The sequence below is a fragment of the Oncorhynchus tshawytscha genome, linkage group LG04 (genome assembly GCF_018296145.1).
Source record: "Oncorhynchus tshawytscha isolate Ot180627B linkage group LG04, Otsh_v2.0, whole genome shotgun sequence".
In the NCBI taxonomy this organism is placed as follows: domain Eukaryota; kingdom Metazoa; phylum Chordata; class Actinopteri; order Salmoniformes; family Salmonidae; genus Oncorhynchus; species Oncorhynchus tshawytscha.
The window spans coordinates 5,941,092-6,013,180 of record NC_056432.1 but is presented as its reverse complement, the minus strand read 5'-3'; the positions used below and the strand labels follow the sequence as shown (position 1 = coordinate 6,013,180).

The 72,089-nt window shown below is 43.9% G+C and overlaps 1 protein-coding gene across 1 annotated transcript; it reads right to left on the bottom strand.

Moving 5' to 3' along the window:
* Positions 1 to 17,759: 17,759 nt before the first annotated feature.
* Positions 17,760 to 39,187, bottom strand: LOC112221308 (fibroblast growth factor 5-like). The gene is made up of 3 exons (XM_024383471.2): positions 38,792 to 39,187; positions 25,707 to 25,810; positions 17,760 to 18,584 (listed from the first exon to the last, which is right to left on the bottom strand). The coding sequence occupies exons 1-3, from the start codon at positions 39,042 to 39,044 to the stop codon at positions 18,210 to 18,212; spliced, it is 732 nt and encodes a 243-aa protein (XP_024239239.2). The 5' UTR covers positions 39,045 to 39,187; the 3' UTR covers positions 17,760 to 18,209.
* Positions 39,188 to 72,089: the final 32,902 nt, after the last annotated feature.

The window sequence follows — 72,089 nt, the reverse complement described above, 5'->3', positions numbered from 1 at the left end:
ACATCTCAAACATACCTTCCCCCCCTACACCTCAAACATAACTTCCCCCCTACACCTCAAACGTAACTTCCTTCTACACCTCAAACAAAATAAATAATTGTTATAAACAAGCAATGTATAAAATATAGTTTTGTGTTATGAATAGGGTGTAGGCGAATGTTGTGCATTAACATGGGTTAGGAAAGTTATTTTCCGAGCTGTTTTATGGAAATGTTATTCGATGAATCTTGCTTAAGAGACACAACCGCTGAGATCAAGTTGACCCGCTGAGATCAACTTGACCCGCTGAGATCAACTTGACCCGCTGAGATCAACTTGACCGCTGAGATTGACTTGACCCGCTGAGATCGACTTGACCGCTGAGATCAACTTGACCGCTGAGATCGACTTGACCCACTGAGATCGACTTGACCCGCTGAGATCGACTTGACCCGCTGAGATCAACTTGACCCGCTGAGATCAACTTGACCCGCTGAGATCAACTTGACCCGCTGAGATCGACTTGACCCGCTGAGATCAACTTGACCCGCTGAGATCGACTTGATCCGCTGAGATCGACTTGACCGCTGAGATCAACTTGACCTCTGAGATCGACTTGACCCGCTGAGATCAACTTGACCCGCTGAGATCGACTTGACCCGCTGAGATCGACTTGACCCGCTGAGATCGACTTGACCCGCTGAGATCGACTTGACCCGCTGAGATCAACTTGACCCGCTGAGATCAACTTGACCCGCTGAGATCAACTTGACCCGCTGAGATCAACTTGACCGCTGAGATCAACTTGACCTCTGAGATCGACTTGACCCGCTGAGATCAACTTGACCCGCTGAGATCAACTTGACCCGCTGAGATCGACTTGACCCGCTGAGATCAACTTGACCCGCTGAGATCGACTTGACCCGCTGAGATCGACTTGACCCGCTGAGATCGACTTGACCACTGAGATCAACTTGACCTCTGAGATCGACTTGACTAGAGTTTTTGACCTCCAATCCCTTTGACAAATGTTTGTCGATCTCATTCACTGGATGCTTCAGGCTCCTGTTCTCTTATCACTTTGTAAAATCCTGTGGAGTCACGAAGTTGTTCATGTTGTTTTTGATCTCCCCAGACACGGGAACAGCACCAGTCCACATCACTGTTGAAATGACAACTTTATGGGTAAGAGATTACTAGTGGTGTATCATGATGTGTGCATTGATAATACAATATCTTCTAAATATAAATACACTCATAACAATCCTATTAAGATATCGCTGTAAAAAAATTATACGTCAAGCAAACATCATGTTGTATATCTACAGTGTACAAATGGATAGTCGAGAGGTAGGCCACCTCAGTTTTAATGGGCTATAAGCAGGCCCACTCCTGTACCATGGAATCGGTACATCAAAAAATCTCTTCTCGACTGTTTTGCAATCTGTATGGCTCAGTTGTCCACATCCGGGTCCTCAAATGAAACTGGTATACTCCTATTTATGTTATTTCTATTCCTCTGCTCGTTGTGATCCTTTATATTGGGCAGACAGACCAGTTCCCTACCTCCTCCCACCTGCCTCCTCCAGTTTTGATCCTTTATATGGGGCAGACAGACCAGTTCCCTACCTCCTCCCACCTACCTCCTCCAGTTTTGATCCTTTATATGGGGCAGACAGACCAGTTCCCTACCTCCTCCCACCTACCTCCTCCAGTATTGATCCTTTATATGGGGCAGACAGACCAGTTCCCTACCTCCTCCCACCTACCTCCAGTTTTGATCCTTTATATGGGGCAGACAGACCAGTTAGCTACCTCCTCCCACCTACCTCCTCCAGTATTGATCCTTTATATTGGGCAGACAGACCAGTTCCCTACCTCCTCCTGCTGCCACCTGTCTCCTCCAGTATTGATCCTTTATATTGGGCAGACAGACCAGTTCCCTACCTCCTCCCACCTGTCTCCTCCAGTTTTGATCCTTTATATTGGGGCAGACAGACCAGTTCCCTGCCACCCTCCTCCTCCAGTTTTGATCCTTTATATTGGGCAGACAGACCAGTTCCCTACCTCCTCCCGCTGCCACCCTCCTCCTCCAGTTTTGATCCTTTATATTGGGCAGACAGACCAGTTCCCTACCTCCTCCCACCTGTCTCCTCCAGTTTTGATCCTTTATATTGGGCAGACAGACCAGTTCCCTACCTCCTCCCACCTGTCTCCTCCAGTTTTGATCCTTTATATTGGGCAGACAGACCAGTTCCCTACCTCCTCCTGCTGCCACCTTTGTTGTAAAATAAATACATACATTTCTGAATACCATTTTGTAGTAAACACAAGACTGTTTCCAACATGTTCTGTAATATGTCCTTTAAAGGCACCAGAGATCTTTGGCATTTGAAGGGTTCAATCTGCGATTTCTACAACAAGTTTTTAGACAATTGAATTGCATACCCATTGATTCCTGAAGAATAAAACATATAAATGTTTCATGAGCTTAGTTCAACCGTTGTACCCAATCAGAATCCTAAAATATAAACATGCTTTTCTCCACTGTTTGTGAAACAGTGGGGGGGAGGCAAACTTTCTTTTGTTTGAACTGCAGACTGCCCCTTTAAAGCAGACTGCTCCATTTACACTCAACATGCAATTTCAATATTCCCCACTAGAGGTCCTCATTCACTGAGGAGAGGCCTCCTCATAAGGGCCCTGCTGCAACTGTCAACTGTAACCAGGCCAGTGAGAGATCCATGGGAATATCATGAAACATATACAGTGCCTTCAGAAAGTATTCACACCTATTGAGTTGTTACACGTTTTTCTGTGTTACAAAGTCAGATTAATATTGATTTTATTGTCTTTTGTCAACGATCTACACAAAATAAAACAGAAATGTTCAAGCTCTGTCAAGTTGGCTGTTGATCATTGATAGACAGACATTCTCAAGTCTTGCCATAGATTTTAAAGTTGATTTTTAAGGAAAAACTGTTACTAGGCCACTCAGGAACATCAGTGTCTTCTTGGTAAGTAACTCCAGTGTATATTTGGCCTTGCATTTTATGTTGTTGTCCTGCCGAAAAGTGGATTTGTCTCCAAGTGGCTGGTGGAAAGCAGACTGAACCAAGTTTTCTTCTAGGATTTTACCTGTGCTTAGCTCGCTTCCTTTAATTTTTATCCCCCCAAAAAATCCTAGTCCTTAACGATGACAAGCATACCAATAACATGATTGTCACGTTCTGACCTTTATTTCCTTTGTTTTTGTCATTATTTAGTATGGTCAGGGCGTGAGTTGGGTGGGCAGTCTATGTTTGTTTATCTATGATTTGGGTATTTCTATGTTTCGGCCTAGTATGGTTCTCAGAGGCAGGTGTCATTAGTTGTCTCTGATTGAGAATCATACTTAGGTAGCCTGGGTGTCACTGTGTGTTTGTGGGTGATTGTTCCTGTCTCTGTGTTTGCACCAGATAGGACTGTTTGTGGGTGATTGTTCCTGTCTCTGTGTTTTGCACCAGATAGGGCTGTTTGTGGGTGATTGTTCTGTGTTTTCAGATAGGGCTGTTTGTGGGTGATTGTTCCTGTCTCTTTTGCACCAGATAGGGCTGTTTGTGGGTGATTGTTCCTGTCTCTGTGTTTGCACCAGATAGGGCTGTTTTGGGTGATTGTTCCTGTCTCTGTGTTCTGCACCAGATAGGGCTGTTTTGGGTTTTCACGTTTCTTGTTTTTGTTAGTTTGTTCATGTGAAGTGATTTATTAAAACATGAATCAAAATAACCACGCTGCGCTTTGGTCCGCCTCTCCGTCAATGGAAGAAATCCCTTACAATGATGCAGCCACCACCATGCCTAAAAATATGAAGAGTGGTACTCAGTGATGTGTTGTGTTGGATTTGCACCAAACATAACGCTTTGTATTCAGGACAAAAAGTTAATTACTTTGTCATATGTTTTTGCAGTGTTACTTTAGTGCATTATTGCACATTTCTGAACAGGTTTCCTTCTTTTTACTCTCTCATTTAGGTTATGTTGTTGATCCATCCTCAGTTTTCTCCTATCGCAGTCATTAAACTCTGTAACTGTTTTCAAATCACCATTGGCCCCATGGTGAAAATCCCTGAGCAGTTTCCTTCCTCTCCGGCAACTGAGTTAAGAAGGACGCCTGTATCTTTGTAGTGACTGGGTGTATTGATACACCATCCAAAGTGTAATGAATAACTTCACCATGTTCAAAGGAATAGTCAATGTCTGCTTTGTGTTTTTATTTTACCCATCTAGCAATAGGTGTCCTTCTCTGTGAGACTCACAAAAAGAAAACGCATATAAAAAATTAATGAAAAATGCTACTAACCTGCTTTTAACATTACGACAATAAATTCACAACTAGTGGACATTAGTATCTTGGCTATTGCCTTATGAACTGAAACAAGTTCAACAAATGCGTAAACAAACATTTTGCACTTCTAACGTCTTACCAATTACAAAATGTATGCTCATTATGATGTAATCTACCTCATACTATGCAGATGGGTCACGGTGGCTGGTCTGCACAGGGAATTGTTTGAGAGGGAGAGTTGTGTTCAGTAGAATCGTTGTTTAAAACAGAACAGCTTGTTGGTTTGGCACACAGTAGCAGCTCCAGTGAGTCTTGCTGAATATAATTGTGTGCATCTGGTTAACTACTGATAAAGTCATCCCATTGGTGCATCAGTTCCCAGTATTTTCTTCTTTTAAAAGGAACTTAAAAACGCCTCAAATTAATGTGTCTCGTAAATACATGCAAATGTGACATAAATCATCTTATTTAGCCTCGATTTTGTTATTGTTGTGAATGTTGGTGTGTGTGCGTGTGTGTGTGCGTGCGCGTATGCATGTGTGCGTTTGTGTGTGTGTGCGCGTGTGTCTGTGTGTGTGTGTGTGTGTGGCATTATGTTGTTAAACATAATTACAATTCTCTTTTGAACGGGGAAGCAGATAATTAAACATGTTAGACTGGATTAACACTGAGAGGACAACACTGCTTCACCGATTGAGATAGCTGGGAGAGAGGACAACACTGCTTCACCGATTGAGATAGCTGGGAGAGAGGACAACACTGCTTCACCGATTGAGATAGCTGGGAGAGAGGACAACACTGCTTCACCGATTGAGATAGCTGGGAGAGAGGACAACACTGCTTCACCGATTGAGATAGCTGGGAGAGAGGACAACACTGCTTCACCGATTGAGATAGCTGGGAGAGAGGACAACACTGCTTCACCGATTGAGATAGCTGGGAGAGAGGACAACACTGCTTCACCGATTGAGATAGCTGGGAGAGAGGACAACACTGCTTCACCGATTGAGATAGCTGGGAGAGAGGACAACACTGCTTCACCGATTGAGATAGCTGGGAGAGAGGACAACACTGCTTCACCGATTGAGATAGCTGGGAGAGAGGACAACACTGCTTCACCGATTGAGATAGCTGGGAGAGAGGACAACACTGCTTCACCGATTGAGATAGCTGGGAGAGAGGACAACACTGCTTCACCGATTGAGATAGCTGGGAGAGAGGACAACACTGCTTCACCGATTGAGATAGCTGGGATTGAGATAGCTGGGGACAACACTGCTTCACCGATTGAGATAGCTGGGAGAGAGGACAACACTGCTTCACCGATTGAGATAGCTGGGAGAGAGGACAACACTGCTTCACCGATTGAGATAGCTGGGAGAGAGGACAACACTGCTTCACCGATTGAGATAGCTGGGAGAGAGGACAACACTGCTTCACCGATTGAGATAGCTGGGAGAGAGGACAACACTGCTTCACCGATTGAGATAGCTGGGAGAGAGGACAACACTGCTTCACCGATTGAGATAGCTGGGAGAGAGGACAACACTGCTTCACCGATTGAGATAGCTGGGAGAGAGGACAACACTGCTTCACCGATTGAGATAGCTGGGAGAGAGGACAACACTGCTTCACCGATTGAGATAGCTGGGAGAGAGGACAACACTGCTTCACCGATTGAGATAGCTGGGAGAGAGGACAACACTGCTTCACCGATTGAGATAGCTGGGAGAGAGGACAACACTGCTTCACCGATTGAGATAGCTGGGAGAGAGGACAACACTGCTTCACCGATTGAGATAGCTGGGAGAGAGGACAACACTGCTTCACCGATTGAGATAGCTGGGAGAGAGGACAACACTGCTTCACCGATTGAGATAGCTGGGAGAGAGGACAACACTGCTTCACCGATTGAGATAGCTGGGAGAGAGGACAACACTGCTTCACCGATTGAGATAGCTGGGAGAGAGGACAACACTGCTTCACCGATTGAGATAGCTGGGAGAGAGGACAACACTGCTTCACCGATTGAGATAGCTGGGAGAGAGGACAACACTGCTTCACCGATTGAGATAGCTGGGAGAGAGGACAACACTGCTTCACCGATTGAGATAGCTGGGAGAGAGGACAACACTGCTTCACCGATTGAGATAGCTGGGAGAGAGGACAACACTGCTTCACCGATTGAGATAGCTGGGAGAGAGGACAACACTGCTTCACCGATTGAGATAGCTGGGAGAGAGGACAACACTGCTTCACCGATTGAGATAGCTGGGAGAGAGGACAACACTGCTTCACCGATTGAGATAGCTGGGAGAGAGGACAACACTGCTTCACCGATTGAGATAGCTGGGAGAGAGGACAACACTGCTTCACCGATTGAGATAGCTGGGAGAGAGGACAACACTGCTTCACCGATTGAGATAGCTGGGAGAGAGGACAACACTGCTTCACCGATTGAGATAGCTGGGAGAGAGGACAACACTGCTTCACCGATTGAGATAGCTGGGAGAGAGGACAACACTGCTTCACCGATTGAGATAGCTGGGAGAGAGGACAACACTGCTTCACCGATTGAGATAGCTGGGAGAGAGGACAACACTGCTTCACCGATTGAGATAGCTGGGAGAGAGGACAACACTGCTTCACCGATTGAGATAGCTGGGAGAGAGGACAACACTGCTTCACCGATTGAGATAGCTGGGAGAGAGGACAACACTGCTTCACCGATTGAGATAGCTGGGAGAGAGGACAACACTGCTTCACCGATTGAGATAGCTGGGAGAGAGGACAACACTGCTTCACCGATTGAGATAGCTGGGAGAGAGGACAACACTGCTTCACCGATTGAGATAGCTGGGAGAGAGGACAACACTGCTTCACCGATTGAGATAGCTGGGAGAGAGGACAACACTGCTTCACCGATTGAGATAGCTGGATATATATATATATATATATATATATATATACAGTATATATAAATCAAATCAAATCAAATTTTATTTGTCACATACACATGGTTAGCAGATGTTAATGCGAGTGTAGCGAAATGCTTGTGCTTCTAGTTCCGACAATGCAGTAATAACGAACAAGTAATCTAACTAACAATTCCAAAACTACTGTGTTATACACAGTGTAAGGGGATAAAGAATATGTACATAAGGATATATGAATGAGTGATGGTACAGAGCAGCATAGGCAAGATACAGTAGCTGATATCGAGTACAGTATATACATATGAGATGAGTATGTAAACAAAGTGGCATAGTTAAAGTGGCTAGTGATACATGTATTACATAAGGATGCAGTCGATGATAGAGTACAGTATGTACGTATGCATATGAGATGAATAATGTAGGGTAAGTAACATTATATTAGGTAGCATTGTTTAAAGTGGCTAGTGATATATTTACATAATTTCCCATAAATTCCCATTATTAAAGTGGCTGGAGTTGAGTCAGTGTCAGTGTGTTGGCAGCAGCCACTCAATGTTAGTGGTGGCTGTTTAACAGTCTGATGGCCTTGAGATAGAAGCTGTTTTTCAGTCTCTCTGTCCCAGCTTTGATGCACCTGTACTGACCTCGCCTTCTGGATGATAGCGGGGTGAGCAGGCAGTGGCTCGGGTGGTTGATGTCCTTGGTGATCTTTATGGCCTTCCTGTAACATCGGGTGGTGTAGGTGTCCTGGAGGGCAGGTAGTTTGCCCCGGTGATGCGTTGTGCAGACCTCACTACCCTCTGGAGAGCCTTACGGTTGAGGGCGGAGCAGTTGCCGTACCAGGCGGTGATACAGCCCGCCAGGATGCTCTCGATTGTGCATCTGTAGAAGTTTGTGAGTGCTTTTGGTGACAAGCCGAATTTCTTCAGCCTCCTGAGGTTGAAGAGGCGCTGCTGCGCCTTCTTCACGATGCTGTCTGTGTGAGTGGACCAATTCAGTTTGTCTGTGATGTGTATGCCGAGGAACTTAAAACTTGCTACCCTCTCCACTACTGTTCCATCGATGTGGATAGGGGGGTGTTCCCTCTGCTGTTTCCTGAAGTCCACAATCATCTCCTTAGTTTTGTTGACATTGAGTGTGAGGTTATTTTCCTGACACCACACTCCGAGGGCCCTCACCTCCTCCCTGTACGTGCTGGCGGGGTGCTTGTGAATGATGAAGAATTTACATTGAGGAAAGGAGACATTCACAATGTAATTTATAGTCAATACTCTGTGTCCTGTATTGTCAATACTCTGTGTCCTGTATTGTCAATACTCTGTGTCCTGTATTGTCAATACTCTGTGTCCTGTATTGTCAATACTCTGTGTCCTGTATTGTCAATACTCTGTGTCCTGTATTGTCAATACTCTGTGTCCTGTATTGTCAATACTCTGTGTCCTGTATTGTCAATACTCTGTGTCCTGTATTGTCAATACTCTGTGTCCTGTATTGTCAATACTCTGTGTCCTGTATTGTCAATACTCTGTGCATTTTACAGTAAATACTCTAGTGTGTATTAGAGACTTGACAACTGTTTCAGTACACATTTCCCGGGCTGTAATCTACTAGGTTAGTAGTAAGTAGGGAGAGGCAAGCTAAGCTTTCCTGCTGAACGTGTTCCATGTATGGATATCAGGCTAACGCAGATGAGTTCAATCAACAGTTTCACACATAATGTGGTTGCGTGAGTGTGTGTATGTGTGTGTGCGTGAGTGTGTGCGTGAGTGTGTGAGTGAGTGTGCGTGAGTGTGTGTGTGAGTGTGTGTGTGAGTGTGTGCGTGAGTGTGTGCGTGAGTGTGTGTGTGAGTGTGTGCCTGAGTGTGTGCCTGAGTGTGTGTGCGAGTGTGTGTGCGAGTGTGTGTGCGAGTGTGTGCGCGAGGCGGTGTCTGTGCAGGAGTCTGTGCGTGAGTGTGTGCGAGTGTGTGCGTGAGTGTGTGCGTGAGTCTGTGCGTGAGTCTGTGCGTGAGTGTGTGCGAGTGTGTGCGTGAGTGTGTGCGTGAGTGTGTGAGTGAGTGTGTGAGTGTGTGCGTGAGTGTGTGTGTGTGTGTGATGTGTGTGTGCGAGTGTGTGTGCGAGTGTGTGTCAATAGTGTGTGTGCGAGTGTGTGTGCAATAGTGCTGTGAGTGTGTGCGTGAGTGTGTGCGTGAGTGTGTGTGTGTGTATGATTGTGTGTGTGCGTGAGTGTGTGTGTGTGTGTATGATTGTGTGTGTGAGTGAGTGTGTGCCTGAGTGTGTGCGTGAGTGTGTGCGTGAGTGTGAGTGTGAGTGTGCTGTGCGTGTGTGTGTGTGAGTGTGTGTGAGTGCAAGTGAGTGTGTGCGTGAGTGTGTGCGTGAGTGCGTGTGTGAGTGTGTGTGTGTGTTTGTGAGTGCGTGTGTGTGTGTGCGTGAGTGCGTGTGTGTGCGTGAGTGTGTGTGTGTGTGAGTGCGTGAGTGTGTGCGTGAGTGTGTGTGTGTGCGTGAGTGTGTGTGAGTGTGTGCGAGTGTGTGTGTGAGTGTGTGTGTGTGTGTGAGTGAGTGTGTGTTGTGTGTGCGTGAGTGTGTGTGAGTGTGTGCGTGAGTGTGTTTGTGAGTGTGAGTGTGTGTATGAGTGTGTGTGTGAGTGTGTGAGTGTGTGTGTGAGTGTGTCTGTGTGAGTGTGTGCGTGAGTGTGTGTGCGTGTGTGCGTGAGTGTGTGTGCGTGAGTGTGTGTGTGTGAGTGTGTGAGTGTGAGTGTGTGCGTGATTGTGTGTGCGTGATTGTGTGTGCGTGTGTGTGTGTGTGAGTGTGTGAGTGAGTGTGTGTGTGATTGTGTGTGTGTGAGTGTGTGTGTGAGTGCGTGAGTGTGTCCATTGTCGTTTTTACATTTTCAGACGTCGGAAAGTATGTCCGAGAAAAACACACCCTCACTTGGACTTGTGATTCCAACCTGCAAAACCCAGTTTTGAAATATGGGGTTGAACACTAAACGCACATTTCCAACGATCTGATTCCACTGTTCAGATGCTGATTGGCCCACCCTGAAGAGGCTGCAAGGCGAATGGACGAAAGTCAGCTGTGGTGTCGGAGTTGATTGGACCTCCTCGTTAAGTGTTGGAAAAACCGTTTCCTGTTCGGTAAGAAGCTGAGCATCACCCAGAGATGTGACTATATTCACCAGCTGGAGAACAATGGCAGTACTGTATGACACCGTACTGTGCTGCCACACCTGGCTTCTGTTAGCTAGCCAATCATTGCCTACGTAGTAACCTGGCTTCTGTTAGCTAGCCAATCATTGCCTACGTAGTAACCTGGCTTCTGTTAGCTAGCCAATCATTGCCTACGTAGTAACCTGGCTTCTGTTAGCTAGCCAATCATTAGCTACGTAGTAACCTGGCTTCTGTTAGCTAGCCAATCATTAGCTACGTAGTAACCTGGCTTCTGTTAGCTAGCCAATCATTAGCTACGTAGTAACCTGGCTTCTGTTAGCTAGCCAATCATTACCTACGTAGTAACCTGGCTTCTGTTAGCTAGCCAATCATTAGCTACGTAGTAACCTGGCTTCTGTTAGCTAGCCAATCATTAGCTACGTAGTAACCTGGCTTCTGTTAGCTAGCCAATCATTAGCTACGTAGTAACCTGGCTTCTGTTAGCTAGCCAATCATTAGCTACGTAGTAACCTGGCTTCTGTTAGCTAGCCAATCATTAGCTACGTAGTAACCTGGCTTCTGTTAGCTAGCCAATCATTAGCTACGTAGTAACCTGGCTTCTGTTAGCTAGCCAATCATTAGCTACGTAGTAACCTGGCTTCTGTTAGCTAGCCAATCATTAGCTATGTAGTAACCTGGCTTCTGTTAGCTAGCCAATCATTACCTACGTAGTAACCTGGCTTCTGTTAGCTAGCCAATCATTAGCTACGTAGTAACCTGGCTTCTGTTAGCTAGCCAATCATTAGCTATGTAGTAACCTGGCTTCTGTTAGCTAGCCAATCATTACCTACGTAGTAACCTGGCTTCTGTTAGCTAGCCAATCATTAGCTACGTAGTAACCTGGCTTCTGTTAGCTAGCCAATCATTAGCTACGTAGTAACCTGGCTTCTGTTAGCTAGCCAATCATTAGCTATGTAGTAACCTGGCTTCTGTTAGCTAGCCAATCATTAGCTACGTAGTAACCTGGCTTCTGTTAGCTAGCCAATCATTAGCTACGTAGTAACCTGGCTTCTGTTAGCTAGCCAATCATTAGCTATGTAGTAACCTGGCTTCTGTTAGCTAGCCAATCATTACCTACGTAGTAACCTGGCTTCTGTTAGCTAGCCAATCATTACCTACGTAGTAACCTGGCTTCTGTTAGCTAGCCAATCATTACCTACGTAGTAACCTGGCTTCTGTTAGCTAGCCAATCATTAGCTACGTAGTAACCTGGCTTCTGTTAGCTAGCCAATCATTACCTACGTAGTAACCTGGCTTCTGTTAGCTAGCCAATCATTAGCTACGTAGTAACCTGGCTTCTGTTAGCTAGCCAATCATTAGCTACGTAGTAACACTTCAATACAGTACAATACACATCAATACAATACTGTACAGTACAATACACTTCACTACAGTACAATACACTTTAATACAGTACAATACACTTCAATACAGTACAATACACTTAAATATAGTACAATACACTTCAATACAGTACAACACACTTCAATACAGTACAATACACTTCAATACAGTACAATACACTTCAATACAGTACAATACACTTCAATACAGTACAATACACTTAAATACAGTACAATACACTTCACTACAGTACAATACACTTTAATACAGTACAATACACTTCAATACAGTACAATACACTTAAATATAGTACAATACACTTCAATACAGTACAATAAACCATCTAAAACAAATATCAGGCATAAATATAATTGCATAGGGACCGATTTCGATCTGAGTTAAGCGTGCATAAATGGAAATTTAATTCCATTTTTTTAATGCACTTTTCTCTCTCTGCATATTTTTTACCATGAGCATGTTATTCACCCCGTTGTTTCCTTCGGGGGTGGAGTTAGAATACATGGAGGTGTGGCGGAGGTGTGTCTACAGATATGCCGTGTTCTGATCTTGCCCTCATTCTACCACTTTTACGCGCCAGGAAACCATGAATAAAGGTCGAGCGAACCTTCTTGTACCAAGTGAAAAAAGTATCGACTTAATTTTTTTCAGATAGAAATAACACCATTCTCCGTGAAATGTATAAATGAATAATAGAGCTACAGATAAGAGATAGTTGAATGAGTAATCCGTTTGGAGAAGGGGATTGTATAAAAAAATATATATATTATGATCCCTGGAGACAAATGCGATACCGGTCATGTGGAAGAGAACTGAATATCATATCAACATGACATGTTTTGTTCCACAGTGAAGTTAGAAGATATAAAAAGCTTTTGCAGTTATTCCGAAATCTAATTGTGTGCCCTCGTAATTTGTTGTGGATGAAATTTGGAAGCTATAGGCTTCCGTAGGCTTAACATGATGAGTTGATGTACTTTACAATGGTTTGATTATATGCCCAGGATTTTCTCCGTTTTACTTTAAAAAAAACATTTGTATGATGTTAAATATTAGCCATTATCGGGAGCCACCATCAGTAATACCCACAAACATTTTTAACTGGCACTTTAATGTTAGTTTTCTTCAATATGTAGTTTCCAATTTTGCATCATTCCATATCTGTTGACCTTTATTTCCTCTGTCACGTCTGTGTGGTTGTTCCTGAGGGATGCATTGGTGGATAGTACTAGGCTAGGCTAGCTAGGCTAATGTGTAATTGGTGGATAGTACTAGGCTAGGCTAGCTAGGCTAATGTTGTGTAATTGGTGGATAGCACTAGGCTAATGTTGTGTAGTAATTTGGGACATGGAGTTGATTTGAATCATTATGGAACCCAGACCAGCAGGTTAAACCTGGAGGTTAAACCTGGAGCGCACGGTTCACAACGTCTAGACTGTTGTCATAAAGTGAGGATTATTAAGGTAGATTTATAGGACTATTGTTCAACCCAATATTATACACTTTCTCACCTTCCAATATTTCATGGTTGAACTTAAATATGCATGAATCAAACCACTGTGTATTTTACTAATCAATATATATATTTTTTGCATAAAGACTCTCTAAACCTGTTCTTTTTTAATGATTCATACAAAAATGTACTAGTTGGTGCTGAAACTGAGACCAATATGCATAGATGGCTCTCTTTCCTTGATGCTTATATTCTGAACCCGTTCTCTCCGTCGTGGTCACAAGTTTTGAGAATGACACAAATATTAATGTCCACAAAGTTGTTGCTTCAGTGTCTGAGCAAGCTCTGTGCTGGTGGCGCCCCGATCCCGCAGCTGAATCAACTTTAGGAGACGTTCCTGGCGCTTGCTGAACTTTCTTGGGTGCCCTGAAGCCTTCTTCACAACAATTGAACCGCGCTCCTTGAAGTTCTTGATGGTCCGATAAATGGTTGATTTAGGTGCAATCTTACTGGTAGCAATATCCCTGCCTGTGAAGCCCTTTTTGTGCAAAGCAATGATGACGGCACATGTTTCCTTGCAGGTAACCATGGTTGACAGAGGAAGAACAATGATTCAAACCACCATCCTCCTTTTGAAGCTTCCAGTCTGTTATTTGGACTTACTCAGCATGACAGAGTGATCTCCAGCCTTGTCCTCGTCAACACTCAGACCTGTGTTACCGGGAGAATCACTGACATGATGTCAGCTTGTCTTTTTGTGGCAGGGCTGAAATGCAGTGTAAATATTTATTTTGCAATTCAGTTCATTTGCATGGCAAAGAGGGACTTTGCAATTAATTACAATTCATCTGACAACTCTTCAAAACATTCTGGAGAATATGCAAATTGCCATCATACAAACTGAGGCAGCAGACGTTGTGAAAATTAATATTCGCATAATTCTCAAAACGTTTGGCCACGACTCTAGTGAGTCTGTCATCGAAAGGATGGCTTAAGAGAAATGTACTGAAAACCCCTATTGAATAAAAACTCCACAAGAACATCTGTTGGCCAGCAAGTGGGAGGGTTTTCAGCAGGTTGAATTACATGTATCCAGCACACAGAAGGGAACCACGCCTGTAAAGTCTGTTACACACCTGCATAAGGTAGGTGTGAATACCAACGACTGAGAAGTGGGTAGGAAAGGCATACATTTCCTAAATCGGAATTAGCTTGATAAAAATAACTATTGATTCTCAATGTATATCCTTTGTTTCATAAATACTGTTGGTAAAATATAGCTACAGGTGGGGCAAAAAAGTATTTAGTCAGCCACCAATTGTGCAAGTTCTCCCACGGATAACAAGTTCAAACAGGTGCCATTAATACAGGTAACGAGTGGAGGACAGAGGAGCCTCTTAAAGAATAAGTTACAGGTCTGTGAGAGCCAGAAATCTTGCTTGTTTGTAGGTGACCAAATACTTATTTTCCACCATAATTAGCAAATAAATTCATAAAAAATCCTACAATGTGATTTTCTGGATTTCTTTTTCTCATTTTGTCTGTCATAGTTGAAGTGGACCTATGATGAAAATGACAGGCCTCTCTCAGCTTTTTAAGTGGGAGAACTTGCACAATTGGTGGCTGACTAAATACTTTTTTGCCCCACTGTATATATACAAATATAGCAACCAATAGAATTACCTTTAGTCACAATACATAGCAACAAATAGAATTACCTTTAGTCACATTACATAGCAATCAATAGAATTACCTTTAGTCAAATTACATAGCAACCAATAGAATTACCTTTAGTCAAATTACATAGCAACCAATATCTTAACCTTTAGTCACATTACATATTATTTGTTTATATTTCATGGATAAAAAAAACTACAGAAAAATGTATCTTTGTGACTTATCTGAAAAAGATTGACAAAGTCCTCTCGTACACCAGTAAAGACAAACTGTAAAACATAAAAAACAACAAACAAATGTTGAAGTTAAGAACAAAACGCAGTGTAAGGGAGATGCCTAAATACCGGTAATTATGTTTGTTATGAATACACATGAAAGTTCAATTAAACCTCTTCATGAAAATTGATGTAGAACAAGATTCAGTTTCATTGGTCCAAGGCTTTAGCTCAGTATAAAGAAGGTACCCCAATTTGATGGCACACAGGAGACCCAGGTTTGAACCCAGCCAATCATCAACTAGCATCCCTCCTCCTCCTCCTCGGCAGTGTTTTCCTTCTAGGTCACACCAACTGTCTGCCTTTCTGCCATCTGATACACCTATGGCTTGAGCCTCCTCCAAAACACGGCCTGTCAGTCCATCCAGTCATCCCCATGAAACGGTCCTCTTGGGAACATCCTCCAGGCCACAGGGTCATGGTAGGGGATTGTTCTCTAGTGACAGCCGGCTGCTATAATCTAGGATAGTTGTGATGGACAGTTTACTGCTTGATCCCCCTCCAGCTTTTAAAGATCAACTAGTTAGTTGTCACATTGTGTTCCTAACCACGTGAACTAGTTACATTATATATACAAAAGTATGTGGACACCCCTTCAAATTAGCTGATTCGGCTATTTCAGCCACACCAGTTGTTGACAGGTTGTGTACAATCGAGCACAACGCCATGCAATATCCATAGACAAACATTGGCAGTAGAAGAGCTCAGTGAAGATAGTCCATATCCATAGACAAACATTGGCAGTAGAAGAGCTCAGTGATTTCCAACATGGCACAGTCATAGGATGCCACCTTTCCAACGAGCCACTTTGTCAAATTTCTGCCCTGCTAGAGCTGCCCCAGTCAACTGTAGGTGCTATTATCGTGAAGTGGAAATGTCTAGGAGCAACAACGGCTCAGCTGCGAAGTGGTAGCCAACACAAGCTCACAGAACAGGACCACTAAGTACTGAAGCACGTAAAAATAGTCTGTCCTCGGTTGCAACACTCACTACTGGGTTCCAAACGGCTCTGGAAGAAACTTCGGCACACTAACTGTTCATCAGGAGCTTCATGAAATGGGTTTCCATGTCTGAGCAGCCGCACACAAGCCTAAGATCACTATGCGCAATGCCAAGCGTCGGCTGGAGTGGTGTAAAGCTCGCCTCCATTTTGGACTCTGGAGCAGTGGAAACACGTTCTCTGGAGTGATGAATGCATAGTGCCAACTGTAAAGTTTGGTGGAGGAGGAATTATGGTCTGGGGATGTTTTTCATGGTTCAGGCCCCTTAGTTTCAGTGAAGGGAGATCTTAACGCTACAGCATACAATGACATTCTAGACGATTCTGTGTTTCCAACTTTGTGGCAACAGTTTGGGGAAGGCTCTTTCCTGTTTCAGTATGACAATGCCCCCCATGCCCAAAGCGAGGTCCATACAGAAATGGTTTGTCGGTGTGGAAGAACTTGACTGGCCTGCACAGAGCCCTGACCTCAACCCCATCGAAAACCTTTGGGATGAATTGGAACGCCGACTGCGAGCCAGGCCTAATCGCCCAACATCAGTGCCTGAACTCACTAATGCTCTTATGGCTGAACGGAAGCAAGTCTCTGCAGCAATGTTCCAACATCTAGTGGAAATCATTCCCAGAAGAGTGGAGGCTGTTATAGCAGCAAAGGGGGGGACCAACTCCATATTAATGCCCATGATTTTGGAATGAGATGTTCAATGAGCAGGTGTCTTTTGATATTGTAATGTAACTCACGTTGTGGTTCTAACTATATATGAACTAGTTATCGCATGTTGTGGTTCTAACTATATATGAACTAGTTATCGCATATTGTGGTTCTAACTATATATGAACTAGTTATCGCATATTGTGGTTCTAACTATATATGAACTAGTTATCGCATGTTGTGGTTCTAACTATATATGAAGTAGTTATCACATGTTGTGGTTCTAACTATATATGAACTAGTTATCGCATGTTGTGGTTCTAACTATATATGAACTAGTTATCGCACGTTGTGGTTCTAACTATATATGAACTAGTTATCGCATGTTGTGGTTCTAACTATATATGAACTAGTTATCGCATATTGTGGTTCTAACTATATATGAACTAGTTATCGCATGTTGTGGTTCTAACTATATATGAACTAGTTATCGCATATTGTGGTTCTAACTATATATGAACTAGTTATCGCATGTTGTGGTTCTAACTATATATGAACTAGTTATCACATACTGTGGTTCTAACTATATATGAACTAGTTATCGCATATTGTGGTTCTAACTATATATGAACTAGTTATCGCATGTTGTGGTTCTAACTATATATGAACTAGTTATCGCATATTGTGGTTCTAACTATATATGAACTAGTTATCGCATGTTGTGGTTCTAACTATAGATGAAGTGGTTCTAACTATATATGAACTAGTTATCGCATATTGTGGTTCTAACTATATATGAACTAGTTATCGCACGCTGTGGTTCTAACTATATATGAACTAGTTATCACACGTTGTGGTTCTAACTATATATGAACTAGTTATCGCATATTGTGGTTCTAACTATATATGAACTAGTTATCGCACGTTGTGGTTCTAACTATATATGAACTAGTTATCACACATTGTGGTTCTAACTATATATGAAGTAGTTATCACACGTTGTGGTTCTAACTATATATGAAGTAGTTTACGCACGTTGTGTTTTTAATTGGCCCGAAGGGGACCACCTTCGGAAGCAGTTGTAACCATACAACCATTGTAACCATCATAGCTGTACAATCACAAAGCTTAATGACTGCATGTTACAGCCCTTTGGTTTTTAAATCACAATTTTATGACATCTGGAATGATTTGAAATAACGGAAGGTAACAGTTCAGTGATTTTTGTTGTTGTTGTTGAGGGCAACAGGTGTCATGTCCATGTTTATGTTGGCCAGTGATCCATCCTGTCAATCCATATAACGCACATACAGTTTGTATTACTTCCTCCCTCATCACTTCGTAGTCTATCCAAACCGAAACTTGGGCCAGTACTTGAGAGTCTGCACCCTCTTCCCTGTCTCTGCATTAACATCCCTGTATGGTTGTGAGGGCGGTTGGATCAGTGGCGGCTGGTTTTTCCTCCTCTCTTTGCTCCTGTCGGTGATGGTGAAACCACGAACGCTCTGCAGGTTGTGCACATTGAGCCTGGGGAGGAAGTGCGTGGAAACGTGCTGGGATTTGACCCTGGGGCTGGAGCCCATCTTAGATTTTCCTCTCTTGTTCAGGGCCACGTACCAGTCACGTCCCGTCCGGTGGTTCCGGTGCAACACTGAGGCGTACGTGTTGTAACTGCTCTCCTGGAAACGCTCCCAGAACCTACAGTCGTCCGTGAATCGCTCCTGGAAAACACAAACAACTATAATGTTACAGAGATCTAAACGGTAACACAACGATTACACAACGATTACACAGCGGTTACACAACGGTTACACAACGATTACACAACGATTACACAACGGTTACACAACGATTACACAACGATTACACAACGGTTACACAAATGTTACACAAAATGAATGTATGGTTAGACAGAGCTCCCACTAGATATAATAACCTGCATGGTATGGTTAGACAGAGCTCCCAGCAGATATAATAACCTGCATGGTATAGTTAGACAGAGCTCCCAGCAGATATAATAACCTGCATGGTTAGACAGAGCTCCCACCAGATATAATAACCTGTATGGTTAGACAGAGCTCCCACCAGATATAATAACCTGCATGGTATGGTTAGACAGAGCTCCCAGCAGATATAATAACCTGCATGGTTAGACAGAGCTCCCACCAGATATAATAACCTGTATGGTTAGACAGAGCTCCCACCAGATATAATAACCTGTATGGTTAGACAGAGCTCCCACCAGATATAATAACCTGTATGGTTAGACAGAGCTCCCACTAGATATAATAACCTGTATGGTTAGACAGAGCTCCCACTACATATAATAACCTGCATGGTTAGACAGAGCTCCCACTAGATATAATAACCTGTATGGTTAGACAGAGCTCCCACTAGATATAATAATCTGCATGGTATGGTTAGACAGAGCTCCCACCAGATATAATAACCTGTATGGTTAGACAGAGCTCCCACTAGATATAATAACCTGTATGGTTAGACAGAGCTCCCACTAGATATAATAACCTGTATGGTTAGACAGAGCTCCCACTAGATATAATAACCTGCATGGTATGGTTAGACAGAGCTCCCACCAGATATAATAACCTGTATGGTTAGACAGAGCTCCCACTAGATATAATAACCTGTATGGTTAGACAGAGCTCCCACTAGATATAATAACCTGTATGGTTAGACAGAGCTCCCACTAGATATAATAACCTGTATGGTATGGTATAATAACCAGAGCTCCCACCAGATATAATAACCTGTATGGTTAGACAGAGCTCACACCAGATATAATAACCTGCATGGTATGGTTAGACAGAGCTCCCACCAGATATAATAACCTGTATGGTTAGACAGAGCTCCCACTAGATATAATAACCTGTATGGTTAGACAGAGCTCCCACTAGATATAATAACCTGTATGGTTAGACAGAGCTCCCACCAGATATAATAACCTGTATGGTTAGACAGAGCTCCCACCAGATATAATAACCTGTATGGTTAGACAGAGCTCCCACCAGATATAATAACCTGTATGGTATGGTTAGACAGAGCTCCCACCAGATATAATAACCTGTATGGTTAGACAGAGCTCCCACTAGATATAATAACCTGTATGGTATGGTTAGACAGAGCTCCCACTAGATATAATAACCTGTATGGTATGGTTAGACAGAGCTCCCACCAGATATAATAACCTGTATGGTTAGACAGAGCTCCCACCAGATATAATAACCTGTATGGTTAGACAGAGCTCCCACTAGATATAATAACCTGCATGGTATGGTTAGACAGAGCTCCCACCAGATATAATAACCTGTATGGTTAGACAAAGCTCCACTAGATATAATAACCTAGATATAATAACCTGTATGGTTAGACAGAGCTCCCACTAGATATAATAACCTGTATGGTTAGACAGAGCTCCCACCAGATATAATAACCTGTATGGTTAGACAGAGCTCCCACCAGATATAATAACCTGTATGGTTAGACAGAGCTCCCACCAGATATAATAACCTGTATGGTTAGACAGAGCTCCCACCAGATATAATAACCTGTATGGTTAGACAGAGCTCCCACTAGATATAATAACCTGTATGGTTAGACAGAGCTCCCACTAGATATAATAACCTGTATGGTTAGACAGAGCTCCCACTAGATATAATAACCTGTATGGTTAGACAGAGCTCCCACCAGATATAATAACCTGTATGGTATGGTTAGACAGAGCTCCCACTAGATATAATAACCTGTATGGTATGGTTAGACAGAGCTCCCACCAGATATAATAACCTGTATGGTATGGTTAGACAGAGCTCCCACCAGATATAATAACCTGTATGGTTAGACAGAGCTCCCACCAGATATAATAACCTGTATGGTTAGACAGAGCTCCCACTAGATATAATAACCTGTATGGTTAGACAGAGCTCCCACTAGATATAATAACCTGTATGGTTAGACAGAGCTCCCACTAGATATAATAACCTGCATGGTATGGTTAGACAGAGCTCCCACCAGATATAATAACCTGTATGGTTAGACAGAGCTCCCACCAGATATAATAACCTGTATGGTTAGACAGAGCTCCCACCAGATATAATAACCTGCATGGTATGGTTAGACAGAGCTCCCACCAGATATAATAACCTGTATGGTTAGACAGAGCTCCCACTAGATATAATAACCTGTATGGTTAGACAGAGCTCCCACTAGATATAATAACCTGTATGGTTAGACAGAGCTCCCACTAGATATAATAACCTGTATGGTTAGACAGAGCTCCCACTAGATATAATAACCTGTATGGTTAGACAGAGCTCCCACTAGATATAATAACCTGCATGGTATGGTTAGACAGAGCTCCCAGCAGATATAATAACCTGCATGGTATGGTTAGACAGAGCTCCCACCAGATATAATAACCTGTATGGTTAGACAGAGCTCCCACCAGATATAATAACCTGTATGGTTAGACAGAGCTCCCACCAGATATAATAACCTGTATGGTATGGTTAGACAGAGCTCCCACCAGATATAATAACCTGTATGGTTAGACAGAGCTTCCACCAGATATAATAACCTGCATGGTATGGTTAGACAGAGCTCCCACCAGATATAATAACCTGTATGGTTAGACAGAGCTCCCACTAGATATAATAACCTGTATGGTTAGACAGAGCTCCCACTAGATATAATAACCTGTATGGTTAGACAGAGCTCCCACCAGATATAATAACCTGTATGGTTAGACAGAGCTCCCACTAGATATAATAACCTGTATGGTTAGACAGAGCTCCCAGCAGATATAATAACCTGTATGGTATGGTTAGACAGAGCTCCCACCAGATATAATAACCTGTATGGTTAGACAGAGCTCCCACTAGATATAATAACCTGTATGGTATGGTTAGACAGAGTTCCCACTAGATATAATAACCTGTATGGTATGGTTAGACAGAGCTCCCACCAGATATAATAACCTGCATGGTATGGTTAGACAGAGCTCCCACCAGATATAATAACCTGTATGGTTAGACAGAGCTTCCACTAGATATAATAACCTGCATGGTATGGTTAGACAGAGCTCCCACCAGATATAATAACCTGTATGGTTAGACAGAGCTCCCACTAGATATAATAACCTGTATGGTTAGACAGAGCTCCCACTAGATATAATAACCTGTATGGTTAGACAGAGCTCCCACTAGATATAATAACCTGTATGGTTAGACAGAGCTCCCACCAGATATAATAACCTGTATGGTTAGACAGAGCTCCCACCAGATATAATAACCTGTATGGTTAGACAGAGCTCCCACCAGATATAATAACCTGTATGGTTAGACAGAGCTCCCACTAGATATAATAACCTGTATGGTTAGACAGAGCTCCCACCAGATATAATAACCTGTATGGTTAGACAGAGCTCCCACTAGATATAATAACCTGTATGGTTAGACAGAGCTCCCACTAGATATAATAACCTGTATGGGTAGACAGAGCTCCCACTAGATATAATAACCTGTATGGTTAGACAGAGCTCCCACCAGATATAATAACCTGTATGGTTAGACAGAGCTCCCACCAGATATAATAACCTGTATGGTTAGACAGAGCTCCCACTAGATATAATAACCTGTATGGTATGGTTAGACAGAGCTCCCACCAGATATAATAACCTGTATGGTATGTTATGGTTAGACAGAGCTCCCACCAGATATAATAACCTGTATGGTTAGACAGAGCTTCCACCAGATATAATAACCTGCATGGTATGGTTAGACAGAGCTCACACTAGATATAATAACCTGTATGGTTAGACAGAGCTCCAGGGTGTTATAGCTAGATTTATGATCTCTACCTCCTCACCAACTCTTCAGTACCAAGATAGATCAGTAAACAATGTATAATGTTTACTAGGACTTATTTAATTCTCTCTTTCTCTCCCTCCCCACCATCACTCCCTCCCTCCCTCCATCGGTTGCTCAATAAATCCAGGTGACCCTTTGACCTTAGAAGAGATGTTGTTTGTCGTGGCTGGCTGGGTAGATAAAACAGTTTAATACACATCTGTCTACTTGCCCATTACTCCAGACAATAAACTGCCACTGTGAAAACATCTGAATATTAAATATGACAGACTGATTACAGCATAAAGACAGTGTGTGGAACACGAACCCCCAGACCTCAGACAGACGAGACACACTGTGCTGTGGTCTGGGGGCTCGTCTGTCTGGTCGGGGGGTTCATCTGTCTGGTCTGGGGGCTCGTCTGTCTGTGGTCGTGGTTCTCGTCTGTCTGGTCTGGGGGCTCGTCTGTCTGTGGTCAGGGGGTTCTCGTCTGTCTGGTCTGGGGGGTCTGTCTGTGGTCGGGGTTCTGTCTGTCTGGTCAGGGGGCTCATCTGTCTATGGTCGGGGTTCTTGTCTGTTTGGTCTGGGGGCTCGTCTGTCTGGTCTGGGGGCTTGTCTGTCTGGTCGAGGGACTCGTCTGTCTGTGGCCGGGGGCTCGTCCGTCTGGTCTGAAGGCTCATCTGTCTGGTCGGGAGGCTCGTCTGTCTGGTCGGGGGCTCATCTGTCTGTCTTGTCGGGGGCTCATCTGTCTGTGGTCTGAGGGCTCGTCTGTCTGGTCGGGAGGCTCGTCTGTCTGGTCGGGGGCTCTTCTGTCTGGTCGGGGGCTCTTCTGTCTGTGGTCGGGGGCTCTTCTGTCTGGTCGGGAGGCTCGTCTGTCTGGTCGGGAACTCGTCTGTCTGGTCGGGAACTCGGTCTGTGGTCGGGGGCTTGTCTGTCAGGTCGGGGACTCGTCTGTCTGTGGTCGGGGGCTCATCTGTCAGGTCGGGGACTCGTCTGTCTGTGGTCGGGGGCTCATCTGTCTGGTCGGGGGACTCGTCTGTCTCGTCGGGGGGCTCGTCTGTCTGGTTGGGGGTTCATCTGTCTGGTCGGGGGACTCGTCTGTCTGTGGTCGGGGGCTCGTCTATCTGGTCAGGGGACTCGTCTATCTGGTCGGGGGCTCGTCTATCTGGTCGGGGGGCTCGTCTGTCTGGTCGGGGGCTCGTCTGTCTGGTCGGGGTTCGTCTGTCTGGTCGGGGGTTCGTCTGTCAGGTCGGGGGTTCCTCTGTCTGGTCGGGGGCTCGTCTGTCTGGTCGGGGCTCGTCTGTCTGTGGTGAAGTAGAGTCCTATAAACCGGAGCAGACACAGAGGACTCGTCTGTCTGTGGTGAAGTATCCTATAAAACGCAGCAGACACAGGGGACAATTACTGTTAATCCAGCTGTATAGGATCCATCAGCGGAGAATTAGTATTGATGTGTCTGTGTGTGTGTGTGTGTGTGTGTGTGTGTGTGTGTGTGTGTGTGTGTGTGTGTGTGTGTGTGTGTGTGTGTGTGTGTGTGGCGAGCGAGGAGAATCTAGGCTAATTCTACACTGATGGATCCTATACAGTTGGACTATAATTGTCCACTGTGTCTGCAGAGGCTTATAGGACTCTACTTCACATGTATCCCTTTGTTTCTCTCTCTCTCTCCCTCTCTTGCTCTACCTATCTCTTGCTCTCTCTGTATGTCTCATTCACACGCTTTGTTTCTCTCTCTCTCTTTCTCTGTCTCTCTCAGTTTCTCTCTCTCTCTGTCTCTCTCTGTTTCTCTCTGTCTCTCTCTGTCTTTGTCTCGCTCTCTCGCTGTCTCTGTCTGTCTCATTCACACGCTTTGTCTCTCTCTCTCTGTCTTTTTTTTCACGCGCTCGCTCTGTCTGCCTGTCTGTCTCTGTCGCTGTCTCTTTCTCTCTGTCTCGTTCACTCACTCTTTCTCTCTATCTCGGTCACTCACTCTTTCTCTCTATCTCGTTCACTCACTATTTTGCTCTCTGTCTCGTTCCCTCACTCTTTCTCTTGTTCTCTGTCTCATTCACATGCTTTGTCTCTGTCTCTCTCTCTCTCTCACTCTCTCTCGCTCTCTCTCTCGCTGTCTATCTATATATATGATCAGCCTTCCTAGACCGGACTATCTGGACTGCCCATTAACACATGCTAACAGTGAGGCTATCTACCCGGTCAGGCCAGGCTCCCTACAGATGACTATCAGCAGAGCTAGATGACTGGCAGGCCTGCTTACAAAGTAGCAGTGTGGCTTTCTGCCTGGGTGGCTGGCTGGCTGGCTGCTTGGCTGGCCTGCTTACAAAGTAGCAGTGTGGCTTTCTGCCCGGGTGGCTGGCTGGCTGGCTGCTTGGCTGGCCTGCTTACAAAGTAGCAGTGTGGCTTTCTGCCTGGGTGGCTGGCAGGCTGGCTGCTTGGCTGGCCTACTTACAAAGTAGCAGTGTGGCTTTCTGCCTGGGTGGCTGGCTGTCTAGCTGGCTATTTGTCTGGCCTGCTTACAAAGTAGCAGTGTGGCTTTCTGCTTGGGTGTCTGGCTGGCTGTTTGGCAGGCCTACTTACAAAGTAGAAATTTGCTTGCTTGCTTACTGGCTGGCTGGAGCAGTGTAGCTGCCCGCCTGGCTGGCTGGCTGGCTGCCCGCCTGGCTGGCTAGCTGACTGACTGCTGGGTAGAGATTTAAAGTCATTCAGAGTTTAATTAAAAAGAAAATAAATCTGCAATTCTCAAGATGGTTCACATTTGTTGTCAGTGCCATGACTTTCAAGCCTGGTCCCATTGTGGCAACACAGAACAAACAGATCTGAGGCCAAACTATGGCTTTCATCTCTTTTAGTGTTCAGGCCAAATTCATTTCAGGACAAGAAACAATGGAGTTTCTACGAGTCTCTTCTCAAAATGGCACCCAAAATGGCACCCTATGGGTCCTGGGCAAAAGTTGTGCACTATGTAATAAATAGGATACTTACGATAGCATGTAGCCTTCCTCTCTTGTTCATGGCTAAAAATCTGTTGCTGTAGACTCCTCGGATACCGATGACCCCCTGAGAAACCGCAAAGAGCTCCAGGACACCTGAGAACAGAATCAGACACATCATCACGACAATACATCAGTATATACTATTTCTAGGATTTTCTAGGGTTATTCTCTTTGTTTCTTTCTTTCTGTGTCTCTCTTTTTCTCTATTTCTTTCACTGTCTCTTTCTCTCTCTGGTTTCTCTCTCTCTCTCAATTCAATTGAAAGGGGCTATTTGGGAAACATATGTTTACATTGATAAAGCAAGGGAAATAAACAATAAACAAAAGTGAGAAGAGACAAAAAAATGACATCAACAAAAAATACATTTTTAATAAATGTACAGTAAACATTACATCATAAAGATGCAGACTGTTCTAGTGCCTAGCCAATTCATTGAGTGTACAAAACATTAGGAACACCTTGATACTATTGAGTTGCACCCCCCTGTTGCCGCCAGAACAGCCTCAATTCGTCGGGGCATGGAGTCTACAAGGTGTCCAAACGCGTTCCACAGCGATCCTGTGTTGAAAGCATTCCACAGGGATGCTGGCTGATGTTGACTCCAATGCTTCCCACAGTTGTGTCAAGTTGTCTGGATGTCCTTTGGGTGGTGGATCATTCTTGATACACACAGGAAACTGTAGAGCATGAAGAACCCAGCAGCGTTGCAGTTCTTGACACAAACCGGTGCGGCCTGGCACCTACTACCATATCCCGTTCAAAGGCACTTCAATCTTTTGTCTTGCCCGTTCACCCTCTGAATGGCACACATACACACAATCCCTGTCTCAAGGCTTAAAAATCCTTCTTTAACCCATCTCCTCCCCTTCATCTATCTTCACTGATTTGAAGTGGATTTAACAGGTAACATCAATAAGGGATCATAGCTTTCACCTGGTCAGTCTGTGTCATGGAAAGAGCAGGTGTTCCTAATGTTTTGAACACTGTGTATGTTTTGACGAGGGTGGGTCTCAAGCTTGAATCCCTGTCTCACCCCACGGCCATGAGGTAAATAATCCCCCCCCCCAACATTGCTTTCCATCGATTTGTATAGCAGATCCTCATTCTAAAGTGAGTCAAAAGCTAACAAAACATGAGAAGACTTTGTTTTTGTTTATTTGTTTGTTTGTTTGTCAATAAGGGTGTGCAGGGTGTATACGTGGTCTGTCGTATGATATTTTGGTATGAAGCCAATTTTGACATTTGCTCAGGACATTGTTTTTACTAAGGACGTGTTGGGAGTCCTCTTTTGATGATAATGTAGAGGACTTTTCCGAGGTTACTGTTGACGCTGTAATTATTGGGGTCAACTTTGTCTCCACTTTTGTGGGTTGGGATGAACAAACTTTGGTTCAAAATGTTGGCGAAGATGCCAGAGCGGAGGATAATGTTGAAGAGTTTAAGAATATAAATATTGGTGAAGATGCCAGAGCGGAGGATAATGTTGAAGAGTTTAAGAATATAAATATTGGCGAAGATGCCAGAGCGGAGGATAATGTTGCTGAGTTTAAGAATATAAATATTGGCGAAGATGCCAGAGCTGAGGATAATGTTGAAGAGTTAAAGAATATAAATATTGGCGAAGATGCCAGAGCGGAGGATAATGTTGCTGAGTTTAAGAATATAAATATTGGCGAAGATGCCAGAGCGGAGGATAATGTTGCTGAGTTTAAGAATATAAATATTGGCGAAGATGCCAGAGCGGAGGATAATGTTGCTGAGTTTAAGAATATAAATATTGGCGAAGATGCCAGAGCGGAGGATAATGTTGCTGAGTTTAATAAATATAAATATAATGTTGCTGAGTTTAAGAATATAAATAGAAGATGCCAGAGCGGAGGATAATGTTGCTGAGTTTAAGAATATAAATATTGGCGAAGATGCCAGAGCGGAGGATAATGTTGCTGAGTTTAAGAATATAAATATTGGCTGAGTTTAAGATGCCAGAGCGGAGGATAATGTTGCTGAGTTTAAGAATATAAATATTGGCTGAAGATGCCAGAGCAGAGGATAATGTTGCTGAGTTTAAGAATATAAATATTGGTGAAGATGCCAGAGCGGAGGATAATGTTGAAGAGTTTAAGAATATAAATATTGGCGAAGATGCCAGAGCGGAGGATAATGTTGCTGAGTTTAAGAATATAAATATTGGCGAAGATGCCAGAGCTGAGGATAATGTTGAAGAGTTAAAGAATATAAATATTGGCGAAGATGCCAGAGCGGAGGATAATGTTGAAGAGTTCAAGAATATAAATATTGGCGAAGATGCCAGAGCGGAGGATAATGTTGCTGAGTTTAAGAATATAAATATTGCCAGGCGGAGGATAATGTTGAAGAGTTTAAGAAGATGCCAGAGCGGAGGATAATGTTGAAGAGTTTAAGAATATAAATATTGGCGAAGATGCCAGAGCGGAGGATAATGTTGCTGAGTTTAAGAATATAAATATTGGCGAAGATGCCAGAGCGGAGGATAATGTTGCTGAGTTTAAGAATATAAATATTGGCGAAGATGCCAGAGCGGAGGATAATGTTGAAGAGTTTAAGAATAGAACATTTACATATTTGGTCTCTACGTTTTATCATTTTATCTAGTATACCATCAACACCACAGGCCTTTTAGGATTGGATTTTTAAATTTTAATTTCATCCAATATAATTGGAGAATCCAGTGGGTTCTGGTAGTCTTTAATAGTCTTTAATAGTTCATTATAAATTTTGCAATTGATACAGTATATGTGTTTGCTCTGGGTTCTTTTGTTATATTGCCAAAAACGTTGGAGAAGTGGTTTACCTATACATCTCCGTGTTAAATAGATATCTCTTTGTGTTTGTTTAGTGTTCAAATTAAATCAAATTACAAGCCCTTTAACCAACAATGCAGATTTTATTTTTTTAAAGTAAGTATGAAAATATATATATATATTGTTTTTCAAAAATAAAATAAAGTCAAGGAATAAAAATAGTAAGACAGTAAAATATTGTAACAATCATTTTCCCAGAAGTGGTTGATTCTATGGCTTCTTCAATCACATTGAGCTGTTTTCTGATGTGTTGTTCCTTCTCTTTTGTTTAGTGCATTTCTGTACCGTTTTTTTGTGTTTCGCCATAGTGAAGACAACGGTTCTCGTTTTCTTGGTCTCTGTGTTTTAAGTCTGGATAGGTTTTCTTAATTTCTTTCTTGTGTTTTTTTTTTGCATTGTTCATCAAAACATTTCTCACTGTTTTTAGTTTTCTTAGGTTTTCTGATAGATTTTTTTTTTAAATTTAGTATGTTAGCTGATAGGTCAAATATATTGTTCAGGCTTCGTACTGCTAAGTTTAAACCTTAACTATTGCAAGAAAACAGGAATTTATGTAGGAGGAATTTAATTTGTTGTTGGTCAATAGTTTTTTTGGGTAGGTTTCTCCACCACCTCCTTAAATCTATAGTATTTCTTAATAACACGCAGTTTGTTCGGCTTTGATACTTCATGGTTGAGCATTGTTCAAGTAGATTGTGATTTTGCTGTGGTCTGAGAGGGGTGTTAGTTGGCTTACTGTGAACACTCTGAGAGACTCTGGGTTGAGGTCGCCGACAAAGTGTACTCTACAGTACTACTGCCGAGGGATGAGCTCTCTCTTTCTGTCTCTCTTTCTCTCTCTCTCTCTCTCTCTCTCTCTCTCTCTCACTCTCTCTGACTCTCTGTTTCTTCCTCTCTTTCTCTATTTCTCTCTCTTTTATATCTGAAAAAACATTGCAGGAACTGATGGATGTCCTTGTTTCTTTAACAGAGCGGCAGCCAGTTGGCAGCAGCCATCAAAGAAACGCAAGTTCACATTCCATTATATTACAATTACAAAGCAATTAATTAAATTCTCTAAACAACAATGCTGTGACTGCAGTAACTACAGCCGCGTTTTAACACTGACGTTACCTCGGTAACTACAGCCACCTTACTACACTGATGTTACCTCGGTAACTACAGCCACCTTACTACCCTGACGTTACCTCGGTAACTACAGCCACCTTACTACCCTGACGTTACCTCGGTAACTACAGTCACCTTACTACCCTGATGTTACCTCGGTAACTACAGCCACCTTACTACCCTGACGTTACCTCAGTAACTACAGCCACCTTACTATCCTGACGTTACCTCAGTAACTACAGCCACGTTACTACCCTGACGTTACCTCGGTAACGACAGCCACCTTACTACCCTGACGTTACCTTGGTAACTACAGCCACCTTACTACCCTGACATTACCTCAGTAACTACAGCCACCTTACTACACTGACGTTACCTCAGTAACTACAGCCACCTTACTACACTGACGTTACCTCGGTAACTACAGCCACCTTACTACACTGACGTTACCTCGGTAACTACAGCCACCTTACTACACTACAGTAACTACAGCCGCGTTTTTACACTGACATTACCTCAGTAACTACAGCCACCTTACTACAATGACGTTACCTCAGTAACTACAGCCACCTTACTACACTGACGTTACCTCGGTAACTACAGCCGTGTTTTTACACTGACGTTACCTCAGTAACTACAGCCATCTTACTACCCTGACGTTACCTCGGTAACTACAGCTTACCTTACTACCCTGACGTTACCTCAGTAACTACAGCCACCTTACTACACTGACGTTACCTCAGTAACTACAGCCACCTTACTACACTGACATTACCTCGGTAACTACAGCCACATTACTACACTGACGTTACCTCGGTAACTACAGCCGCGTTTTTACACTGACGTTACCTCAGTAACTACAGCCACCTTACTACACTGACGTTACCTTGGTAACTACAGCTGTGTTTTTACACTGACATTACCTCGGTAACTACAGCCACCTTACTACACTGACGTTACCTCGGTAACTACAGCCGTGTTTTTACACTGACGTTACCTCAGTAACTACAGCCACCTTACTACCCTGACGTTACCTCGGTAACTACAGCCACCTTACTACCCTGACGTTACCTCAGTAACTACAGCCACCTTACTACCCTGACTTTACCTCAGTAACTACAGCCACCTTACTACCCTGACGTTACCTCAGTAACTACAGCCACTTTACTACCCTGACTTTACCTCGGTAACTACAGCCACCTTACTACCCTGACGTTACCTCAGTAACTACAGCCACCTTACTACCCTGACGTTACCTCAGTAACTACAGCCACCTTACTACACTGACGTTACCTCGGTAACTACAGCCACCTTACTACACTGACGTTACCTCGGTAACTACAGCCACCTTACTACACTGACGTTACCTCGGTAACTACAGCCGCGTTTTTACACTGACATTACCTCAGTAACTACAGCCACCTTACTACAATGACGTTACCTCAGTAACTACAGCCACCTTACTACACTGACGTTACCTCGGTAACTACAGCCGTGTTTTTACACTGACGTTACCTCAGTAACTACAGCCACCTTACTACCCTGACGTTACCTCGGTAACTACAGCCACCTTACTACCCTGACGTTACCTCAGTAACTACAGCCACCTTACTACCCTGACTTTACCTCAGTAACTACAGCCACCTTACTACCCTGACGTTACCTCAGTAACTACAGCCACCTTACTACCCTGACTTTACCTCGGTAACTACAGCCACCTTACTACCCTGACGTTACCTCAGTAACTACAGCCACCTTACTACCCTGACGTTACCTCAGTAACTACAGCCACCTTACTACACTGACGTTACCTCGGTAACTACAGCCACCTTACTACACTGACGTTACCTCGGTAACTACAGCCACGTTACTACACTGACGTTACCTCGGTAACTACAGCCGCGCTTTTTACACTGACGTTACCTCAGTAACTACAGCCACCTTACTACACTGACGTTACCTCAGTAACTACAGCCACCTTACTACACTGACGTTACCTCAGTAACTACAGCCACCTTACTACCCTGACGTTACCTTGGTAACTACAGCTTACCTTACTACCCTGACGTTACCTCAGTAACTACAGCCACCTTACTACCCTGACGTTACCTCAGTAACTACAGCCACCTTACTACACTGACATTACCTCGGTAACTACAGCCACCTTACTACACTGACGTTACCTCTGTAACTACAGCCGCGTTTTTACACTGACGTTACCTCAGTAACTACAGCCACCTTACTACACTGACGTTACCTCGGTAACTACAGCCGTGTTTTTACACTGACGTTACCTCAGTAACTACAGCCACCTTACTACCCTGACGTTACCTCGGTAACTACAGCTTACCTTACTACCCTGACGTTACCTTAGTAACGACAGCCACCTTACTACCCTGAAATTACCTCAGTAACTACAGCCACCTTACTACCCTGACGTTACCTCAGTAACTACAGTCACCTTACTACCCTGACATTACCTCAGTAACTACAGCCACCTTACTACCCTGACGTTACCTCAGTAACTACAGCCACCTTACTACCCTGACATTACCTCAGTAACTACAGCCACCTTACTACCCTGACGTTACCTCAGTAACTACAGCCACCTTACTACACTGACGTTACCTCAGTAACTACAGCCACCTTACTACACTGACGTTACCTCGGTAACTACAGCCGTGTTTTTACACTGACGTTACCTCAGTAACTACAGCCACCTTACTACCCTGACGTTACCTCGGTAACTACAGCCACCTTACTACCCTGACGTTACCTCAGTAACTACAGCCACCTTACTACCCTGACTTTACCTCAGTAACTACAGCCACCTTACTACCCTGACGTTACCTCAGTAACTACAGCCACCTTACTACCCTGACTTTACCTCGGTAACTACAGCCACCTTACTACCCTGACGTTACCTCAGTAACTACAGCCACCTTACTACCCTGACGTTACCTCAGTAACTACAGCCACCTTACTACACTGACGTTACCTCGGTAACTACAGCCACCTTACTACACTGACGTTACCTCGGTAACTACAGCCACCTTACTACACTGACGTTACCTCGGTAACTACAGCCGCGTTTTTACACTGACGTTACCTCAGTAACTACAGCCACCTTACTACACTGACGTTACCTCAGTAACTACAGCCACCTTACTACACTGACGTTACCTCAGTAACTACAGCCACCTTACTACCCTGACGTTACCTTGGTAACTACAGCCACCTTACTACCCTGACGTTACCTCAGTAACTACAGCCACCTTACTACCCTGACGTTACCTCAGTAACTACAGCCACCTTACTACACTGACATTACCTCGGTAACTACAGCCACCTTACTACACTGACGTTACCTCGGTAACTACAGCCGCGTTTTTACACTGACGTTACCTCAGTAACTACAGCCACCTTACTACACTGACGTTACCTGTAACTACAGCCGTGTTTTTACACTGACGTTACCTCAGTAACTACAGCCACCTTACTACCCTGACGTTACCTCGGTAACTACAGCTTACCTTACTACCCTGACGTTACCTTAGTAACGACAGCCACCTTACTACCCTGAAATTACCTCAGTAACTACAGCCACCTTACTACCCTGACGTTACCTCAGTAACTACAGCCACCTTACTACCCTGACGTTATCTCAGTAACTACAGCCACCTTACTACCCTGACGTTACCTCAGTAACTACAGCCACCTTACTACCCTGACATTACCTCAGTAACTACAGCCACCTTACTACCCTGACGTTACCTTAGTAACTACAGCCACCTTACTACCCTGACGTTACCTCGGTAACTACAGTCACCTTACTACCCTGATGTTACCTCGGTAACTACAGCCACCTTACTACCCTGACGTTACCTTAGTGACTACAGCCACCTTACAACCCTGACGTTACCTCAGTAACTACAGCCACCTTACTACCCTGACGTTACCTCAGTAACTACAGCCACCTTACTACCCTGACGTTACCTCGGTAACTACAGCTTACCTTACTACCCTGACGTTACCTTAGTAACGACAGCCACCTTACTACCCTGAAATTACCTCAGTAACTACAGCCACCTTACTACCCTGACGTTACCTCAGTAACTACAGCCACCTTACTACCCTGACGTTACCTCGGTAACTACAGCCACCTTACTACCCTGACGTTACCTCAGTAACTACAGCCACCTTACTACCCTGACTTTACCTCAGTAACTACAGCCACCTTACTACCCTGACGTTACCTCGGTAACTACAGCCGCGTTTTAACACTGACGTTACCTCGGGAACTACAGCCACCTTACTACACTGACATTACCTCGGTAACTACAGCCACCTTACTACACTGACATTACCTCGGTAACAACAGCCACCTTACTACACTGACGTTACCTCGGTAACTACAGCCACCTTACTACACTGACATTACCTCGGTAACAACAGCCACCTTACTACACTGACGTTACCTCAGTAACTACAGCCACCTTACTACCCTGACGTTACCTCAGTAACTACAGCCACCTTACTACCCTGACGTTACCTCAGTAACTACAGCCACCTTACTACCCTTATGTTACCTCGGTAACTACAGCCACCTTACTACCCTGACGTTACCTCGGTAACTACAGCCACCTTACTACCCTGACGTTACCTCGGTAACTACAGCCACCTTACTACACTGACGTTACCTCGGTAACTACAGCCACCTTACTACACTGACGTTACCTCGGTAACTACAGCCACCTTACTACCCTGACGTTACCTCGGTAACTACAGCCACCTTACTACCCTGACATTACCTCAGTAACTACAGCCACCTTACTACACTGACGTTACCTCAGTAACTACAGCCACCTTACTACACTGACGTTACCTCAGTATCTACAGCCACCTTACTACCCTGACTTTACCTCAGTAACTACAGCCACCTTACTACCCTGACGTTACCTCAGTAACTACAGCCACCTTACTACACTGACGTTACCTCAGTAACTACAGCCACCTTACTACCCTGACGTTACCTCAGTAACTACAGCCGCCTTACTACCCTGATGTTACCTTGGTAACTACAGCCACCTTACTACACTGTCGTTACCTCGGTAACTACAGCCACCTTACTACACTGACGTTACCTCGGTAACTACAGCCACCTTACTACCCTGACGTTACCTCAGTAACTACAGCCACCTTACTACACTGACGTTACCTCAGTAACTACAGCCGGTTTTAACACTGACGTTACCTCGGTAACTACAGCCACCTTACTACACTGACATTACCTCGGTAACTACAGCCACCTTTCTACACTGACGTTACCTCGGTAACTACAGCCACCTTACTACCCTGACGTTACCTCAGTAACTACAGCCACCTTACTACCCTGACGTTACCTCAGTAACTACAGCCACCTTGCTACCCTGACGTTACCTCAGTAACTACAGCCACCTTACTACACTGACGTTACCTCGGTAACTACAGCCACCTTACTACACTGACGTTACCTCAGTAACTACAGCCACCTTACTACCCTGACGTTACCTCAGTAACTACAGCCACCTTACTACACTGACGTTACCTCAGTAACTACAGCCGCACTTTAACACGGATGAAACAGCAACCTCATGCTCTTAGTAATCATAACTCGAATCTCAGTAACACTTTCCATTAAGTTGATCTTATACCTGTTTAGTAACAGTAATTACACTATAGTAATAACACTGTAGTACCAGTAATTACACTATAGTAATAACACTGTAGTACCAGTAATTACACTATAGTAATAACACTGTAGTACCAGTAATTACACTAGTAATAACACTGTAGTACCAGTAATTACACTATAGTAATAACACTGTAGTACCAGTAATTACACTATAGTAATAACAATGTAGTACCAGTAATTACACTATAGTAATAACAATGTAGTACCAGTAATTACACTATAGTAATAACACTGTATTACCAGTAATTACACTGTAGTAATAACACTGTAGTACCAGTAATTACACTATAGTAATAACACTGTAGTACCAGTAATTACACTATAGTAATAACACTGTAGTACCAGTAATTACACTATAGTAATAACACTGTAGTACCAGTAATTACACTATAGTAATAACACTGTAGTACCAGTAATTACACTATAGTAATAACACTGTAGTACCAGTAATTACACTATAGCTGGAATATATTGTCCATCTATTTTCTTGGAGAAAAAGAAATCAGAATGCCTGCTAGCCAGCTTCAGTATCCCTCCATCAAAGTTGAGACAAACACAATACTCAAGAACGTGTTAATCATGCATTGATGTTAATGAGAGTAGACTACATTTCAAAATGTAAAAAAATAAATACAAAATTAATATCAAATCCAATGAATTTTGATAATATGAGACTCGGTTGTCAAGTGGTCAAGTCACGGACTCCCCATCTTGCTGTTGTCTCTGATAGAACAGCAGACACAGTAAACATTCTGGTATCCACCCACCACTTGTTTTGGTACAGCTGAAGGACAGGGCCAGAAATATGTATCCTTATATTTTGGGGTTATGATAGGGTAAGATAGTTGCGCTAAGCTCATGAGGGCATTATTATACGTTATATTATTTAAGTTTAAATGGAGAGAAATTAAGACTTTATTTTAAAAAATGACCACCGAAAAGATTCACAGATGACCAGACCGTAATTTTAAAAACAACGATGTAATATGACAAAGGCTGTCACGCCTTGGTCGTAGTATATTATGTTTGTCTTCATTTATTTGGTCAGGCCAGGGTGTGACATGGGTTTTTGTGGTGCACTTTTGTCTTGGGGTTTTGTGGGGTGTCTAGCATAGTCTATGGCTGCCTGAGGCGGTTCTCAATCAGAGTCAGGTGATTATCGTTGTCTCTGATTGGGAACCATATTTAGGTAGCCTGGGTTTCACTGTGTGTTTGTGGGTGATTGTTCCTGTCTCTGTGTTCCTGTCTCTGTGTTGAAGAAGGTGTGGACCAAAGGGCAGCGTGGTAAGTGTTCATACTGTAACGACTGTCTGTTGAAGAAGGTGTGGACCAAAGGGCAGCGTGGTAAGTGTTCATACTCTTATTTCAACTGAACACTGAATAACAAAAATAACACAGAGAATTAACGAAAACCGAAACAGTCCTGTCAGGTGCAGAAACACAAAACAGAAAATAACTACCCACCAAAACCCTGTGGTAAAAAGCTATGGTTCCCAATGAGAGACAACGAAAGACAGCTGTCCCTGATTGAGAACCATACCCAGTTTAGGCTGTTTCGGTTTTCACGTACGTTTATTGTTTTTTGTATTAATCGTGTTTATTCGTCTATTAAACATGTATCGAATTAACCACGCTGCATTTTGGTCCGACTCTCTTTACCCGAAGAAAGCCGTTACAAAGGCCTCTAAAAGCAGACCATGAAATGAAAACAGAGAAAGAGAAGATTTACAGTATGTTCATGGGCAGCTTTTAAATAATTTACAAAAGGAAATGAGAGTTAGTAGATGTCTGGGGTTGAGGAAGTCTACTGAAGGTCAAATCCTGATTTACGTGTAGGCTAGAGACACACCATGTGTATATGACCGATACAATTTTGATTTGTTGACTGGAGACACACAGACACATTTTTTTTCCAGATTCCTGTTATTAGAGTGGGTCACTGTTTTGATCTTAAACAAGTGTTACTATAGAATTACTATAGGTGACTTGTCCTCTTTGAAATGGTCTTGTAAAATAGTATATAATAGTTAGCCTATAAGATCGTATTATTATATCTGATAATATATCAAATTACAAGAGTCTGTCCATCAAGTACATCATCATCCAGAGTAACATTATTTGATAAACTTTTTGGCATTAACAATTTTTTATTATTATTATTAAAGAAATAAAAAATATGAATTCAAAACATTTTTAGACTGAGGAAACTAGAATAAGAAAACTAGTATGTCCCCAACGTTGTAACACACAGAGCCAATGACAACCATCCAACCATGTTGCACATTGCATTGTTCTGATGACAATCATACCGAAGTCCAATCCAAAACATCCTGGTCTCTTCTGCTACACCTGTTACACAATACAGACCTGTCAATGTCCCAAAGAGTCACATACAAGGCATTTCAGACAGATGGCCGGAGCCCGTAATCCACAAAGTGTTTTGGAGTCGGAGTGCTGATCTAGGAGCAGGTCTCCCCCGTTTATACAATTGCATTCATTGTGATCTGAAAGTCAAAGTGATTCTAGATCAGAACTACTTCTCTGGGACACTTTCTGTAATACAGGCCCAGTCCATACTCCAGTCAACAGCTCCTGAGGGTAACCGGTAACCCGAGGCTAAGGATAGGTGTAGGAATGGCAGGGCTACTATCGCTGACTGTGACTGACATGTGTAGCTAGATATATATTATATGTGTAGCTAGATATGCTACGAATCAGAACCCTATAAATAAATGATGTATGTATTATTTAGTATATTTATTTAAGCTTGACATAACACAATCCTCCCACAGTGACTTGTTATTCCTAAAACAGGTCATGGTTATACAGAAGTAATTATAAACTGGGTGGGTCAAGCCCTGAATGCTGATTGGCTGACAGCCCGTGGTATATCAAACTGTATACCACGGGTATGACAAAACGTTTATTTTTACTGCTCTAATTACGTTGGTAACCAGTTTATTGTAGCACTAAGGCATCTCTGGGGTTTTGTGGTATATGGCCAATATACTACGGCTAAGGACTGTATCCAGGCACTCCACGTTGCGTCGTGCTAAAACAGCCCTGAGCTGTGGTATATTGGCCATATACAACACCTCCTCCTGCCTTATTGCTTAAATATACTACAATTAAAGTTGAAATGGCTAATGGAAATATGATTGGACACCTTTTTCAGGATACATAGTAATAGCCTAAACATTATAGTCCAGAGACACAACTTCATGCAATAATGTATAACACGTTCATGTTGGAAACCTTAGCAATGTAATCAGTAATAGTCTTCCATTTCAGCACGACCTTCTCTCTATCCACTCGCACTTTATGGATCATTAACATGAATATCCACTTGAGAGGCCTGGCCATAGCAGAATGGTTTAATAATAATAACTTACTCAACTGATTAGGTTCATGACTGCCGTTAACTCTTCCGTCAGTGTGGATCTGGAGATGGAAACCAATGCCAACCCGACAGTACAGCCTGCAAGTCCTGCGTCCTGAACCACTGATAGTACCCTCTTCCAGAAGTCGGTCCTCCAAGGAGACGTATTTAACCGATCCAGTGATTACTACGGCGGAGACGGCGACCACAGCTGCGCAAATCAACTGCAGCAGAGCGAAGATAAAAAGAGAGAGAGGAACATTCATTCTTCCAACAACAACAAAAAAGGAAACTGTGTGTTCTCTGGCTCTGCTAGGCCACTTCTTCTCCTTCTGGCATTTTGTTGTTGTGGTTCTTGGGCTCTCTAGTGTGCTGTGCCAGTGCACGAGGAACCGTGCGCACACCGCACACATCCAGTTCCAGCAGAGCTCGTGCAGCGAGGCGTTGTAATATTGTCAGACTGGTCTCATAGACCAGATGTAACATAGTAAATGTAAATCCGGGACAATCAAATTAGTATGATATGTTACGTTTGGTATGGTTACATAAGACAACAAAAAAAGTTTTACCTTAATAAGGTTAAATTGAATGGAAGGTCATTGATTCGGGGTGGATGAATCGAAGTGTTACACGAACGTCTAGCAACCCAAAGGTTGTGTGATCGAATCCTACAGGGACAATTTTAGCTAATGAGCAACTTTGCTACTTTTTAGCTACTTTGCAACTACTTAGCATGTTAGCTAACCCTTCCCATAACCCTAACTTTAACCCATTTAGATTTAACCCTAAACCTTTAACCACACCCTTAATCCACAACCCTAACCCCTAGAGCTAGCTAACATTAGCATTAGCCACCTAGCTAAAATTAGTCACAACAAATTGCTATTTGTAATCTGCCATATGTTTAGCAAATTTGTAGGAAATTGTACATTCTGAAATTTCGTAACGTATTGTACGAATTGTAATTTATAACATATTGTACGAAATAGATAATGGACATCCACAAATGTATACATAACAGGACTGTCCCGGATTTACATACAGAATAATACCAAATGCTCTGAGACTACGTTGGTGTTGTCGCTGCTTGCTGGAGTTGTTCGGCTTGCCTGGCACACACGGAGATATTTATAACCAACACAATGATCTCACTGCTTAATGCATGCCGGACTTCTGAAGGACGCTCTTTCTCTCATCCATCCGGATGTTCTCTCTCAAACACCAGCCCTGCTCAATATCGACCTGCGCTGCAAACAGCAACGATGAGGCCAACAAAAGAGCATGAAACTGACAGTGCGCATTTTCCACTCCTCGGTGCCAGGACGCAGCATGCCCGGCGTTTTACGCACGAGGAGGTATGTTTTAATAGACCCACAGCACACCAATAATGAAAAGCGGAACTAGAGAGAGAGAGAGAGATCCCTTGACAGTCTTATGTCGAAATCTGAGAGTTGCTGTGGGAAAGTTCAAACTTTGCGGTGCGACCTGAGTGCGACAATATAAAGATGAAGAACTGCGTGTGTATGTGAGTGGCAGTGGGGCTTCAAATAGATAGGCCTACAGCCCTGCAACCCTACAGCCCTACAGTTCCTCAGGTGACGTTTCGCAGTTTTAACATCGCACTTGCAGGGCAGGCAGACTCGCGCACTGCTTTGCCCAATATAGCTTCTTTCTTTACCTAATGTAGTCTATTTACCGACATGAGTGTGTTTCTGTCCCATCTGTTATGAGGGAATATAATAGAATACAATATAATACAATATAGTAGAGCTTCTGAATCCAAGGTACATTTTGGTGAGATATTGCAATAGATTAGAAAATTCAAAATGAACCATTCATTGTACTGCCAATTGTTTTTCTCGAGAAAGACTGCTATTAATGAGATATTTTTTTGAAAAGTAAATATGTCGATGTTTTTATTTTACTAGGCAAGTCAGTTAAGAACAAATTCTTATTTTCAATGACGGCCTAGGAACAGTGGGTTGACTGCCTGTTCAGGGGCAGAGCGACAGATTTGTACCTTGTCAGCTCAGGGTTCCGGTTACTTGTCTAACGCTCTAACCACTAGGCTACCCTGGCGCCCCGGGTTAATATATTCATAAAACGAACAGGCCTATTTTACAATACTGTAATGAAACAAGCAGGGAGCAGGTCTTGAACCCTCGGCCTTCGAGCCCGAGGTCCGGCGCGCTATCGACTGTGCCGCGAAAGCATGCTCGTGTGGCAGGGTAGATTTCCGCGCTTATAAACCCAGGTTCGGTACAATAGTTATAACAATTGTTTTAGTGTGAATTGATTAGCCTAATTCTCAGTCGTGGTCTCCTACAAGCAGACCGTGTTGTTGTCCAAACCAGTTGTCTCCAGATCATACAAAGCAGTTAAGGGTTAATAAGGAAGATGTTAACATATTCTGCGCTGCATCCACGTGCTCCTGTCTCAGTGGGAATCCACTCCTGCTTTGTTATGGTGTCTGCATCATATGGGAAAACACTCACTGGAAACTGCAGTAGTAAATCACTAGGAACTGCAGTCAAGGCTCAGTCGGGGCACAGACAACAACAACAAATGATCCTACATACAGCGCTTTCAGAAAGTTTTCACACCCCTTGACTTATTCCACATGTTGTTGTGTTACAGCCTGAATTCAAAATGGATTCAATATTTTTCACTCAGTCATTTAGGTTAGTATTGTGGAGTAACTGCAATGCTGTTGATCCATCCTCATATCCTTTATACAATCACAGCGATTAAACTTTGCAACTGTTTTAAAATCACCATTGGCCTCATGGTGAAATCCCTGAGCAGTTTCCTTCCTCTCCGGCAACTGAGTTATGATGGACACCTGTATCTTTGTAGTGACTGGGTGTATTGATACACCATCCAAAGTGTAATGAATAACTTCACCATGCTCCAAAGGATATTCAATGTCTGCTTTTTGTTTTTATTTTACCCATCTACCAATAGGTGCCCTTCTTTGTGAGGCATTGGAAAACCTCCCTGGTCTTTGTGGTTGAATCTGTGTTTGGAATTCACTGCTCGACTGAGGGACCTTACAGATAATTGTATGTGTGGGGTACAGAGATGAATAGCCATTAAAAAATCATGTTAAACACTATTATTACACACAGAGTGAGTCTATGCAACTTATTATGTGACTTTTTAAGCACAGTTTTACTCCTTAATGTATTTAGACATAACAAAGGGGTCTGAATACTTATTGACTCATTGACATTTCAGCTTTTAATTTGTAAACATTTTGAAAAACATAATTCCACTTTTACATGATGGGGTATTGTGTTTAGGCCCTGTGATAGATTGTGTTTAGGCCCTGTGATAGATTGTGTTTAGGCCCTGTGATAGATTGTGTTTAGGCCCTGTGATAGATTGTGTTTAGGCCCTGTGATAGATTGTGTTTAGGCCCTGTGATAGATTGTGTTTAGGCCCTGTGATAGATTGGGTTTAGGCCCTGTGATAAATTGTGTTTAGGCCCTGTGATAGATTGTGTTTAGGCCCTGTGATAGATTGTGTTTAGGCCCTGTGATAGATTGTGTTTAGGCCCTGTGATAGATTGTGTTTAGGCCCTGTGATAGATTGTGTTTAGGCCCTGTGATAGATTGTGTTTAGGCCCTGTGATAGATTGGGTTTAGGCCCTGTGATAGATTGGGTTTAGGCCCTGTGATAGATTGGGTTTAGGCCCTGTGATAGATTGTGTTTAGGCCCTGTGATAGATTGTGTTTAGGCCCTGTGATAGATTGTGTTTAGGCCCTGTGATAGATTGGGTTTAGGCCCTGTGATAGATTGTGTTTAGGCCCTGTGATAGATTGTGTTTAGGCCCTGTGATAGATTGTGTTTAGGCCCTGTGATAGATTGGGTTTAGGCCCTGTGATAGACTGCATCCAGTTTGCTGAGTAGAGTATTGGAAGCTGTTTTGTAAATGACATTACCGAAGTCGAGGATTGGTAAGACAGTCAGTTTTACGAGGGTATATTTGGCTGCATGAGTGAAGGAGGCTTTGTTGCGAAATAGGAAGCCGATTCTAGATTTAATTTTGGATTGGAGATGTTTAATATGAGTCTAGAAGGAGAGTTTACAGTAGGGCCAGACACCTAGGTATCTGTAGTTGTCCACATATTCCAAGTCAGAATCGTCCAGAGTAGTGATGCTAGTCGGGCGGGCGGGTGCGGTCAGCGAACGGTTGAAAAGAATGTATTTGGTTTTACTAGCATTTAAGAGCAGTTGGATGCCACGGAAGGAGTGTTGTATGGCATTGATGCTCGTTTGGAGGTTAGTTAACACAGCGTCCAAAGAAGGGCCAGATGTATACAGAATGGAATCGTCTGCGTAGAGGTGGATCAGGGAATCACCCGCAGCAAGAGCGACATCATTGATATATACAGACAAAAGATTTGGCCCGAGAATTGAACCCTGTGGCACCCCCATAGAGACTGCCAGAGGTCCAGACAACAGTCTCTCCGATTTTACACACTGAACTCTGTCTGAGAAGTAGTTGGTAAACCTGGCGAGGCAATCATTTGAGAAACCAAGGCTGCTGAGTCTGCCGATAAGAATACAGTGATTGACAGAGCCTTGGCCAGGTCGATGAAGACAGCTGCACAGTACTGTCTTTTATCGATGGCGGTTATGATATCGTTTAGTACCTTGAGCGTGGCTGAGGTGCACCCGTGACCAGCTCGGAAACCAGATTGCACAGCGGTGAAGGTACGGTGGGATTCGAAATGGTCAGTGATCTGTTTATTAACTTGGCTTTCGAAGACGGATAATTTAGAAAGAGAGGGTCCAGATTGTCTTGTCCTGCTGATTTGTACGGATCCAGGTTTGTCAGCTCTTTTAGAACCTCTGCTATCTGGATTTGGATGAAGGAGAAATGGGGAGGCTTGGCAAGTAGCTGTGGGGGGCGCAGAGCTGTTGGCCGGGGTTGGGGTAGCCAGGAGGAAAGCTTGGCCAGACGTAGAGAAATGCTTGTTGAAATTATCATGGATTTATCGGTGGTGACAGTGTTACCTAGCCTCAGTGCAGTGGACAGCTGGGAGGAGGTGCTCTTATTCTCCATGGACTTTACAGTGTCCCAGAACTTTTTGGCGTTAGAGCTACAGGATGCAAATTTCTGTTTGAAAAAGCTAGCCTTTGCTTTCCTGACTGACTGTGTGTATTGGTTCCTGACTTCCCTGAAAAGACGCATATCGCGGGGACTATTCGATGCTATTGCAGTACGCCACAGGATGGTTTTGTGCTGGTCAAGGGCAGTCAAGTCTGGAGTGAACCAAGGGCTATATCTGGTCTTAGTTCTACATTTTTTGAAAGGGGCGTGCTTATTTAAGATGGTGAGGAAATTACTTTTAAAGAACGACCAGGCATCCTCTACTGACGGGATGAGTTCAATTTCCTTCCAGAATACCCAGGCCAGATCGAATAGAAAGGCCTGCTCGCAGAAGTGTTTTCGGGAGCGTTTGACAGTGATGAGGGGTGGTCGTTTGACCGCGGACCCATTAGCGGATGCAGGCAATGAGGCGGTGATCACTGAGATCCTGATTGAAAACAGCAGGTGTATTGGCAAGTTGTTCAGGATAATATCTATGAGGGTGCCCATGTTTACAGATCTAGGGGTGTACCTTGTGGGTTCCTTGATAATTTGTGTGAGATTGGGGGCATCTAGCTTAGATTGTAAGACTGCCGAGGTAAGACTGCCGTTAAGCATATCCCAGTTTAGGTCACCTAACAGAACGAACTCTGAGATAGATGGGGGGCAATCAAAAAAAAGAATAATCAAAAAAGTTATTGTAGTTTTAGTAATTTCCTTTGCTAGCCAGGAGATGTGCCTGGCTCGCAGCTAACTGGTGCTAGCTTCGGGGCAGGGGCGTTAGGCACTATAGCCACTCAGTAGCAGCGGTGATCCGATGCAAAGGACCAGAGCTTACGGCAGAGATGGTGGTTCTAGCCATGTTGGGGTAGAGTACCTTTATTTATTTAACTAGGCAAGTCAGTTAAAGAACAAATTCTTATTTTCAATGACGGCCTAGGAACAGTGGGTTCAGGGGCAGAACGACAGATTTGTACCTTGTCAGCTCGGGGGTTTGAACTTGCAACCTTCCGGTTACTAGTCCAACGCTCTTAACCACTAGGCTACCCTGCCACCCCAAGTATGGGAGGTGTCCGCTGTGTTGGGGTAGAGTACGGGAGGTGTCCGCTGTGTAGCCAGTGGAGAAGGGGATTGTAGCCGTGTTGGGGTAGAGTACGGGAGGTGTCCGCTGTGTAGCTAGTGGAGAAGGGGATTCTAGCCGTGTTGGGGTAGAGTACGGGAGGTATCAGCTGTGTAGCCGAGTGATCACTGAGTAGACCGGGAGGTGGGCCTGGCTCAAAGCTAGCTTTGGGGCTGGTTCACTCGGTGGTAGCTAGCTAGCTGTGATGATCAGGAGTAATGGTCCAGGGCTTACAGCAGGAATCCGGCGTCATAGTGTAGAAAACAGTCCGATACTGGCAGGCTGGCAAGTATTATCCAGGCTATAAAAAAACGTCTGGTGTCTGTGCGGAAGGTAAAGGCCGCTAGCAGTGGCTGACAATGGCTAATTCGCGGGTTAGCTGCTGATGGAGGTTCTGGCTATAAGGTCTAAACAAATAGCAGATCCGTATCACATTGGGTGAGGCGAGATACCGGAAGGTATATTTAATTTAAAAATTGAAAAGATATTGAAAATAAATTGAAGTATATTAAAATAAATACGAAAAATACAAAAAGTACACGAGAGAACAACAAACCACGTCTGCACTGCTACGCCATCTTGGTTCCATCTTTAAGATCATTTCATCCTGCCTGGGGCCTATCTCAAATAGCACCCTATTCCTTATAAAGTAGTGCACCCGCGTATTCCTAGAGTGCCATTTGGGACAGAGACCTGCCACTCGCTCTGAGAGTGTGTACTGTAACCAGAGAGCTCCCCTTGCAGACCCTTTCTCAGCAGGGAAAGATTAGTTCCGTCTAGTTTTCCCCTGGATTCCTTCCTGTGTCTATATTCTGACCTCTGAGAAGGGAGAATGGGGTGGGGGAGGTGTTTAAGCCTCTGGTCTGGTAGTAAATAAGAAGAGAGAAAGAGACAGCAAGTGTGAGGTGGGAGGAGAGAGAGAGAAAGAGAGAGAGGGGGGAGAAAGAGAGGGGGAAAGATAGAGATGGAACGAGGGGGGGAGGAGATAGCGAGAGCAGGGGGAGAGAGATAGGCACACCCTAATTGACAAACATACCAGAACAAAGGCACATTCTTCTCTCATGCTTTGTTGATTTAAAAAAAAGCTTTTGACTCAATTTAGCATGAGGGTCTGCTATACAAATTGATGGAAAGTGGTGTCTGGGGAAAAACATACAACATTATAAAATCCATGTAAACAAACAACAAGGGTGCGGTTAAAAATGGCAAAAATCACACACATATCTTTCTGTGGGGTTAGACAGGGATGCAGCTTAAGCCCCACCGTCTTCAACATATTTATATATATATCAACGAATAGGCACTAGAACAGTTTGCAGCACCCGGCCTCACCTTACTAGAATCTGAAGTCAAATGTCAACTGTTTGCTGATGATCTGATGCTTCTGTTCCCAACCAAGGAGGACCTACAGCAGCACCTAGATCTTCTGCACAGATTCTGTCAGACCTGGGCCCTGAAGGTACATCTCAGTAAGACAAAAATAATTTAAAAAAACGTCCAGTTGTCAGAACTACAAATACAAATTCCATCTCGACACCGTTGCACATAAAAACCTATACATGAGGCCTGACAGTGTAAGGGAGTGCGTAACTGGCGGCAGGGAAGTCAGGCAAAACTGGGTAATCAACGGAGCAGTTTTATTCATAAAAACCACCGGAAACCAGAACAACAAACAAATGGGTACAAAACCCATCGCGCATCAGAGGAAACACGTGCACATCACTTACAATAAACATTTCCGCACAAAGACATGGGGGGAACAGAGGGTTAAGTACAAAACATGTAATGCGGGAAATGAGACCAGGTGAAAACAAGACAAAACAAAAGGAAAATGAAAAGGGGATCGATGATGGCTGGAAGACCGGCGACTCCTTGCCCAAACAAGGAGATGAACCGACTTCGGCGGAAGTCGTGACAGACAGTAAATCTCAGTCAGACAAAAATAATGGTGTTCCAAAAAAAGGTCCAGTTGCCAGGACAACAAATACAAATTCCGTCTAAACACTGTCCCTAGAGCACACAAAAAAAACTATACATACCTCGGCCTAAACATCAGCGCCACAGGTAACTTCCACAAAGCTGTGAACGATCTGAGAGACAAGGCAAGAAGGGAATTCTATGAAATCTGTGCCATCAAAAGGAACATAACATTTGACATACCAATTAAGATCTGGCCAAAAATGACTTCAATCAGTTATTGAACCCATTGCCCTTTGTGGTCGTGAGGTCTGGGGTCCGCTCACCAACCAAGAATTCACAAAATGGGACAAACACCAAATTGAGACTCTGCATGCAGAATTCTGCAGAAATATCCTCTGTGTGCAATGTAAAACACAAAATAATGCATGCAGAGCAGAGTTAGGTTGATACCCACTAGTTATAAACATCCAGAAAAGAGCCGTTAACTTCTTGGATATAGGGGGCGCTCTTTTAATTTATGGATAAAAAAACGTGCCCGTTTTAAGCGCAATATTTTGTCACGAAAAGATGCTCGACTTTGCATTTAATTTGGCAGCTTTGGAAAGAAAACACTCTAAGATTTCCAAAGCTGCAAAGATATTATCTGTCAGTGCCACAGAACTCATGCTACAGGCGAAACCAAGATGAAACTTTAACCAGGAAATGGGCAAGAATTTTTGAAGCTCTGTTTCCCATTGTCTCCTTATATGGTTGTGAATGCGCCGGGAATGAGCCTGCCCTTTCTATCGTTTCTCCAAGGTGTCTGCAGCATTGTGACGTATTTGTAGGCATATCATTGGAAGATTGGCCATAAGAGACTACATTTACCAGGGGTCCGCCCGGTGTCCTTTGTCTAAATTGGTGCGTAATCTACAAGCTGCACGCAGTCATCCAGTGATTGAGAGGAGGCTTTCAACGAACGATATATCATGAAGAGATATGTGAAAAACACCTTGAGGATTGATTCTAAATAACGTTTACCATGTTTCAGTCGATATTATGGAGTTAATTTGGAAAAAAGTTCGGCGTTTTGAAGACTGAATTTTCTTTTTTTTTTGGTAGCCAAACGTGACGCACCAAACGGAGCAATTTCTCCTAAACAAATCATCTTTCAGGAAAAACTGAGCATTGCTATCTAACTGAGAGTCTCCTCATTGAAAACATCTGAAGTTCTTCAAAGGTAATGATTTCATTTGAATGATTTTCTGGTTTTTGTGAAAATGTTGTCTGCTGATGCTAACGCTAAATGCTACGCTAGCCGCGCTAGCTGTTACACAAATGCTTATTTTGCAATGGTTGAGAAGCATATTTTGAAAATCTGAGATGACAGTGTTGTTAACAAAAGGCTAAGCTTGAGAGCTAGCATATTCATTTCATTTCATTTGCGATTTTCATGAATAGTTAATGTTGCGTTATGGTAATGAGCTTGAGGCTGTATTCACGATCCCGGATCCGGGATGGCTCGATGCAAGAAGTTAAATTCTACAACCACCTAAAAGGAAGTGATTCCCAAACCTTCCATAACAAAGCCATCACCTACAGAGAGATGAACCTGGAGAAGAGTCCCCTAAGCAAGCTGGTCCTGGGGCTCTGTTCACAAACACAAACAGACCCCACAGAGCCCCAGGACAGCAACAAAACAACTGCGCAAACTAGAAGGATATTTGGCTCTGAACAGAGAATACACAGTGTCAGAACACATGACCACTGTGACTGACCCAAATGTGAGGAAATCTTTGAACATGTACAAACTCAGTGAGCATAGCCTTGCTATTGAGAAAGACCGTTGACGGCAGACATGGCTCTCAAGAGAATACAGGCTATGTGCACCCTGCCCACAAAATGAGGTGGAAACTGACCTGTATGACCATATTAGAGACACATATTTCCCTCAGATTACACAGACCCTCAAGGAATTCGAAAATAAATCCAATTTTAATAAACTCTCATATCTACTGGGTGAAATACCACAGTTTGCCATCACAGCAGCAAGATTTGTGACCTGTTACCACAAGAAAAGAACAACCAGTGAAGAACAAGCACCATTGTAAATTCAACCCATATTTATGTTTATTCATTTTACCTTTTGTACTTCAACTTTTTGCACATCGTTACAACACTGTATATAGATATAATATGACATTTGAAATGTCTTTATTTCACTTTTGTTTATGTACTTCACTTGATTTGGCAATGTTAACACATGTTTCCCATGCCAATAAAGCCCCTTGAATTGAATAAAGAGAGAGTGGGTGTCGATAGAGAGAGAGAGTGTGGGCAGGTGAGAGAGAGACTTCTGTGCTGTAATGTTTACTGTTCATTTTTAATTTCGTATCTACTTCACTTGTTTTGGCAATGTTAACATTTTTTTTTTACCTTTATTTAACTAGTCAAGTCGGTTAAGAACAAATTCTTATTTTCAATGACAGCCTAGGAACAGTGGGTTAACTGCCTTGTTCAGGGGGTAGAACAACAGATTTGTACCTTGTCAGCTCCGGGATTTGAACTTGCAACCTTCTGGCTGCTAGTCCAACACTCTAACCACTAGGCTACCCTGCCGCCTCTACACTCTAACCACTAGGCTACCCTGCCGCCCCTCCACTCTAACCTCTAGGCAAACCCTGCCGCCCCACATATGCTTCCTATGTCAATAAAGCGCCTTGATTTAATTGAATTGACTGTGAGAGTTCATTGAGCCGTGAGATGGACTTGTGGTTAACACAGTCTGGGCCATGGCAAAGTAGTGTGATCTGAGAGTCCTTTTGTTCACTTGACCTAGAATTCTTTACAATCAAATGCCGACCGCATTATCTCCCAAGAGAATTCTCTTCGATTATAGTCACTGCCGTGTATATCCCCCCCAAGCAGATAACTCAATGGCCCTAAAAGAACTTCACTGGGCTCTATGTAAAATTGAAACCATATATCCCGAGACTGCATTTATTGTAGCTGAGAACAAGGTTAAACTAACTAAATTCTACCAGCATGTTGACTGTAGTACCCGTTCGAGCAATACACTGGACCACTGCTACTCTAACTTCTGTGATGCATTCAAGGCCCTCCCCTCCCCTGCCCTCCCTTCAATAAATCCGACCACGACTCCCTCTTGCTCATACCGTCCTATAGGCAGAAACTCAAACAGGATGTACCCGTGACTAGAACCATTCAACGCTGGTCTGACCAATCGGAATCCACGCTTCAAGATTGTTTTGATCACGTGGACTGGAAAATATTCCGGGAAGCCTCAGACAATAACATTGATTTATACGCTGACTTGGTGAGTGAGTTCATTAGGAAGTGCATTGGAGATGTTGTACCCAGTGTGACTATTAAAACCTTCCCCAACCAGAAACCGTGGATAGACAGCGGCATTCGCACAAAACTGAAATCGCGAACCACCACATTCAACCATGGAAAGAGGTCAGGGAATATGGCAGAATATAAACAGTGTAGTTATTCTATTCGCACCATAACCTCTCATTAACCATTACCATAACCTCTCATCAACATCCTGGGTCAACCATGACCCTAACCTCTCATAAAAATCAAGGGTCAACCCTAACCCTAACCTCTGATCAACATCCTGGGTCAACATTAACCCTAACTTCTCATCAACATCCTGGGTCAACCTTAACCCTAACCTCTCATCAACATCCTGGGTCAACCTTAACCCTAACCTCTCATCAACATCCTGGGTCAACCTTAACCCTAACCTCTCATCAACATCCTGGGTCAACCTTAACCCTAACCTCTCATCAACATCCTGGGTCAAAGTGCTTAACCCCCTAACCTCTCATCAACATCCTGGGTCAACCTTAGGAAAAACCCTAACCCTCATCAACATCCTGGGTCAACCCTAACCCTAACCTCTCATCAACATCCTGGATGTTCAATGTTCCTAAATAACCCCTCATCAACATCCTTGGTCAACCTTAACCCTAACCTCTCATCAACATCCTGGGTCAACCTTAACCCTAACCTCTCATCAACATCCTGGGTCAACCTTAACCCTAACCTCTCATCAACATCCTGGGTCAAGCCCCCCCTAACCCTAACCTCTCATCAACATCCTGGGTCAACCCTTAACCCTAACCTCTCATCAACATCCTGGGTCAACCTTAACCCTAACCTCTCATCAACATCCTGGGTCAACCTTAACCCTAACCTCTCATCAACATCCTGGGTCAACCTTAACCCTAACCTCTCATCAACATCCTGGGTCAACCCTAACCTCTCATCAACCTTGGTCAACCCTAACCTCTCATCAACATCCTGGGTCAACCCTAACCCTAACCTCTGATCAAGCCCATCCTATGGGTCAACCCTAACCCTAACCTCTGATCAACATCCTGGGTCAACCCTAACCCTAACCTCTCATCAACATCCTAACCCAACCCTAACCCTAACCTCTCATCAACATCCTGGGTCAACCCTAACCCTAACCTCTCATCAACATCCTGGGTCAAGCCCTAACCCTAACCTCTCATCAACATCCTGGGTCAACCCTAACCCTAACCTCTCATCAACATCCTGGGTCAACCTTAACCCTAACCTCTCATCAACATCCTGGGTCAACCCTTAACCCTAACCTCTGATCAACATCCTGGGTCAACCCTAACCCTAACCTCTCATCAACATCCTGGGTCAACCCTAACCCTAACCTCTATCCCATCCTGGGTCAACCCTAACCCTAACCCTAACCCTAACCCTAACCCTAACCCAACATCCTGGGTCTAACCCTAACCCTAACCTCTCATCAACATCCTGGGTCAACCCTTAACCCTAACCTCTGATCAACATCCTGGGTCAACCCTAACTCTAACCTCTCATCAACATCCTGGGTCAACCCTAACCCTAACCTCTCATCAACATCCTGGGTCAACCCTAACCCTAACCTCTCATCTAACATCCTGGGTCAACCCTAACCCTAACCTCTCATAACATCCTGGGTCAACCCTAACCCTAACCTCTGATCAACATCCTGGGTCAACCCTAACCCTAACATCTCATCAACATCCTGGGTCAACCCTAACCCTAACCCTAATCAACATCCTGGGTAACCCTAACCCTAACATCTCATCAACATCCTGGGTCAACCCTAACCCTAACCCTAACTCATCAACATCCTGGGTCAACCCTAACCCTAACCCTCATCAACATCCTGGTTCAACCCTAACCCTAACCTCTCATCAACATCCTGGGTCAACCTTAACCCTAACCTCTCATCAACATCCTGGGTCAACCCTAACCCTAACCTCTAATCAACATCCTGGGTCAACCCTAACCCTAACCCTCATCAACATCCTGGGTAACCCTAACCCTAACCTCTAATCAACATCCTGGGTCAACCCTAACCCTAACCTCTCATCAACATCCTAACCCAACCTTAACCCTAACCTCTCATCAACATCCTGGGTCAACCCTAACCCTAACCTCTCATCAACATCCTAACCCAACCCTAACCCTAACCTCTCATCAACATCCTGGGTCAACCCTAACCCTAACCTCTAATCAACATCCTGGGTCAACCCTAACCCTAACCTCTCATCAACATCCTGGGTCAACCCTAACCCTAACCTCTCATCAACATCCTGGGTCAACCCTAACCCTAACCTCTCATCAACATCCTGGGTCAACCCTAACCCTAACCTCTGATCAACATCCTGGGTCAACCTTAACCCTAACCTCTCATCAACATCCTGGGTCAACCTTAACCCTAACCTCTCATCAACATCCTGGGTCAACCCTAACCCTAACATCTCATCAACATCCTGGGTCAACCCTAACCCTAACTTCTGATCAACATCCTGGGTCAACCCTAATCCTAACCTCTGATCAACATCCTGGGTCAACCTTAACCCTAACCTCTGATCAACATCCTGGGTCAACCCTAACCCTAACATCTCATCAACATCCTGGGTCAACCCTAACCCTAACCTCTCATCAACATCCTGGGTCAACCCTAACCCTAACCTCTCATCAACATCCTTGGTCAACCCTAACCCTAACCTCTCATCAACATCCTGGGTCAACCCTAACCCTAACCTCTGATCAACATCCTGGGTCAACCCTAACCCTAACCTCTGATCAACATCCTAACCCAACCCTAACCCTAACCTAACCCTCATCAACATCCTGGGTCAACCCTAACCCTAACCTCTCATCAACATCCTGGGTCAACCCTAACCCTAACCCTAATCAACATCCTAACCTTAACCCTAACCTCTCATCAACATCCTGGGTCAACCCTAACCCTAACCTCTGATCAACATCCTGGGTCAACCCTAACCCTAACCTCTCATCAACATCCTGGGTAACCCTAACCCTAACCTCTCATCAACATCCTGGGTCAACCCTAACCCTAACCTCTCATCTAACATCCTAACCCAACCCTAACCCTAACCTCTCATCTAACATCCTGGGTCAACCCAAACCCTAACCTCTGATCAACATCCTGGGTCAACCCTAACCCTAACATCTCATCAACATCCTGGGTCAACCCTAACCCTAACCTCTCATCAACATCCTGGGTCAACCCTAACCCTAACATCTCATCAACATCCTGGGTCAACCCTAACCCTACCCTCTCATCAACATCCTGGGTCAACCCTAACCCTAACATCTCATCAACATCCTGGGTCAACCCTAACCCTAACCTCTCATCAACATCCTGGGTCAACCTTAACCCTAACCTCTCATCAACATCCTGGGTCAACCCTAACCCTAACCTCTCATCAACATCCTGGGTCAACCCTAACCCTAACCTCTCATCAACATCCTGGGTCAACCCTAACCCTAACCTCTAATCAACATCCTGGGTCAACCCTAACCCTAACCTCTCATCAACATCCTGGGTCAACCTTAACCCTAACCCTCATCAACATCCTGGGTCAACCCTAACCCTAACCTCTCATCAACATCCTGGGTCAACCCTAACCCTAACCTCTCATCAACATCCTGGGTCAACCCTAACCCTAACCTCTCATCAACATCCTGGGTCAACCCTAACCCTAACCTCTGATCAACATCCTGGGTCAACCCCTAACCCTAACCTCTCATCAACATCCTGGGTCAACCCTAACCCTAACCTCTCATCAACATCCTGGGTCAACCCTAACCCTAACCTCTCATCAACATCCTGGGTCAACCCTAACCCTAACCTCTCATCAACATCCTGGGTCAACCCTAACCCTAACCTCTCATCAACATCCTGGGTCAACCCTAACCCTAACCTCATCAACATCCTGGGTCAACCCTAACCCTAACCCTCATCAACATCCTGGGTCAACCCTAACCCTAACCTCTCATCAACATCCTGGGTCAACCCTAACCCTAACCTCTCATCAACATCCTGGGTCAACCCCCTAACCCTAACCCTCATCAACATCCTGGGTCAACCCTAACCCTAACCTCTCATCAACATCCTGGGTCAACCTAACCCTAACCTCTCATCAACATCCTGGGTCAACCCTAACCCTAACCTCTCATCAACATCCTTGGTCAACCCTAACCCTAACCTCTCATCAACATCCTGGGTCAACCCTAACCCTAACCTCTGATCAACATCCTGGGTCAACCTTAACCCTAACCTCTCATCAACATCCTGGGTCAACCCTAACCCTAACCTCTCATCAACATCCTGGGTCAACCCTAACCCTAACATCTCATCAACATCCTGGGTCAACCCTAACCCTAACATCTCATCAACATCCTGGGTCAACCCTAAGCCTAACCTCTGATCAACATCCTAACCCAACCCTAACCCTAACCTCTCTATCAACATCCTGGGTCAACCCTAACCCTAACCTCTCATCAACATCCTGGGTCAACCCTAACCCTAACCTCTCATCAACATCCTGGGTCAACCCTAACCCTAACCTCTGATCAACATCCTGGGTCAACCCTAACCCTAATCAACATCCTGGGTCAACCCTAACCCTAACCTCTCATCAACATCCTGGGTCAACCCTAACCCTAACCTCTCATCAACATCCTGGGTCAACCCTAACCCTAACCTCTGATCAACATCCTGGGTCAACCCTAACCCTAACCTCTGATCAACATCCTGGGTCAACCCTAACCCTAACCTCTGATCAACATCCTGGGTCAACCCTAACCCTAACATCTCATCAACATCCTGGGTCAACCCTAACCCTAACCTAACTCATCAACATCCTGGGTCAACCCTAACCCTAACCTCTCATCAACATCCTGGGTCAACCCTAACCCTAACCTCTCATCAACATCCTGGGTCAACCCTAACCCTAACCTCTGATCAACATCCTGGGTCAACCCTAACCCTAACCTCTGATCAACATCCTGGGTCAACCCTAACCCTAACCTCTCATCAACATCCTGGGTCAACCCTAACCCTAACCTCTCATCAACATCCTGGGTCAACCCTAACCCTAACCCTCATCAACATCCTGGGTCAACCCTTAACCCTAACCTCTCATCAACATCCTGGGTCAACCCTAACCCTAACCTCTGATCAACATCCTGGGTCAACCCTAACCCTAACCTCTCATCAACATCCTGGGTCAACCAACCCTAACCTCTCATCAACATCCTGGGTCAACCCTAACCCTAACCTCTCATCAACATCCTGGGTCAACCCTAACCCTAACCTCTCATCAACATCCTGGGTCAACCCTAACCCTAACCTCTGATCAACATCCTGGGTCAACCCTAACCCTAACATCTCATCAACATCCTGGGTCAACCCTAACCCTAACCTCTCATCAACATCCTGGGTCAACCCTAACCCTAACCTCTCATCAACATCCTGGGTCAACCCTAACCTCTCATCAACATCCTTGGTCAACCCTAACCCTAACCTCTCATCAACATCCTGGGTCAACCCTAACCCTAACCTCTCATCAACATCCTGGGTCAACCTTAACCCTAACCTCTCATCAACATCCTGGGTCAACCCTAACCCTAACCTCTCATCAACATCCTGGGTCAACCCTAACCCTAACCTCTCATCAACATCCTGGGTCAACCCTAACCCTAACCTCTGATCAACATCCTGGGTCAACCCTAACCCTAACCTCTCATCAACATCCTGGGTCAACCTTAACCCTAACCTCTCATCAACATCCTGGGTCAACCCTAACCCTAACCTCTCATCAACATCCTGGGTCAACCTTAACCCTAACCTCTCATCAACATCCTGGGTCAACCCTAACCCTAACCTCTCATCAACATCCTGGGTCAACCCTAACCCTAACCTCTGATCAACATCCTGGGTCAACCTTAACCCTAACCTCTCATCAACATCCTGGGTCAACCCTAACCCTAACCTCTCATCAACATCCTGGGTCAACCCTAACCCTAACCTCTCATCAACATCCTGGGTCAACCCTAAGCCTAACCTCTCATCAACATCCTGGGTCAACCCTAAGCCTAACCTCTGATCAACATCCTGGGTCAACCCTAACCCTAACCTCTCATCAACATCCTGGGTCAACCCTAAGCCTAATGTGTACGGTCTATTATGTAGTTTGGAGAATCCCAGTAATGTGGAGAAATGTTTATGCTAAATGGCATATAACTGAAACCACTATGAAAAACCATAGGAGGGAAATCAGTCTAACTGGCACAGCTAACACCTGCTCAGTCTAATTGGCCCAGTGCAGCCTGGGTTTCACAACACCTGCTCAATCTAACTATGGCCCAGTGCAGCCTGGGTTTCACAACACCTGCTCAGTCTAACTGTGGCCCAGTGCAGCCTGGGTTTTACAACACATGCTCAGTCTAACTGGCCCAGAAGAGCCTGGGTTTTACAACACATGCTCAGTCTAACTGGCCCAGAAGAGCCTGGGTTTTACAACACATGCTCAGTCTAACTGGCCCAGTGCAGCCTGGGTTTTACAACACATGCTCAGTCTAACTGGCCCAGAAGAGCCTGGGTTTCACAACACCTGCTCAGTCTAACTGTGGCCCAGTGCAGCCTGGGTTTTACAACACATGCTCAGTCTAACTGGCCCAGAAGAGCCTGGGTTTTACAACACATGCTCAGTCTAACTGGCCCAGAAGAGCCTGGGTTTTACAGAGAGAAAACACATCACTTTAGTGCAATTTTCACAAGTATTTGGTACATTTTCACAACTCCTAGCATTGTAAAACCTTTTCACCCTCCTAAAGGGAAGGGAAGGGATACTGTCTCTCCTTCTTTTACGACAGTGCACGTGTGTGTATCCTTTAAATCTCACTCCACTGCAGCCCCGTCAATGTGCTCGCCGTCCCGTCTCCTATAGTCTACGATCAGCTCCTTGGTCTTACTGACGTTGAGGGAGAGGTTGTTGTTCCGGCACCACACTGCCAGGTCACTGACCTCCTCCCTGTAGGCTGTCTCATCGTCGCCAGTGATCAGGTCTACCGTCATGTCGTCAGCAAACTTAATGATAGTGTTGGAAGTCATTTGTGGTCATGAAATCGTGGGTGAACCGGGAGTAGTGAAGAGGACTAAGAACACACCCCTGTGGGGCCCCCGTGTTGCGGGTCAGCGTGGCGGAGGATAATGTTTCCTACCCTCACCACCTGGGGTCAGCCCGTCAGGAAGGCCAGGATCCAGTTGCAGAGGGAGGTGTACAGTCACAGGGTCCTAACCTTGGTGACGAACTTGGAGGGGACAATGTTGTTGAACGCTGAGCTGTAGTCAATGAGCAGCATTCTCACGTAGGTATTCCTCTTATCTAGACGGGTGAGGGCCGTGTGGAGTGCAAATGATATTCCATCATCCATGGTCTTTAACCTCTTGGAACTACCCCTCCCTGATCCGGTATATTTGTCATCAGCAACGCTGAATAGCATAGCGCAACGGTCAAAAAATATTTCTAGAAAATATTCATATTCATGAAATCACAAGTGAAATATAGCGAAACACAGCTCAGCCTTTTGTTAATCACCCTGTCATCTCAGATTTTGAAATTATGACAATACAAGTGTTTGTGTAAGTTTATCGATAGCATAGCATTATGTACACTTAGCATCAGGAAGCTTGGTCACGAAAATCAGGAAAGCAATCAAATTAACCGTTTACCTTTGATGATCTTCGGATGTTTTCACTCATGAGACTCCCAGTTAGACAGCAAATGTTCCTTTTGTTCCATAAAGATATTTTTTATATCCAAATACCTCCGTTAGTTTGGTGCGTTATGCCCAGGAATCCACCGGAAATAGAGGTCACAACAACGCAGACAAAAATGCAAAATTACATCCATAATGTCGACAGAATCATGGCAAATGTTTTTTATAATCAATCCTCAGGGTGTTTTTCAAATATCTATTTGATAATATATCAACTGGGACAGTTGGCTTTTCACTAGGACCGGAAGGAACAATGGCTGCCTCTCTCTTTTGCACAAGAATCACTCTGAGAACCCCCACCTGACCACTTACGTAATGTGGTCATTCACGCTCATTCTTCAAAATATATAGGCCTAAAACTACGTCTCAAGGCTGTAGACACCTTAGGGAAGCCATAGAAAAAGGAATCTGGTTGATATCCCTTTCAAGGGTCAATAGGAATACATAGGAACACAGAGGTTTCAAATTAAGAGTCACTTCCTGATTTGATTTTTCTCAGGCTTTCGCCTGCAATATTTTTACCGTTTTGGAAACTTTAGAGTGTTTTCTATCCCAAGCTGTCAAATATATGCATATTCTAGCATCTGGTCCTGAGAAATAGGCCGTTTACTTTGGGAACGTGATTTTTCCAAACATAAAAATAGTGCCCCCTAGCATCAAGAGGCCTCTCAAAGTACTTCATGATGACAGAAGTGAGTGCTACGGGCGATAGTCATTTCGTTCAGTTACCTTCGCCTTCTTGGGTACAAGAACAATGTTGGACATCTTGAAGCAAGTGGGGACAACAGACTGGGATATGGAGAGACTGAATATGTCCGTAAAACACTCCAGCCAGCAGGTCTGGACATGTTCTGAGGACGCGGCTTGGTATGCCGTCTGGGCCAGCAGTGTCGGCCACGGAGAACGAGAGCACACAGTCCTCGTCAGCGTCGGTGGCAAGCGTCGGTGGCTCGATTTTGTTTTCCTCGAAGCAGCAAAGGGGTTTAGCTCGTCTGGGAGTGAGGGGTCGGTGTCCCCAACGTGGCTGGCTTTCCCTTTATAATCTGTGAATATCTGAAGACCCTGCCACATATGTCTCATGTCTGAACCGTTGAATTGAGACTCCACTTTGTCCCTCTACTGTCATATTGCCTCTTTGAGAACCTTACGGAGGCTGTAGCTGGTTTATTTGGAAACGTCCATGTTCCCAGTCACCTTGCCATGGTTAAACGCGATGGGTTGGGAGGAGCAGAATGGAGGCGTGATCTGATTTGCCGAAGAGAGGGTGGGGGAGGGCCTTCTATCTGTCCCGGAAGGGAGAGTAGCAATGATCCATGGTCCATGTTGCATGCTTAGCACAGGAGATGTGTTCATCGAATTTCAGTAGGGTTTTCCTCAGATTTCCTTTATTATTGTCCCCAGCTACAATAAATGCGGTCTCAGGATATGCATTCTCCAGTTTGCACGTTGTTCAGTGTAGTTCCTTGAGAGCCTTCGCGGTGTATGCTTGCGAGGAGATATACATGGCAGTGAGGACGATCAACGAAAATTGTCTCGCAAGGTCACGCGGACTTCCTGTACGTTACCCTATGAGTTGTTAATCATGAAACAAACCCGTTCTTCTTTCGTTCTTCTTTCTTTTTCCCGGTGAGTTCTTTCTTCCTGTCTTTGCGATGGACGGAGAACCCCGCTGGCTGAATGGACGGGGACAATATATCTGGAGAGCGCCATGATTCCGTGAAACAGAGTGTGTTATACAGTCCCTGATGTCTCTCTGGAAGGAGAACCTCGCCCTGAGCTCGTCTACTGTATTGTCGAGGGACTGAACGTTAGCGAGGTAGTCTGACTAGGGTTTCATTCCTTCTACCTCTTTACCTCCGTCGGCAGAATAGGTGTTTTGGTGCAGCCCCTCCCACCGATGAATAGAACTGCCTCGGGAACTTCAAACACAGGATCCAGGTCAGGCAACCCGAATGAGTTATTTCAGGAAGTTGTTATTCCAGGAAGTAGTTCTTTCAGGAAGTAGTTATTTCAGTAGTTTAGTTGTAATAGGGTCCAGTAGACAGATGAAAGATTTAGATGCCATGACTAGTGAATGTGTTGAGAGATTACGGTGATTATTTCTAGAGTGTAAGACGTCCTGGCAGTTTTGTGCGGACTCAGGACAACTGAATTTGGGAGAAACGCATATTCAGAAAGTCTGTACATTCTTTGAAAAAAGTTAATGAATTCATCACTGTTGAAGTGAAGGCCATCATCACTTGGGGAATGCTGCTTTTTAGTTAGCTTTGCGACAGCATAAAAAATATATATTTGGAGATGTTTTTATTCTCCATAATCAGGTTGGAAAACTTGGCTTATCAAGCAGCAGTGAGCTAGTCAGAAGACTTTCAAATAATGGAGCTCTATTTTCGTTCCAATTTTCTGGACGCTTTCTTCAGGGCTCTGGTATTTTCTGTTTACCAGGGAGCTAGTTTCTTGTGACAATTTTAATTTAAATTAGATTTTTTTTAGTGGTGCGACCGCATCTAGGGTATTACACAAGGTTACGTTTAGATCCTTGGTTAAGTGGTTAACTGATGTTTGTACAGAAGTCCTTGAGTGGGTTGGAAGAGAGTCTGGAAGGGCATTTAGGAATCTTTGGGTTGTCCGAGAATTTATAACGCAGCTTTCGATAATCCTTCGTTGGGGTCTGAGCACATTATTTGTCATAACGTACCGATAATCCAGGGTTTTGATGGGGGAAAAAAACATTGGGATCCACAATATCTATTCCACGGGACAAAACTAGATCGAGGGTATGATTGTGGTACGTAAGACCCAAGACATGTTGGACAAAACCCACTGAGTCGATGATAGTTCCAAAAACCTTTTGTAGTGGGTCTGTGGGATTCTCCTCATGAGTATTGAAGGTTATGATCAGTGATTAGCTCATTGACTACTACTGCCTTGGAAGTGAGGGATCTATATCATTAAGTAGCCCTATTTTGAGGTGGGAGGTATAATCATAATCTCTTTTATTTATGACAGGAATGTAAGATGGCTTTATTCCAGTTAGATTGCTAAAGCGAACACGGCCATGTTTAGTTTAGCCTGACCTAGATCGAGGGACAAAACACGTTCAGACTCCACTAAGCAGGCTGGCTATTAACATTAGAGTTGGCCGACTATTGCGTGTCGAGGTGTAATTACAGAATAAAATAGATTGGATTTGTGGTGTGAAACATTTTACATGCTATATGAAAACACACACACTCTCTTTCTCACACACACACACACACATGCACACACACACATACACACACACACACTCTCTTTCTCACACACACACACACACTCTTTCTCACACACGCATGCACACACACACATACACACACACACGCATGCACACACATATAAATACACACACCAGAGAAAAAAGTTTGACGCAAGGTGACAGGTGTAAACTCCGCTTGGGCCTTTTTCTCCTCTTGGTACACCATGACTCTGTTAAGGGCGAGAGGACGGGAGAGAGAGATGGAGAGGGAGAGAGAGGGAGTGAGAGGAAGGAAGGGGAGAGAGAGATGGGAGAAAGAGAGAGGGAGATGGGAGAGAGAGGAAGGGGAGGGAGAGAGGAAGGGGAGGGAGAGATGGAGAGGGAGAGATAGATGGGGAGAGAGGAAGGAAGGAAGGAAGGGGCGAGAGAGGGAGAGAGAGAGAGGAAGGGGGAGAGAGAGGAAGGGGAGGAGAGATGGAGAGGGAGAGATAGATGGGAGAGAGGAGGAAGGAAAGAGAGGGAGGGAGAGAGGAAGAGGAGGAAGGAAGGAAGGAAGGAAGGAAGGAAGGAAGGAAGGAAGGAAGGAAGGATAGGGAGAGAGAGGAAGGAAGAGAGAGAGAGAAAGGAAGAGAGAGAGATGAGGGAGTGAAAGGAAGGAAGGGGAGGGGGAGAGAGAAAAAGAGAGAGCGATAGGGGGAAAGAGAGGAAGGGAAGGGAGAGAGAGAAGAGGAGAGGAAGGAAGGGGAGAGAGAGAGAAAGAGAGAGAGAGAGATGAGGGAGTGAGAGGAAGGAAGGGGAGGGAGAGAGAGATGGGGGAGAGAAGGAAGGAAGGGAGGATAGAGAGAGAGAGAAAAGAGAGAGAGATGGGGGAGAGAGGAAGGGAAGGGGAGAGAGAGAGAGAGGGGAGAGAGGAAGGGGAGGGAAAGAGAGAGAGAAAAAGAGAGAGAGAAGGGGGGAGAGTGGAAGAGGGAGGGAGAGAGAAAAAAGAGAAGGGGAGAGAGAGAGATGGGGGAGAGGAATGGGGGGAAGGAAGGGGAGAGAGAGATGGGGAGAGAGGAAGGGGAGAGAGGAAGGGAGGGAGAGAGAGAGGGGATGGGGGAGGAAGGAGGAGAGATGGGGGAGGGAGAGAGAGAAAAAGAGAGAGAGATGGGGGGGGAGAGTGGAAGGAGAGAGATGGGGGAGAGAGAGAAAAGAGAGAGAGATGGGGGAGAGAGGAAGGGAAGGAGAGAGAGAGAGATGGGGGAGAGAGGAAGGAAGGGGATGGGAGAGAGAGAAAAGAGAGAGAGATGGGGGAGAGAGGAAGGGAAGGGGAGAGAGAGAGAGATGGGGGGGGGAGAGAGGAAGGGGAGGGGGGGGAGAGAGAGATGGGGGAGAGAGGAAGGGGGGGGAGAGAGAGAGGAAAGGGAGAGAGAGATGGGGGGGAGAGTGGAAGGGAAGATGGGGGGGAGAGGGAGGGAGAGATTGGGGGAGAGAGGAAGGGGAGGGAGGGAGGGAGAGGGGAAAAAGGGAGAGAGAGATGGGGGGAGAGAGGAAGGGAAGTTGGGGGAGGAGGAGGGGAGGGGAGGGAGAGATGGGGGGAGAGGAAGGAAGGGGAGAGAGATGGGGGAGAGAGGAGAGGGGAGGGGGGAGAGTGGAAGGGAAGGGGGGGGAGGGAGAGAGAGATGGGGGAGAAGTGGAAGGGAATGGGGGGGGAAGGGAGAGAGAGAGATGGGGGAGAGAGGGAAGGGAGATGGGGGAGAGAGAGAGAAAAGAGAGAGAGATGGGGGAGAGTGGAAGGGGGGGAGAGAGAGAGAGAAAAGAGAGAGAGAGGGGGGAGAGTGGAAGGGAAGAGGAGGGAGAGAGAGATGGGGGAGAGTGGAAGGGAAGAGGAGGGAGAGAGAGATGGGGGAGAGTGGAAGGGAAGGGGAGGGAGAGTTGGTTTCCCAGGTATGTAAATGCAAAGGGTTAGTCTTTAAAGAATACACGGTGTAAATGTGTCCCTGTCAGCAAGAGAGAAGATTGAGCGTTTAGTGCATCAAAATAGTACAGTTGTACTGTGTCTCTGCTTGTATTTAAATATAGCTAAACACTGATACCCAAAACACCGGAAGGTAACATTAGAGTTGGCTGACAGTTTGCATGTCAAGGTTTAATGACAGTATAAAATAGATTGGATTTGTGGTGTGAAGCATTGCACAAGCTAAGGGGGAGGGAGAGAGAGAGAGAGAGTGTGTGTGTGTGTGTGTGTGTGTGTGTGTGTGTGTGTGTGTGTGTGTGTGTGTGTGTGTGTGTGTGTGTGTGTGTGTGTGTGTGTGTGTGTGTGTGTGTGTGTGTGTGTGTGTTCATTAGAGTAAAGTCCAACTTGCATAGAGAGATAGTAGTTCATCCCCTAAAAACCACTCGAAAGGAGGAAGAGCCCGGCCTCATTCACCATAGGACACAGTAGCCATGTCAGACCAGTCAGATGTTTTGGCTACGTTGCAGAACGGAGTAGGTATGGAGCAGGTGGCATGTGGGAGAGGGCATGGGCCACATGTGAGAGGTAGGAGAGGATATGCTGCACTCCTGACCGAGGGCCAGGAGAGAGACAGAGAGAGAGAGACAGAGAGAGAGAGACAGAGAGAGAGAGAGAGAGGAGAGAGACAGAAAGAGAGAGAGAGAGACAGAGAGAGAGAGAGAGAGAGACAGAGAGAGAGAGAGAGAGAGGGAGAGAGAGAGAGAGGAAGAGCCACCTTCACAGCACTGAGTGATGGGTCATATGTAACTGGAGAGGAAGGGGAGAGAGAGAGAACAATGATACCAGCAGCCATTAAATATCACAGGCAGGAGAAGAGAGAACAGTTTGAGAGAAGTTTGGTATCATTGCAGTTTGGAAACCTACCAAAAAACAATTAGGCAACAACAAATGCAATCCCTTTTAGACAATTTCCTGGGTAAAACGTTCCACTGTAATAGTGAAGGTGTAAACTTGGCAGTAGAAAATCTCAACAGTATATTTGACCTCTCAGCTTCCCTATCAAATCTAAAAATCTCAAATAGAAAACCGAAGAAAATGAACAATAATGACAAATGGTTCGATGAAGAATGCAAAAATCTAAGAAAGAAATTGAGAAACCTGTCCAACCAAAAACATAGAGACCCTGAAAACCTGAGTCTACGCCTTCACTATGGTGAATCACTAAAAACAATACAGAAATACACTACGGAAAAAGAAGGAACAGCATGTCAGAAATCAGCTCAATGTAATTGAAGAATCCATAGACTCTAACCACTTCTGGGAAAATTGGAAAACACTAAACAAACAACAACATGAAGAATTATCTACCCAAAATGGAGATGTATGGGTAAACCACTTCTTCAATCTTTTTGGCTCTACAACAAAGAATAAAGAGCAAAAACATATACATGATCAAATACAGATCTTAGAATCAACTATTAAAGACTACCAGAACCCACTGGATTCTCCAATTACATTGAATGAGTTACAGGACAAAATAAAAACCCACCAACCCAAAAAGGCCTGTGGTGTTGATGGTATCCTCAATGAAATGATCAAATATACAGACAACAAATTCCAACTGGCTATACTAAAACTCTTTAACATCATACTTAGCTCTGGCATCTTCCCCAATATTTGGAACCAAGGACTGATCACCCCAATCCACAAAAGTGGAGACAAATTTGACCCCAATAACTACCGTGGAATATGCGTCAACAGTAACCTTGGGAAAATCCTCTGCATTATCATTAACAGCAGACTCGTACATTTCCTCAATGAAAACAATGTACTGAGCAAATGTCAAATTGGCTTTTACCAAATTACCGTACAACAGACCATGTATTCACCCTGCACACCCTAATTGACAACCAAACAAACCAAAACAAAGGCAAAGTCTTCTCATGCTTTGTTGATTTCAAAAAAGCCTTCGACTCAATCTGGCATGAGGGTCTGCTATACAAACTGATGGAAAGTGGTGTTGGGGGTAAAACATACGACATTATAAAATCCATGTACACAAACAACAAGTGTGCGGTTAAAATTTGCAAAAAACACACACATTTCTTCACACAGGGTCGTGGGGTTAGACAGGGATGCAGCTTAAGCCCCACCCTCTTCAACATATATATCAACGAACTGGCGCGGGCACTAGAAAAGTCTGCAGCACCCGGCCTCCCCCTGGTAGAATCTGAAGTCAAATGTCTGCTGTTTGCTGATGATCTGGTGCTTCTGTCACCAACCAAGGAGGGCCTACAGCAGCACCTAGATCTTATGCACAGATTCTGTCAGACCTGGGCCCTGACAGTAAATCTCAGTAAGACCAAAATAATGGTGTTCCAAAAAGGTCCAGTCACCAGGACCACAAATACAAATTCCATCTAGACACTGTTGCCCTAGAGCACACAAAAAACTATACATACCTTGGCCTAAACATCAGCGCCACAGGTAACTTCCACAAAGCTGTGAACGATCTGAGAGACAAGGCAAGAAGGGCATTCTATGCCATCAAAAGAAACATAAATTTCAATATACCAATTAGGATTTGGCTAAAAATACTTGAATCAGTCATAGAGCCCATTGCCCTTTATGGTTGTGAGGTCTGGGGTCCGCTCACCAACCAAGACTTCACAAAATGGGACAAACACCAAATTGAGACTCTGCACGCAGAATTCTGCAAAAATATCCTCCGTGTACAACGTAGAACACCAAATAATGCATGCAGAGCAGAATTAGGCCGATACCCACTAATTATCAAAATCCAGAAAAGAGCTGTTAAATTCTACAACCACCTAAAAGGAAGCGATTCACAAACCTTCCACAACAAAGCCATCACCTACAGAGAGATGAATCTGGAGAAGAGTCCCTAAGCAAGCTGGTCCTGGGGCTCTGTTCACAAACACAAACACACACTACAGAGCCCCAGGACAGCAGCACAATTAGACCCAACCAAATCATGAGAAAACAAAAAAGATAATTACTTAACACATTGGAAAGAATTAACACAAAAAACAGAGCAAACTAGAATGCTATTTGGCCCTAAACAGAGAGTACACAGCGGCAGAATACCTGACCACTGTGACTGACCCAAAATTAAGGAAAGTTTTGACTATGTACAGACTCAGTGAGCATAGCCTTGCTATTGAGAAAGGCCGTCGTAGGCAGACATGGCTCTCAAGAGAAGACAGGCTATGTGCTCACTGCCCACAAAATGAGGTGGAAACTGAGCTGCACTTCCTAACCTCCTGCCCAATGTGTGACCATATTAGAGAGACATATTTCCCTCAGATTACACAGATCCACAAAGAATTCGAAAACAAATCCAACTTTGAAAAACTCCCATATCTACTGGGTGAAATTCCACAGTGTGCCATCACAGCAGCAAGATTTGTGACCTGTTGCCACGAGAAAAGGGCAACCAGTGAAGAACAAACACCATTGTAAATACAACCCATATTTATGCTTATTTATTTTATCTTGTGTCCTTTAGCCATTTGTACATTGTTAAAACACTGTAAATATATATATAATATGACATTTGTAATGTCTTTACTGTTTTGAAACTTCTGTATGTGTAATGTTTACTGTTAATTTTGTTGTTTTTCACTTTATATATTCACTTTGTATGTTGTCTACCTCACTTGCTTTGGCAATGTTAACACATGTTTCCCATGCCAATAAAGCCCTTGAATTGAATTGAATTGAATTGAGAGAGAGAGAGAGAGACAGAGAGAGAGAGACAGAGACAGAGAGAGAGAGAGAAGAGAGAGAGAGACAGAGAGACAGAGAGAGAGAGAGAGAGAGAGAGAGAGAGAGACAGAGAGAGACAGAGAGAGACAGAGAGAGAGAGAGAGAGACAGAGAGAGAGAGAGAGAGAGAGAGACAGAGAGAGAGACAGAGAGAGAGAGACAGAGAGACAGAGAGAGAGAGAGAGAGAGAGAGAGAGAGAGAGAGAGAGAGAGAGAGAGAGAGAGAGAGAGAGAGAGAGACAGAAGAGAGAGAGAGAGAGACAGAGAGAGAGAGAGACAGAGGAAGAGCCACCTTCACAGCACTGAGTGATGGGTCATATGTAACTGGAGAGGAAGGGGAGAGAGAGAGAACAATGATACCAGCAGCCATTAAATATCACAGGCAGGTAGGGGGTGAGTGTGGGGGGGGGACAATATGCTTTGTGGACTAAACCAGACGGGACGTTGCTCTCCGGGTTTTGTGATGAAACAAAGATGTGGTTAAAATGTTATGCTGCCGCTGCCTCATCATTGTCTTTGGCCTTCGTCCCTATATGTCACAAACAATGCAATTATCACAACTCATAGGTATTTATCCATAATGCTTTTGTGACTGCCTGGTGGTGTTCAAGGTCCCTACAGTGCAGTATGCACATCATCTATAGGGAGACAATATGTAGCCTCGGTCTACCAGAATGACAGTTGCTTTATAGTTCTCCATAATTTTTTATCTATTCACCTCCAGGGTGAATGGTTGATATGTGTTGAGGACTGTGCTATGTCCACCTGGCTCTGTGAGTGATTGCGAGGTAAAGGATGTGAATTCATCTGTCGCCGTTTGAGTGCTGGCTCTGAGGACAATGACATTTGCTGCTGTAGAAATTAGCTGTAATTCACATTCTCTCCGCTTGGTGTCACTGTTGAGCTATGTTTCCACGTTTTCTGCGTCTTCCTTCAAGGTTTCAAACAGTGCGTCTTTATCCCCTTTATAAAATGTAAATGATAGCTAGACTACACTACTGCAAAATAATAATGATTGTATCGTTTTACAATTCAAATCTAGATTTTTAAACAACCCCCGTTGGCTTTTGAAGATTTCAATAAAATGTAGGCCATGTTTTATTAACCTTTAAGGCCTGAAAAGGAAACTTAATGTCGCTGTAAAAAAGACAGCACTTGTGACTTAACATGGAATAATATATTTTAATTGAATTCAATTGGATTTCTTATATCCACATAATTAGATGTAGTCAGTAGGCCAATTATGGGCTGATGGTAAAGTAGACCTATTATAGGCTGATGGTAAAGTAGACCTATTACAGGCTGATGGTAAAGTAGACCTATTATAGGCTGATGGTAAAGTAGACCTATTACAGGCTGATGGTAAAGTAGACCTATTACAGGCTGATGGTAAAGTAGACCTATTATAGGCTGATGGTAAAGTAGACCTATTACAGGCTGATGGTAAAGTAGACCTATTATAAGCTATTATAAGCTGATGGTAATGTAGACCTATTATAGGCTGATGGTAAAGGTAAAGTAGACCTATTATAGGCTGGTGGTAAAGTAGACCTATTATAGGCTGGTGGTAAAGGTAAAGTAGACCTATTATAGGCTGATGGTAAAGGTAAAGTAGACCTATTATAGGCTGATGGTAAAGTAGACCTATTATAGGCTGATGGTAAAGGTAAAGTAGACCTATTACAGGCTGATGGTAAAGTAGACCTATTATAGGCTGGTGGTAAAGTAGACCTATTACAGGCTGATGGTAAAGTAGACCTATTATAGGCTGATGGTAAAGGTAAAGTAGACCAATTATAGGCTGATGGTAAAAGGTAAAGTAGACCTACTACAGGCTGATGGTAAAGTAGACCTATTATAGGCTGGTGGTAAAGTAGACCTATTACAGGCTGATGGTAAAGTAGACCTATTATAGGCTGATGGTAATGTAGACCTATTATAGGCTGATGGTAAAGGTAAAGTAGACCTATTATAGGCTGATGGTAATGTAGACCTATTATAGGCTGATGGTAAAGTAGACCTATTATAGGCTGATGGTAATGTAGACCTATTATAGGCTGATGGTAAAGGTAAAGTAGACCTATTATAGGCTGATGGTAAAGTAGACCTATTATAGGCTGATGGTAAAGGTAAAGTAGACCTATTATAGGCTGATGGTAAAGGTAAAGTAGACCTATTACAGGCTGATGGTAAAGGTAAAGTAGACCTATTATAGGCTGATGGTAAAGGTAAAGTAGACCTATTATAGGCTGATGGTAATGGTAAAGTAGACCTATTATAGGCTGATGGTAAAAAGTAGACCTATTATAGGCTATTATAGGCTGATGGTAAAGGTAAAGTAGACCTATTACAGGCTGATGGTAAAGTAGACCTGTTATTGGCTGATGGTAAAGTAGACCTATTATTGGCTGATGGTAAAGGTAAAGTAGACCTATTATAGGCTGATGGTAAAGTAGACCAATTATAGGCTGATGGTAAAAGGTAAAGTAGACCTACTACAGGCTGATGGTAAAGTATGATCATTTGCAACTCATCAAACATATAGTGGTTTATTTTTTATTCTTCTGTTTTATCACATTTGAACTGTTTTATTAATCGAAAACATTTGCAGGTGTTGTTCGCTGATATTCTGTGGATTTAACAAGATACCATCGCATCTCTTAGGCTGAATGCATAGGATCATGTTCATAGGAATGACATTTTCTTCTCATTAGAAGTAAATAAAAGTTCAGATATCGGGCTAATAAACACTGTGCTATGACAGGTTCCGACAGTTTTGGGAGGAAACGTGCCTTTTTACGCAACTTGTCGCTGTTTGCGCCCGTGAAGTAACCATGGAGATGTGTTAAAGCACCTTTCTTGGAAAAAATCTTTTCCTGTTGTGTATCAGCTATTATTTGTTTTATGCTACTTTATCTCGACACAATAGGCCTAATTCTGTGTTGAACTGTAAAACGCAATCATCATTAAAAAAAATATATATATTAATCATGATTATACCAGGAAATTAAAATGAAACAGTAAATATATAATATTTCTGGTGAAATTATTATTATAATGGTTCATGTTTATTATTATACAGGGCCTCGTTTCCCAGTTTGCATGACGATGATCATACCAGATGCAACGTTATTTATGAGCCAACTCTTTAAGCGTTTCCCCAAACAAGCATGTAGAGAGAGGACGTTCGCGGTGCGTCATTAGGCCGCTTGTCGATACTGATGACACGGAAAGAAAAGCGCATCTGCTTTCTCTATTACAATCTTCATTTAACAATAGAATTATTCCACAATACTGAAGACGGATCAGCTCATATAGAGAGATATTACCACCCATGTCTGCAAATAGGCTACAGAGGCGGTTTATTACGCTCACCCAATACTAATACACTAGGCTAAATCCCAGATTGGGCACATCGTTGCGCTCCTGTTGTCACACACCATGAAACACAGTGAGGCACAAATTACAGACAGTATCCGTGTCGCAAAATAGAACTCATTTGATTGAAAGTGAAATGGATAAAAATATGATTGAAATAGCCTATATTGGCTCGTGTATCCTATATGTATTGTGTAATGCAGTCATCTCGGGTTTTTAATCCTCCCCTTGTTTGTGACGAGTGTAAAAACACTTTGGGAACTTTGTATTTGTAGTCAAATTCGTCCTGAAGTTATCTGCGGTCACAGACGGTCTCTCGATTCTCTGTTCATCAGACATAGTCTGTTAATGAAGCGACGCGGAAGGGCAAAACAAAAATATCCTCTCATGTTGCACTTAACGTTAGCATGATACTAACGAAGACGCGGGGAAACAGCTCGGCTACTAAATATATCTTGTAATATGGTTCTAACTATGATCGTAACGCTACAAATGCTCTGGGAAACCGGGCCCAGATCTCTCAGGATCAGGAAAATCCGACTTTTGCAGACATGGACCAAGCTAAATGTACACCTTCTCATGTGATTACAGAATAGGACTGCAGAAAATATGGTTTCATTGTCAGAATCCCGATCTTCTTTTCATACATTATGGGCCACAAAATCATATTTGTTTTATTAGCCAACACAGCGTGTTAAGAATGCGCGAAACAAACAAGTCTACTCTTGTATGTGTACAAAGGCTGAAATAAACGTGCTAACCATAATACGGTCAATGACCGTTATATCTTTGAGATGGATTTATGACCATTTTTTGTCAGCCTAAAACATTTACTTGTTTAAAAAAAAAAAATAGGCTCATCTTTCGACCAGTAGTTGCGTTATTCGACGATCTCCAAGTAGGTCTGTGATTTAGTTAGGCATGTGCAACCTTAAACGCGTGTAGTCCTGTGGATTCATATTATTAAATTGTTTATATTCCTACCTACAACCTTGGTAAATCTAATTCCTTTACATTGTTATTTTGTATAAACACAGGTTCCACACATAGAGATGAAAATAAAGCTATTTTATTGTCAAATCATTCAACATGATCAGGTAAACTATCAAGTAGTGAATTTCAGCATGAAGAAAGAAAACACTGAAACTACTGTATTCCCCACTGACACAAAATATTACACTTTGCATTTCAAACAAACCAGGTGTGTACATCGTAACTGTATAGATTGCATCAATGCCTATTGTCACACGGTGCACTCTGAAATATAGTCAGTCTGTCTGACGTCATATCCTCCTTTGTGTCAATATCATCCGGCCTTTCAAAGTGAACGTGAAAAAAACGCATTGAATAGTAAAACCATGTAATGTAATTATTTTTTATTTATCATTTTCTATATATGTCTTTATATAATATAAAATCCAAACGTACTGTACATTTAAATACACATATTCTTATTTTCCCTTATTTACCAAATTGTAAGTGCTTCATAAGATAAATTAATTCATTTCTGAAGTCAAAATGCATTAGCATAAAGAAACATGACATTTGAAGAGGAAACCAAAAAACAGACTCAAGGAATGATAATAATTGTCTGTGTTGAAAACAAGTGCTCCTTTAAGTGGTGTATGTCCAGCCGGTCAGCCGGTCAGCCAGTCAGCCAGTCAGCCAGTCAGCCAGCCAGGCAGTCAGCCAGTCAGTGTCAG

What these genes read in the sequence shown, in the direction of transcription:
- LOC112221308 (XM_024383471.2), bottom strand. Translation starts at nt 39,044, where the DNA reads ATGAATGTTCCTCTCTCTCTTTTTATCTTCGCTCTGCTGCAGTTGATT. An exon ending in TCATGAACCTAATCAGTTGA is followed by an intron (nt 25,811 to 38,791) that starts GTAAGTTATTAT and finishes TTCTGTTCTCAG; the next exon opens with GTGTCCTGGAGCTCTTTGCG. An exon ending in GAGGAAGGCTACATGCTATC is followed by an intron (nt 18,585 to 25,706) that starts GTAAGTATCCTA and finishes TGTGTTTTCCAG; the next exon opens with GAGCGATTCACGGACGACTG.